At 58.3% G+C, this 69187-nt stretch overlaps 3 protein-coding genes across 10 annotated transcripts in view; 1 reads left to right on the top strand and 2 right to left on the bottom strand.

Annotated features, from left to right (window-relative positions):
* Positions 1 to 7829, top strand: part of BTBD2 (BTB domain containing 2) — an 18780-nt gene extending 10951 nt beyond the window's left edge. Inside the window, exons 3-9 of the mRNA XM_027085645.1 lie at positions 955 to 1111; positions 2189 to 2294; positions 2466 to 2663; positions 5622 to 5814; positions 5959 to 6046; positions 6338 to 6484; positions 6868 to 7829. Of these exons, the coding sequence (XP_026941446.1) occupies positions 955 to 1111; positions 2189 to 2294; positions 2466 to 2663; positions 5622 to 5814; positions 5959 to 6046; positions 6338 to 6484; positions 6868 to 7029 (1051 nt within the window). The 3' untranslated portion in view covers positions 7030 to 7829. The remainder of the gene's footprint in view (positions 1 to 954; positions 1112 to 2188; positions 2295 to 2465; positions 2664 to 5621; positions 5815 to 5958; positions 6047 to 6337; positions 6485 to 6867) is intronic.
* Positions 7830 to 20674: 12845 nt separating this feature from the next.
* Positions 20675 to 48217, bottom strand: CSNK1G2 (casein kinase 1 gamma 2). Of its 7 annotated transcripts, none has more exons than XM_027085640.1 (12): positions 47933 to 48214; positions 30282 to 30714; positions 23472 to 23512; positions 23253 to 23322; positions 23026 to 23174; positions 22694 to 22928; positions 22543 to 22628; positions 22380 to 22464; positions 22132 to 22280; positions 21885 to 21968; positions 21694 to 21800; positions 20675 to 21574 (listed from the first exon to the last, which is right to left on the bottom strand). In XM_027085640.1, the coding sequence occupies exons 2-12, from the start codon at positions 30463 to 30465 to the stop codon at positions 21520 to 21522; spliced, it is 1245 nt and encodes a 414-aa protein (XP_026941441.1). In that variant the 5' UTR covers positions 30466 to 30714; positions 47933 to 48214; the 3' UTR covers positions 20675 to 21519. The 7 variants fall into 7 exon arrangements, 6 of the variants coding, with proteins under 6 accessions (XP_026941441.1, XP_026941440.1, XP_026941439.1 ...); XR_003428418.1 differs by having other exon boundaries at positions 21557 to 21574; positions 22157 to 22280; positions 47933 to 48217; XM_027085639.1 differs by having other exon boundaries at positions 23026 to 23322; positions 47933 to 48217.
* Positions 48218 to 56535: 8318 nt separating this feature from the next.
* The window catches only part of SCAMP4 (secretory carrier membrane protein 4), an 18750-nt gene continuing 6098 nt past the window's right edge, over positions 56536 to 69187 (bottom strand). The window contains exons 2-7 of one of the 2 annotated variants that reach the window (XM_027085636.1): positions 68474 to 68522; positions 67188 to 67316; positions 66741 to 66897; positions 64934 to 65035; positions 59837 to 59954; positions 56536 to 58160 (exon numbers count right to left, since the gene is read on the bottom strand). In XM_027085636.1, the coding sequence (XP_026941437.1) occupies positions 57981 to 58160; positions 59837 to 59954; positions 64934 to 65035; positions 66741 to 66897; positions 67188 to 67316; positions 68474 to 68480 (693 nt within the window). In that variant the 5' untranslated portion in view covers positions 68481 to 68522 and the 3' untranslated portion in view covers positions 56536 to 57980. The remainder of the gene's footprint in view (positions 58161 to 59836; positions 59955 to 64933; positions 65036 to 66740; positions 66898 to 67187; positions 67317 to 68473; positions 68523 to 69187) is intronic. The other variant, XM_027085635.1, reaches the window with a different exon arrangement.

Here is a 69187-nt window from a genome sequence, read left to right as displayed (position 1 = left end):
CTGTTCTCTCCGTCTCCCGCTCCATCCCTGTGTCTCTCTGTCTCTCTCTCTCTCCCCATATCAGCTTGGGTTTTGGTAACCAAGCTGCCCCCCCGAGAGGGTGGACACTATCTCCACTGGCATGTGAAGGGCTCCCCCATCTCCCCGCACGTGTCTCGGCCTGTCCCATTACCAGGTCCCCCTCCGCACTGCTGCCATGGGTGGTCGTCCTGTCCCCTGACCCCGCCGGCCGCTGCTGTTCGGGCTTCCTGTGCATTCTCAGGGGAGTGAGTCCCAGGAGAGGGGGGCCCCTTCCAGGAACGTGCTCTTTGGGCGGCTCCCGGTTGGGCTCCTCTACCCCGCCCCCAATCCCGTGTCCATGGTGCCCGTGGACGGACACTCGGGTGGTTTCGCGTGGATCGCGCTGCTGTGAACACGCGTCATTTCTCCTGGACGCAGAGGGGTGAGCTGCGCGCCCAGGGCCGCCTCTGAGGCGCTCCCACCAGATGGACCAGGGTTGTGATTTCTCACCATCTCCCCGTGGTTTTGTAATCGACCCTGACTTCTGACCCACATGTAGAGTCGGCCCGATGGCGAGTGGTCAACACATCCGGTATCTGCGATTCCGGCCGGCATTTCTGGTCCCGTTAGTGGTCGGGCATGGCAGTCGGCTGTGGCGGGGTCGGGGCGGGGGGGGGGGGGGGGGTGGTGGTGCGGAAGCCTCTCCGCGTCCCGGGGCAAATCCCGTGCTGCCCACGGAGGAGCCGGACAGAGGCCTACCTGCTGTGTAGACTCGTTTCCAGGGTTTACCTGTGGGCACTCCTTTTCCCGGGTAACTGCCTTTGCGGGGTCACATCCACAGGTCAGAGGGCAACCGATGCTAATTCGGTTGGTTCCTCGGGCCAGGCCGGTGGGTGGGGCTGGGCGGCTGTCCTCATGCCGCCGTCCGCTCCCCCCCCCTCAACCCCGCTCCAGGTTTCTCTACTCGGACGAGGTTCAGATCGGGCCTGAGACGGTCATGACCACGCTGTACACCGCCAAGAAGTACGCGGTGCCCGCGCTCGAGGCCCACTGCGTGGAGTTCCTAAAGAAGAACCTACGGGCGGACAACGCGTTCATGCTGCTGACGCAGGTACGGGACGGGGGGTGCAGGTGTGCAGGTGCGGGGCGAGGCCACAGGGGGCGGGGCGAGCAGGGCTGCGGGGCGGGGCGAGGGCGCGAGACCCGCTGGGGAGCAGGTGCTCCGGGTCTGCGCAAGGATGCAGGTGCGTGGGTGCGAGTAAGGACGCCGGGGCAGGGGAGGACGGATGGGGGAATTTCGGAGTTTAGGCGCCGCTTAACTCTTGCGCCCGGGTGTCTCCCTCACTTCATCTTGCCCTTGTCCCTGCCCCTGGTGGCACCGCGGTGTTTCCCTGGTCGCCTCTCGTGCAGTGCACCTTGTTGGCAGGCCGGCCTCACAACAGTCATTTACTAAAGGATTCCCGTTGGCGTTTTGGTGTCCTTGTGCAGAGCTCAGGTGTGGGGGGAAAGGCGTTCCGTACTAGGTTTCTTGGAGGGGGACCCTTTGGGGTTGTCCGGTCTGACGGTCTGTGGCGGTCCTGGACCACTGTGGGGGCTGGGAACCTGGCGGGACGGGGCAGAGCCCGAGTGTCATCGTGGCTCCACAGACCCCTCGCTGAGATGGCACCTGGGCCTTGGCCCCGTCTGCTGAGTCGCTCTCAAGGGCCAGAGCCTGGACGGTCGGGTGGGGACCGGCTGCTCCCGGCCATTTGTTGAGAGCTGCAGCCACGTGGGGTGTCCTAGCCTCCTAGCCAGGCCCTAGGCAGAGACTGATGCACAGGGGTGTGGGCGTCGAGCTGCCCCACAGGTTCTCCGTCCCCGGCCCCCGCCCCGTGTGCGAGTTCTCGGTCAGAAGCACAGCGCTGCTGCGTCCCACGGGTCCTCTCAGCCGTCTCCCCCGGGCTCCTGCCTGCTGCAAGGGGCGACTGGGCCCGCCTCCAGCCTGAACCTCTAGGCGCCCCAGCTTTTGAGGTGTAGGCCTGACCCCCGCCCCAGGCAGTGGTTACTGAGAGTCTGCGAACCTCAAGAAAGAAGATCCCTCTGGACCCTCGGCCCAGGATTTGAAATCTGTGCCCGGGACTTGAAATCTGTGCCCAGTCTGGAGCCAGGGTCCATCCGGCTGGGTGTTGACAGGCTCTCTCCCCCGCAGGCGAGGCTTTTCGACGAACCACAGCTCGCTAGCCTGTGCCTGGAAAACATCGACAAGAACACGGCCGACGCCATCACTGCAGAGGGCTTCACAGACATCGACCTGGGTAAGGCCACAGGGCCGGGGAGGGCTCGGTGGTCACATGCGTCCCACCGAGGCCCCGCCGCCTGCCCCACTTTGCTGCTGCACGGGCCATGGACAGCCTGGCCGCGAGCCGGTCAGAGGTCATCCCCGAGGCCATGGAGGCCGGCGCTCGCTGATGGCCCCTCCCCTGCAGACACGCTGGTGGCCGTGCTGGAGCGGGACACCCTGGGCATCCGCGAGGTGCGCTTGTTCAACGCTGTCGTCCGCTGGTCTGAGGCTGAGTGTCAGCGGCAGCAGCTGCAGGTGATGCCTGAGAACAAGCGGAAGGTTCTGGGCAAGGCGTTGGCCCTCATCCGCTTCCCGCTGATGACCATCGAGGAGTTTGCTGCAGGTAACGGTCATGGGGCGCCGAGGGAACGCTCAGGAGGGGTGTGACCCCAGGGACCCTGCTGCGTGTGACTCAGTCCCATGACCCTCGGCCCGGCCACAGCGGGTCAGGTGCTGGCCGTGTCCATGCGGGAGCCTGGACTGGCTCAAGTGGGTGAAGATGGAATGACCCCCAGATGCCGACCCTCCCGCGTCCCAGCCTCTCCCACCCCCACGTCTCGGGTGTCCACACGCACGTGTCTGAATGTACCAGGCCCCTGAGGGTCCCGTCTGGGGCTCAGGTCCTGGGAGCTGGGCTCTGGTGCCCACGTCCTTGACGAGCCCCATGAAAGGGTGGGCAGTGTCTGGGACTGTGGGCCGCTGCTGCCGGGCCTGGGCTTGGGCCCAGGTGGGGTTGGCCCTGACCCTGCCTCTCGCGCTGGGGCACACTCGGGTCTTGGGGATGTGCAGCAGCGGCAGCGGTGGCCAGCTTGGCGACCCCTCCCCTGGGCCTGGGCCTCCCCTTCATGTCATTCTCATGGCCGGTGCCGACCACGGTCCTGGAGCCAAACTGGCCTGGAAGGTTCTGGACGGGGCTCCGTGATGCAGGCCCGTGGCGGGTGCACCGCTGTCCTGCCTCTCCCCGGTCCGTGCTGCCCCTGCTCCCACCCAGGCTTAGGGCTGCCAGATTTAGCAACAAGAGCAAACAATTTTTTTTAGTGTAAGTGTGTCCCGTGCAGCAGCTGGGAGACGCTTATCCTAGAGATCAGCCCTCTTTGATCTGAAATCAAGGCTTGACTGGGTGTCCTGCATTTTATCTGGCGGTCCACGGTGTTCCCTCAGTGCTGGGGCGAAGCCTGAGAGGCTGTCTCCACACTGGGGGTCACTCATCCGTCAGATACTTAGCACCTCCTGGGTACCTGGCCTTGGCAGTACAGCAGTGACCGAGGCAGCCTGGGCACTGCAGACATGGGGCCGGGTCCTACTCTGGGGGGGGCCGTCCTGGGCACTGTGGGGTGTGGAGCAGCCTCCCTGGTCCCACCCCCTCGATGCCAGGAGCACCCCTAGTCATTTTTCTTTAACAGTGTGAGGGCTTTATTTTTTTATGTTTATTTATTTATTTTTGGCTGCGTTGGGTCTTCGTTGTTGCGCGCTGGCTTTCTCTAGTTGCGGCGAGCGGGGCTCCTCTTCCTTATGGGCACAGGCTTCTCAGTGCGGTGGCTTCTCTTGTTGTGGAGCACGGGCTCTACGCGCGTGGGCTTCAGTAGTTGTGGCTTGCGGGCTCAGTAGTTGTGGCTTGCGGGCTCTAGAGCGCAGGCTCAGTAGTTGTGGCTCACGGGCTTAGTTGCTCTGCGGCATGTGGGATCTTCCCGGACCAGGGCTCGAACCCGTGTCCCCTGCATCGGCAGGCAGACTCTCAACCACTGCGCCACCAGGGAAGCCTGCACCCCAGTCTTGATCACAGATGTCCTCAAACATTGCCCAGTGTCCCCTGGGGGGCAGGATGCCCCGGGTGAGAGCCCCGAGCTCTAGTGTTGAGTTGTCTTGGCCTAAGACATCTGCATGAGCCTTGCTGGACCCCTCTCCAGCCCCGTTTGCACCCCCGAAACCACTCTCCTCATAGGCCACCTGGCCGCCAAATCATCCGGGGTCTCAGGTCTCCTAGAAGCGCCACCCCTCACCCTTGGCCCCCTCGCCACTCTCCCATGATGGGCCTCCAGGCCAGAACAGCCCACCACCCCTCAGCTTGCAAGTGCCTGGGATGAGTGTGTGTGTGTCCAGGGCTTGTGTGCTGGGCCTCTGGCCTTGTCCCTCTGCAGCATGGCCTGCGAGGCTTCAGCTCTTTGTCACTCAGTGTGTTGTAGAGAGTTCTCCTGCTTCTTATGTTCCACTTGAAATTACAAGAATGTAGAAGTTTGGAAAAAAACTCCCCCAAAGACTCCCCTGGCTCAGTGTGTCACAACTGAGGTCTGATGTATTTTTCTTTCTGTATTCTCTATGCGGAGATGTAAAAAAAAAATGGTTATCTGTATTCACTTTTATTCATTCATTCATTCGTTCATTCATTTTCGGCTGCGTTGGGTCCTTGTTGCTGCGCGTGGCCTTTCTCTAGTGCTGAGCGGGGGCTACTCTTGGTTGTGGCGCGGGCTTCTCACTGCGGTGGCTTCTCTTGCTGCGGAGCACGGGCTCTAGGCGCGTGGGCTTCAGTAGTTGTGGCGCACGGGCTTAGTTGCTCTGCGGCATGTGGGATCTTCCCAGACCAGGGCTCGAACCCGTGTTCCCCGCATTGGCAGGCGATTCTTAACCAGTGCACCCCCGGGGAAGCCCTGTGTTCACTTTTGTATCTTAACTTGCTCTTGTGATCCATGGAGCCCTCTTGCCCTGTTGCTCGGACCTGCGTGCCTGTGAGCTGTTGGGGCAGTGGGCCGGGTTGTGGCTGACCTGCGCAGAAATGAGCTCAAAGCAAGGGTGGTGCCGTAAGGCCTGCGTCAGGCACCCTGTCCCGGTGCAGGTGGCGGGCAGAGGCGTGTACAATCCTTCCGCACCACCTGTCTGCCCCACGCGCTGCCCCCTGTCACCAGCTCATGGCTACATCCAGGCCCCCGCCTCCAGACTCCTCTCCAACTCTGGGCCTCTCTTGGGGGCTGGCATCCCCCGTCTGTGTAGGTGGACGGGCAGGGCGGCGGGTGCTCTGTGGAAGAGCAGTGGTCCCCTGGGGTGGTCCCAGTGGAGGTGGGGAGGCCTGGGGCAGTGAGGGGGATTTTGCCCGATTAGCCAGCAACTCAGAGCATTGGCCCCATGTCTGCTTCGGGTCCTTCCCCAAACGTGGCGGAAGGGCCATCCCCCCGCGGGGGTGGTTGGACCGGTGATGTTCTGCAGAAGAAAGATGCTGAGGAGTTGAGAGGCTGGGTGCCATGCTTTCCAGTGTCTTCTGCGTGCTTGGGGTCTGCCCAGCCTTCCCTACCCGCCCCTGTGCCCTCAGGGCCCGCACAGTCGGGCATCCTGGTGGACCGCGAGGTGGTCAGCCTCTTCCTGCACTTCACCGTCAACCCCAAGCCACGCGTGGACTTCATTGACCGTCCACGCTGCTGCCTCCGCGGGAAGGAGTGCAGCGTCAACCGCTTCCAGCAGGTGGAGAGCCGCTGGGGCTACAGCGGCACGAGCGACCGCATCAGGTAGGTGCGGGCCGGGCGCAGGGCCGGGAGGCGCGGGCAGCGAGCACAGCGGCGGTGGGGCTGGGGGGCTGGGGTCCTCCGTGGGGAGGGGCGGGCGCTGGACGGTCGAGCTAGCTCAGCATCTCCCTCCTCTGACGGGTTCAGGTTCTCGGTCAACAAGCGCATCTTCGTGGTTGGCTTCGGGCTCTACGGCTCAATCCACGGCCCCACCGATTACCAAGTGAACATCCAGGTACCGCTCGCCTCCAGGCCCTGCCCCTCCACATCCCACCGCGTCCCTCTCAGTCGAGGGTCTGCTTGTGTTTCCCCCAAGGTGGCACGAGTGTTCTGGAGTCTGGGGGACCCAGGACGATGCCTCCCCACTCCTGCCACTGGCCTGCTTCGCGCAGGTCACGGGTCGGACCCCCCCGCTGCAGGGCCTGGAGGTGGGGCTCAGCCCTGGGCTCCAGGCTCCTGGGGGTTCTGCGGGTGGGCACAGGGGCCGGGGCGCCAGAGTTAGCTGTGCCTGGCTCCTGGCCCACAGATCATCCACACAGACAGCAACACGGTCCTGGGCCAGAACGACACAGGCTTCAGCTGTGACGGCTCCGCCAGCACCTTCCGAGTCATGTTCAAGGAGCCGGTGGAGGTGCTGCCCAATGTCAACTACACGGCCTGCGCCACGCTCAAGGTGTGCCCGACCCCAACCCTAGCCGTGCCCCTGACGCCCCACCCCACCCAGGACCGAGACCCCAGCCCTGATCCCTGAGCCGAACCCGGGACCCCGACCCCTAACTTGATCCTGACCCCTGAGCCAAACCCGGGACTCTGACCCCGAACCTGACCCCTGAGCCGTACCCAAGACCCCAACCCTGAACCTGACCCCTGAGCCGTACCTGGGACCCCGACTTGGACCCTGCCTCCCAGTCCATTGCCCACCTCTGACAACGTGGGGCTAGGAGCGCGCAACCCTGCGTCGCAGCCGTGGAGGGCCTGCTGGCTGCGCCGGGTCAGGATCCTGCGCCCTGTCCAACGCAGCACATCCATCCTGACCCGCCGGGCCCCACCCCGCAGGGCCCGGACTCCCACTACGGCACCAAGGGCCTGCGCAAGGTCACCCACGAGTCGCCCACGACTGGGGCCAAGACGTGCTTCACCTTCTGCTACGCGGCCGGGAACAACAATGGCACGTCCGTGGAGGACGGGCAGATCCCTGAGGTCATCTTCTACACCTAGGCTGTCCCATCCCACGCCACACCCGCTGCTCCCCCTGCCTCGGTCCCGGGCGCCAGGAGGGCTCCTCTGTTCCGAGGTGGCGGATGGGCAGGGCAGTGGGAGACAACCCCTCAGGACTTGGGGGGCAGGGCCGGCCTGACCCTGCCCTGAGCCGAGGGTCCGCCCGCTGCCCCTGCAGCTCAGGGTTGCCTGACCAGCTGCCCGACCATAGGATTCGTGTAAGGTGTTGCCTCGTGTTTGTTTCAGCTGCACGTGGCAATGCATCTTGGATTCCCGTTTCTCTGGTAGGAGACCACGTACGGGGCCCCTAGCGGGCCTGGGTCCTGCATTCCTCTGTTCTGTTCACTGGGGACACTCAGACCACCCTGACCCACCCCTAGGATGCGGGCTCAAGCCCTCCCGAGGTCCTGCGGGCCAGCTTCCTGCCAGCCCCAGGCCCAGCCCGTGGGCCCAGTGAAGGACCATCCCTGTCCAGCCCTCCTGGACGGCCCCTCCCAGCCCCTGCAGCTGTGGACATGGGCGGCAGACCCTGTCTGCCTGGGAAGGGCGAGGCTGCGGGCCACACACGGGGGCCGCATCCCAGCTGGCCCACCTGCACATCCTGTAGCCCCACTCCCGGCCCCCAGCGAGCACTCTGCACAGAGGTGCTGGAGGGCACAGCCCCTCCCTGACCCCCAGGTACTGTCCCCTCCCCACCCCCATGCTTCCACCTGGAGCCTGTGTCCTCCCCGAAGCCATGGAAGGTGTGTCCTCACACCACACCCCAAAATGTTTTTTTTTAAATAAAGGAAAGAAACTTACCGGCCCTGACCCACGTGCTGCTTCCCAGCAGAATGGGCCCCTGGCAGCTGGAGACCTGGCCCTTCTCACTGCATCTGTTTCCCCACCGTTAGAGGGGCCAGCTGGGCTAGGGGGCCCACAGGAGGGGCCATCTCCTGACACAGACTTCTCACCTTCGGGGCGTCCAAATCACGCGGGGCTCCACGTGGGCTGCGGACCCTCCCCGGACCCTCTGTCCTCTGCACAAAACCCTAGGGCTCCCGTTGTGCCCCTGCTGTGCAGCGATCAGGGACCCTGGGCAGGGTGGGCAGAGCCACCAGCAGGTGATGGCCACGCAGTGGGGCTGTGTGTGCCCTGGCACTTTCTGAGGATGTCAGCAGGGCCCCCACTGCAGTGAGCCATGCAGGGATCTTGTCAGCTCTGCCCTCTGGACCTGGGGCTGCACCCCAGAGCGGCCCTGCTGGCTCTGCACCAGGGGAGTCCCCTTGCATTCACACCCCACCCCTGGCTCCTCCTTCTGTGCAGTGAGGACTCTTGGGTGCAAGTAACAGTTTACACCCGAGGTGGCCCAAAGGAGGATGTGGCATCTTACTGTTCCAAGGCAGGGACGATCCAGACCCGGGACTGGGCTGGCTGCCGAGATCCACTGTGGCCCTCAGGCTGTGTCACCTCCTGAGACCAGCCACACTGCAGGCAGACCCCAGCTGAGGGATCCACGGGGTGGGGGGCCAGGCCTTCCACTGTAGCCCCCAGAGCAGTCTGTCCTGGAGGCCACTGCAGTTCAGGGCTGCCGCCTCAGGACAGGATGACAAATGGTGTCAGATGAGGGCACAGCTGGGGCACCCATGGCAGGTGGGCATGAGTAGGAGCAAAGCCTGGCAACGAGATGCAACAAGATGGTGGGGTTGTCAGAATAGCCCCCGAGACATCTGCGTCCCACTCCCAAGACGTGTAGCTATGTAGGGTCACAGTGACCTGCCAAAAGGAACGTGCAACTCACCCTCTGGAGAAAGACGGACAGTATAAGCCTCTACCAGCTGTCATGACAATGTCCTACGGCAACTCAAAAATTACAAAGCAAGAGAGAAAACGGAAACCGATCCACATGTACTTCAGAAATGGGAGTTATCACATACCTCAGCATAATAAAGGCCATATTAGGCAAACCTACAGCTAACATCATACTTACGGGTGAAAAGCTAAAAGCGATTCCTCTAAGATCAGGAACAAGAAAAGGACTCCCATTCTTAGTTTTATTCAACATAGTTTTGGAATTCCTAGCTACAACAATCAAAAGAAGAAATAAAAGGGATCCAAATTGGAAAAGGAAACTTGTCACTATTTTCAGATGACATGATATTATACACACAAAATCCTCAAAATGCTACCAGAAAACTACTAGAGTTCACCAATGAATTTGGTAAAGTCACAGGATACAAAATTAATATACAGAAATTTGTTGCATTTCTATACACTAACAATGAAATATAAGAAAAATTATGGAAACCCATTGCATCAAAAAAAGTAAAATACCTAAGAATAAACCTACCTAAGGAGGCAAAAGACCTGTACGCAGAAAACTATGAGATGCTGATGAAAGAAATTGAAGATGACACAAACATATGGAAAGATATACCATGTCCCTAGATTGGAAGAATCAATATTGTTAAAATGACCATACTACCCAAGGCAATCTACAGATTCAATGCAATCTCTATCAAATTACCAATGGCATTTTTCACAGAACTAGAACAAAAAAATTTTTAATTCATATGGAAACACAATCCCAAATAGCCAGAACAGTCTTGAGAAAGAAAGAAAGAGCTGAAGTCAGAACACACTCCATGACTTCAGACTGTATTACAAAGCTACAGTCATCAAAACAGTATGGTACTGGCACAAAAACACACATATAGAGCACTGGAACAGCATAGAAAGCCCAGAAATAAACCCACGCACTCACTGTCAGTCTATGAGACAAGGATATACAGTGGAGAAAAGACAGTCTCTTCACTAAGTGGTGCTGGGAAGACTAGAGAGCTAAATCTGAAAGAATGAAACTAGAACATTCTCTAACATCATATACAAAATAAACTAAAAACGGATTAAACACCTAAATATAAGACCAGATACTATGAAACCCCTACAGGAAAACATATACAGAACACTCTTTGACATGAATCACAGCAGTATCTTTTTGGATCCACCTCCTAGAGTAATGGAAACAAAAGCAAAAACAAACAAATGGGAGCTAATTAAACTTAAAAGCTTTAGCACAGCAAAAGAAACCATAAACAAAATGAAAGGACGACCTATGGACTGGGAGAAAATATTTGTAAACAATGTGACCTACAAGTGATTAATTTCCAAAATACACAAACAGCTCATGCAGGTTCAATATCAAAAAAACAACCCGGGGGCTTCCCTGGTGGCGCAGTGGTTGGGAGTCTGCCTGCCGATGCAGGGGACACGGGTTCGTGCCCCGGTCCGGGAGGATCCCACGTGCCGCGGAGCGGCTGGGCCCATGAGCCATGGCCGCTGGGCCTGTGCGTCCGGAGCCTGTGCTCCGCAACGGGAGAGGCCACAACAGTGAGAGGCCCGCGTACCGCAAAAACAAACAAACAAAAAAAACAACCCGGGACTTCCCTGGTGGTCCAGTGGTTAAGACTCTGCACTCCCAAGGCAGAGGGTCTGAGTTCAATCCTTGGTCAGGGAACTAGATTCTGTATGCCACAACTACAGGATCCTGCATGCTGCAACTAAAAAAAAAAGATCCCACACGCAGCAACAAAGATCCCACGTGCCACAACTAACACCTGGTGCAGCCAAATGAATAAATATTGAAAAATAAACAAAACCCACAACCCAATCAAAAATTGGGCAGAAGATCTAAACAGCCATTTCTCCAAAGAAGATATACAGATGGCCAACAGGCACATGAAAAGATGCTCAACATCACCAATTATTACAGAAATGCAAATCAAAACATTACAATGAGATACCACCTCACACCAGTCAGAATGGCCATCATCTAAAAGTCTACAAACAATAAATGCTGGAGAGGATGTGGAGAAAAGGGAACCCTCCTGCACTGTTGATGGGAATGTAAATTGGTACAGCCATCGTGGAGAACAGTATGGAGGTTCCTTAAAAAACTAAAAATAGAGCTACCATATGATCCAGCAATCCCACTCCTGGGCATATATTTGGACAAAAGCATAATTCAAAAAGGTACATGCAGGGACTTTCCTGGTGGTCCAGTGGTTACGACTTTGCCTTCCAGTGTACGGGGTATGGGTTCAATCCCTGGTTGGGGAGCTAGGATCCCACATGCCTCAGGCCAAAAAACCAAAACAAAACAGAAACAATACTGTAACAAATTCAATAAAGACATTAAAAATGCACGTCAAAAAAAAAAAAAAAAGTACATGTAACCCCTATGCTCATAGCAGCACTATAATAGCAGCACTATAATAGCTGACAATAGCCAAGACATGGAAACAACCTAAATGTCCATTGACAGATGAATGGATAAAGAAATGTTACATATATAAAATGGAATACTACTCAGCCATAAAAAAAGAATGAAATAATGCCATTTGCAGAAACATCAATGGACCTAGAGATTATCATACAAAGTAAATCAGAAAGAGAAAGACAAATATGATATCCACTATATGTGGAATCTAAAAAATAATACAAATGAACACATGTACAAAACAGACTCACAGACATAGAAAACAAACTTAGAGTTACCAAAGGGGAAAGGTCGGGGGGGGGGGAGGGATAAATTGGGAGTATGGGATTAATATACACACAGTACTATGTCTAAAATAAACAACAAGGACTTACTTAGAGGAAACTATATTCAATATCCTGTAATAACCTATAATGGAAAAGAATCTGAAGAAGAACAGATATATAGGTAACTGGATCACTTCGCTGTATACCTGAAACTAACAGAACACGGTAAATCAACTATACTTCAAAAACAATAAAAGAAATTGGAGTTATCAGAGAGTTCATATATTCAAGACAGTAGAAAAATGGACAAAATAGATGTAATAGTAATTTCAACAAGCAGAACACTCTCTCATATAAATTGCAGCCATGTCTTTTTGGATTCACCTCCTAGAGTAATGAAAATAAAACCAAAAATAAATGGGACCTAACTAAACTTAAAAGCTTTTGAACTGCAAAGGAAACCATAAACAAAACAAAAAGACAACCTAAGAAATGGGAAAAAAACATTTGCAAACGATGCGACCTACAAGGGATTAATTTCCAACATACACAAACAGCTCATGCAGCTCAGTATCAAAAAAACCAAAAAACCCAATCGAAAAATGGGCAGAAGATCTAAATAGGCATTTCTCCAGAGAAGATATACAGATGGTCAAAAAGCACATGAAAAGATGCTCAACGTCACTAACTGCTAGAGAAATGCAAATCAAAACTATAATACGAGGGGCTTCCCTGGTGGCGCAGCGGTTGAGAGTCCACCTGCCGATGCAGGAGATGTGGGTTCGTGCCCCGGTCCGGGAAGATCCCACATGCCGTGAAGTGGCTGGGCCCGTGAGCCATGGCCACTGAGCCTGCGCGTCCGGAGCCTGTGCTCCACAACGGGAGAGGCCACAACAGTGAGAGGCCCACGTACAGCTAAAAAAAAAAAAAAAAAAAAAAAAAAAACTATAATACGAGGTATTACCTCACATCAGTCAGAACAGCCATCATCAAAAAGTCTACAAACAGGGACTTCCCTGGTGGCGCAGTGGTTAAGAATCCGCCTGCCAATGCAGCGCACACGGGTTTGAACCCTGGTCCGGGAAGATCCCACATGCCGCGGAGCAACTAAGCCCATGCGCCACAACTACTGAGCCTGCACTCTACAGCCCGCAAGCCACAACTACTGAGCCTGCGCTCTAGGGCCCACGAGCCACAACTACTGAGTCCACGTGCCACAACTAATGAAGCCTGCACGCCTAGAGCCCATGCTCCGTGACAAGAGAAGCCACTGCAGTAAGAAGCCTGCACACCGCACTGAAGAGTAGCCCCTGCTCACCATAACTAGAGAAAAAGCCCACGCACAGCAATGAAGACCCAACGCAGCCAAAAATAAAATTAATTCATTTTTTAAAAAGTCTACAAACAATAAATGCTGGGGAGGGTGTGGAGAAAAGGGAACCCTCCTACACTGTTAGTGGGAATGAAAATTGGTGCAGCCACTATGGACAACAGTATGGAGGTTCCTTAAAAAACTAAGAGAGCTACCATGTGATCCAGCAATCCCACACCTGGCCATATATGCAGAGAAAACCATAATTCAAAAAGATACATGCACCCCAATGTTCATAGCAGCACTATTCACAATAGGCAAGACACAGAAGCAACCTAAATGTCCACTGACAGATGAATATTTAAGAAGATACAGTACATACATACAATGGAATAGTACTCAGCCGTAAAAAAAAATGAAATAATGCCATTTGCAGCAACATGGATGGACCGAGAGATTCTCATACTAAGTGAAGTCAGACAGAAAAGACTAATATCATATGATATCACTTATATGTGGAATCTAAAAAATGATACAAATGAACTTATTTACAAAACAGAAACAGACTCACAGACTTAGAAAACAAACTTATGGTTACCAAAGGGGAAAGGTGGGGGGAGGGATAAATTAGGAGGTTGGGATTAACATATACACACTACTAGACAAAATAGATAACCAACAAGGACCTACTGTATAGCACAAGGAACTCTACTCAATAGTCTGTAATAACCGAAGTGGGAAAAGAATAGATATATGTATAACTGAGTCACTTTGCTGTACACCTAAAACACAACATTGTATATTAACTATACTCCAATGTAAAAAAAAATTAAATGAATAAATAAGAAAAAAAATAACAAAATTCAACAGAGTTGGAACATATCTATATTTGACAGTCTAGCACTGAAAAATACAATATCTGTAATGAAAATATTGGCAGCTAGGAGCAACAGTAGACTGGACACAACAGAAGACAGGGCAATAAGAAATGTCCAATGTGAAGAAAAGTAAAAAGTAATAAGAATGGGAAAATGAAACAGATCATAAGGGATGTGGGACACAGTCAAAGGGCCTGACGTCTGTCAGTGGAGTCCCAAAGGAGGGGAAGAGGAAGAATGAAGAAGACTCCATGCAACGAAGACCCAATGCAGCCAAAAATAAATAAAATATTTTAAAAAATAATAATAATAAAAAAAAAAAAGACTCCACACTCCCAATGCAGTGGGCCCTTGTTCACTCCCTGGTCAGGGAACTAGATCCTGCATGCCACAACTAAAGATCCCATGTGCTGCAACTAAGACCCAGTGCAGCCAAATAAATAAATATTTTTTAAAATATATTAAAAAAAAGAACTGACAGGACAAAACTGAAAAACTGGCAAAACTATATTCATAGTTGGAGATGGACACCATCACACAGCTCTATAAATGACAGAAGAAATCAGGAAGGATCATTAAGATCGGAACAACATGAACAACATGAACAGCAGACTTGCCTAGTGGACATACACAGAACACTACTCCCAGCAACTGCAGAACACAGGTTTTTATCAAGTGCACAGGAAACAATGACCACAATAGGTAATATTATGTACCATAATGCAGGTTTAAGAATAATTTACCTCCTGCAGAGCATGTTCTCTGGCTAAAGTGGAATCAAACTAGAATCAATCAGAGGATAACAACAAGAAATCCCCAAGTGTTTGGTAATTAACTCCTTGACATAAACATAGGCTGAAATAGAAACCATATGGAAATTAAGAACGACTTTGAACTGAATGGTGGTGATTATAATACACCAAAATTTGAAGATCCTGCTAAAGCAGAATTGAGGGGAACACTTACACTTTATGCATAGGTTGGAAAAGAAGAAAGGTTTATTTTACTTATTTATTATCATTAATTTTTTGGCTGCACCACACAGCTTGCAGGATCTTAGTTCCCTGACCAGGGATTTCACCCAGGCCCCACAGTGAAAGCGCCAAGTCCTAACCACTGCACCGCCAGGGTATTCCCAAGAAGAGAGGTTTAAAATCCATGGTCTCAGGTTTCATCTTAAGACACCAGAGAATTAACGGCAAGTTCAACCCAAAACAGGAGAAACAACAAAATAATGAGGTCAAAACTGAAGCAGAAAACACGAAAAACATGAAATACAAACAAACCTTTGGTCCTTTGATAAAACAATAGCAAACGTTTCTGTTTGTTTTTAAAGAGAAAACACATGACTAACACCAAACGTGAGAAGCGGGGGCTTCCCTGGTGGCGCAGTGGTTAAGAATCCACCTGCCACCGCAGGGGACACAGGTTCAAGCCCTGGTCCGGGAAGATCCCACGTGCTGCGGAGCAACTAAGCCCATGCGCCACAACTACTGAGCCCTTGTGCCGCAACTACTGAAGCCTGCGTGCCCTAGAGCCCGTGCTCCACAACAAGAGAAGCCACCGCGATGAGAAGCCCACATACTGCAATGAAGAGCGGCCCCCGCTCACTGCAACTAAAGAAAGCCTGCACGCAGCAACGAAGACCCAACACAAACAAAAATAAATAAATAATAAATAAATAAAAATAAAGTTCCCTTTATTAAAAAAAAAAGAGAGAAGGGGAACACCACTACAGATCCTACAGACATGAAAGAGATAATAAAAGGGGTTCAATTTCTGGTTAGGATATAGACTGTTGTGGCAGACCATAACTTTAGGTGGTTAAAAATAAAACGAGAAAAAGAACAGATTCACTACAGAAATCTACAGAAATACAGAAACATAGATACAGCCGCAATGGAAAACAGCATGATGGTTCCTCAAACAATTCAAAATAGAATTCCCATATGACTCAGCAGTCCCACTTCTGGGTATATATCCAAAGGAAATGAAATCAGGTATCTTGAAGAGATATATGCACCCCCATGTTCACTGCAGCATTATTCACAATAGCCAAGACACAGAAACAACCTAAGTGTCCCTTGATGGATGAATAGAAAATATGATATATACATTTTTTCTGGTATATTATAATCACAATATCATTCACTTCAGGATCGTTCCTAATCTGCACACAGTATAAATACATATATATCTATTTATATACATAATATGTATAGATACATATATCGCAAATCAAAACTACAATGAGGAATCACCTCACACCAGTCAGAATGGCCATCATTAAAAAGTCTACAAATAATAAATGCTGGAGAGGGTGTGGAGAAAAGGGAACCCTCCTACACTGTTAGTGGGAATGTAAATTGGTGCAGCCACTATGGAGAACAGTATGGAGGTTCCTCAGAAAACTAAAAATAGAACTACCATATGATCCAGCAATCCCACTACTGGGCATATATCCAGACAAAACGCTAATCTGAAAAGATACATGCACCCCAGTATTCACAGCAGCACTGTTTACAATAGCCAAGACACGGAAGCAACCTAAATGTCCATCAACAGAGGAATGGATAAAGAAGATGTGGTACCTATATACATGGAATACTACCTCAGCCATAAAAATGAAATAATGCCATTTGCCACAACATGGATGGACCTAGAGATTATCATACTAAATAAGTCAGACAAAGAAATACCATATGATATCACTTATATGTGGAATATAAAAAATACAAATGAACACATTTACAAAACAGAAACAGACTCACAGACACAGAAAACAAACTTACAGTTACCAAAGAGGATGGGAGGAAGGGATAGATTAGGAGTTTGGGATTAACAGAAACACACTACTATACATATAATAAGCAACAAGAACCTACGTATAGCCCTGAGACTATATTCAATATCTTGTAACAAGCTATAATGGAAAACAATCTGAAAAAGAACACACACACACACATATATATACACACATATATATAAAATTTAATCACTTTGCTATATACCCGAAACTAACACAACATTGTAAATCAACTATACTTTAAAAAAACAACCAAAAACACCCATCAGAGTCAAATAACTTCAAACTATAAAAAGCAGGGCTTCCCTGGTGGCACAGTGGTTAAGAATCCGCCTGCCAATGCAGGGGACACTGGTTTGAGCCCTGGTCCTGGAAGATCCCACATGACGCGGAGCAACTGAGCCCGCGAGCCACAACTACTGAAACCCGTGCGCCTAGAGCCCGTGCTCCACAACAAGAGAAGCCACTGCAACGAGAAGCCCGCGCACCGCAACAGAGTAGCCCCCACTCACCCCAAGTAGAGAAAGCCCCCACACAGCAACAAACACCCAACGCAGCCAAAAATAAATTTTAAAAAAAAGCAGCCGGACAAAAAAGACACATTCCTTTGAAGGGGTTAACAGGGCCAGCTCACCTCTTGTCAGGAACAATGGAATAGCATCTCTAAAATGCTGAGGCAAGAAAGTCAAACCCAAACCACCTGCCAACGCAGAATCCCATTCCCACTGAAAATACCTTCTGCTAATGTAGGCGAAATAAAGATATTTTTAGGCCACTAAAAGCTGGGAGAATTTGTTGCCAGTAAACCCGCACCACAAGACGTATTAAAGGGAGCTCTTCAGACCGAAAGGAAAGGATCTCAGATGGAACCTCTGGTGGGTCAGCAGATGAAACAAAGAGCAGTGGGAAGCGTGACCACGTGGGTGTACATACAAAACTCTTTTTTTTTTTTTTTTTTTTGCGGTACGTGGGCCTCTCACTGTTGTGGCCTCTCCCGTTGCGGAGCACAGGCTCCAGATGCGCAGGCCCAGCGGCCATGGCTCACGGGCCCAGCCGCTCCGTGGCATGTGGGATCCTCCCGGACCGGGGCACGAACCCACGTCCCCTGCATCGGCAGATGGACTCTCAACCACTGTGCCACCAGGGAAGTCCACAAAACTCTTCTTAAAAATGTATTTGAGGGGCTTCCCTGGTGGCACAGTGGTTAAGAATCCACCTGCCAATGCAAGGGACACGGGATCGAACCCTGGTTGGGGAAGACCCCACATGCCACGGAGCAACTAAGCCCGTGTGCCACAGCTACTGAGCCTGTGCTCTAGAGCCCGCGAGCAGCAACTACTAAGCCCACGCGCCACAACTGCTGAAGCCCACGAGCCTAGAGCCCGTGCTCCACAACAAGAGGAGCCACATCAATGAGAAGCCCGCGCACGGCAACGAAGAGTAGCCCCTGCTCACGACAACTAGAGAAAGCCCGCGTGCAGCAACGAAGACCCAACGCAGCCAAAAATCAATAAATTAGGGGTTAAGAACCTGCCTGCCAACGCAGGGGACACGGGTTCGAGCCCTGGTCCGGGAAGATCCCACGTGCCACGGAGCAACTAAGCCCGTGCGCCACAACTACTGAGCCTGTGCTCTAGGGCTCACGAGCCACAACTAGAGAAAGCCCGCGCACAGCAACGAAGACCCAACGCAGCCAAAAATAAAATAAATTTATTAAAAAAATGTATTTGAAAGACTTGACTGTATATAATGACAGGGAGTTGCGGGCTTATAACGTATGTCAGAAGTAAAATAAATGGCAAAAATAGCACAAGTGGGGGTAAGTGGGAATAGGCCAACATCACACAGGTGCCCCTCTCTTCTGCGTTCCTTCCCTGTTTATAACGAAAACTGCCACATGAGCCGACCCCTCTGGTTCCGGCACCGCCAGAGGGCTGGCCTGGCCTCCTCTCCGCCTGCTCTCCCAGCTGCGCCATTTCCACTTCCCCACAACACAGAGGTGGCCTCTACCCCTCCATCCCGGACCGGGCAGGCAGCACTGGCCTTCCCAGGCCTCGGTGCTGGAGGGACACCCTGGCAGCACATGGGAGCCTCAGCTCAGGCTCGTTCCACCAGCTTCTGGAAAGGCTGAGGAGCCGAGTTCTCGGGCCTCAGTGCACGATTCTACCTCTCTGCCTGCAGGCCCCAGTCACGGCCCTCCCCGTGCACGTCCTCGTAAGGTCGTCCCGCATCCTTGCGAGGGTGTGCCTTGTGGGCAACTGTCTCTAATTCGTGGTGGAGATTCCAGGCTCTACCTGGAAAGTTCCCCTCAGCAGCAGCTTTATTTTTTATTTTTTGGCTGTGCTGTGTGGCTGGCGGGATCTCGGTTCCCCAACCAGGGATTGAACTCTGGCCACAGCAGTGAAAGCACGGAGTCCTAACCCCTAGGCCACCAGGAAACTCCCAGCAACCGACACTCACTCGGCCACCATCTCCTGCGTCAGCAACTGCGTCAACTCTTCACCGTCTTGTTCTGCTTCCCAGGCCTTTTCTCAGATCTCCCCTGGAGCCTGGGGCACCTTACAGTTTATCCTTCGTTTCTAAAATCATCTGTTCTTTCATTTTCTTCCAGAATTGGATCAGCCATTTCCAAGTCTGGTTTTTGTCCGCGTCTGTCCCTTGTTTTTGAATTTCTGATCCAAGATGGTTTCGTATCTTCTGACGCTGTTGGGACAGTCTGCCCTTCTCCGACCTCATGCTCTCTCCTGAGGACGCTGGGGTTCCTGGCTGGGGCAAGGGACATGTGCAGGTTGTGCTGTGAACCTCTGCCTTTTGGCTTCTGCCCACCTCGCTGGCTGCCCCCTGCCGATGCTCCCACACGGCCCAGCAGAGAGAAAGGGCTGGGAGGGAGGCCAGGCTCCCACGGGGGACTTGGCGGTTTTCCTTACTTTGTAAGTGTAGGCAGGATGTTGCACGCGGCAGGCATTCCTCCCAGTGGTTCTGTGTTGTTTGGGACAGACGGTGGGCTGCCATCGTTTTCAACTACCTGGATCCTTGTGAAACTGTTTCAAGAACTGCTGCTGTTGTGTTTTCTTAGCTGATGCTGCCCTAACAGAACAACACAGGCTGAAACCACACATGGCATTTCTCACTGTCCTGGAGTCCGAGATCGGTGTGGCCAGTGCCTGGTGAGGGCCCGCGTCCCAGTCTGCAGACAGCCGCCTTCCCGCTGCATCCTCACCCAGCACAGAGAGCTCTGGTCTCTCCTCCTCTCCTTACCAGGACGCTAGTCCCATCATGAAGGCCCCATGCCTCCTAACACTGTCCCCCACTGCGGGTCTGGCAGCACCATCTGAATGTTGGGGGATATAAACAATTAGTCCATAGCCACCAAAGTCATTTTTCCTCAGCCGCGTCCACAGTGACTGTGACGCTGTCACAGGGCTTCCCACTTTGTGCTGTCGGGTTCACTCAAGACCTAACCATTCACATACAGCTGGTATCTTTTTGCTCCTGGAAGGGAAGCCTTAGGGTTAGGGTTTCAGATGGACTTGTGCAGACAACGGCAAGGAGCCTGTCCTTCAGCTCCCGTGTTTGCTGTTCTCACTGTGATTTACTTCAATGGCTCTTTTTTCCACCAGCCCCAAGTAGACCAAACCTGGTTTTTTTTTTTTGGCTGCATTGGGTCTTTGTTGTGGTGCGTGGGCTTCTCAATGCAGTGGCTTCTCTTGTTGCAGGGCACGGGCTCCAGACGCACAGGCTCAGTAGTTGTGGCATGTGGGCTCAGTAGCTGTGGCTCGCAGGCTCTAGAGCGCAGGCTTGGTAGCTGCGGCTCCTGGGCTTAGTTGCTCCGCGGCATGTGGGACCTTCTGAGACCAGGGCTCGAACCTGTGTCCTCCTGCACTGGCAAGTGGATGCTTAACCACTGCGCCACCAGGGAAGTCCTAAACCTGGTTCTTACATCCACTTCAGTTCTGTTACCTTGTTTCCGACCGTTTATTTCTCCTGAGCAAGGGGGCTGCCACTCCCCGGCTCCTTCCCCAAGTTGTCCTGCCTCCTAGCCTGTCCCTTCCCAGGGACTTGGCTATGTGAGCTGCTGCTGGCCTCAGCCAAGCCCCTTGGAAAGACTGGACACCACGCTCAGAATTGGTTTCATTTTCCTTTATTTTTTAAAAAAAGCCCCTAAGTTCTATGGCTTCCAGGAAGCATCAGAGAAACGGAAGTGCCATTTCTGTACACTTTTTGTAAAGCAAGACCTAGACGCACACGCGGGGCGCCCCCAGCTGCTCTGCCCTCAGCACGCGGGCCCCAGGGGACCACGGGGGCCGCACCGACGGGCTGCCGGCTCCACACGCACCTGCGGGGCTCGGATGGGCTTTAAGGCGCTTGTCTCCACGGCTCGGCCGGCAGCGCAGAGCGACACAAGGAGCCCACGGGCCACGCGGTGGCCACCCCGAGAGTTCCAGGCCGGCGGCTCCACGAGCAGGTGTGCAGACCCCCCGCGGGCTGCGCCCACCGGCCCAGGCTTTGGTGCAGCATTTCAGTTGGGGGCCGCTCTCATCCCGCCTTCCCCTTTGGTCTGGGGAGGCCCAGGGCGGGCTCACCCCTGGCAGCAACGCCCCGCAGCGCCCCCTCGAGAAAACGGCCTTTGGATCGAGGGAGACAAGCTGCACTTTATGACACTAACGGGCGAGCGGCGGGCTGGACGGAGGCGGCCGCGCTACTTACTCAGCAGACGCGCGGGGGCACAAGGCAGGGCGGCCGCTGTGGTTTTCTCTCTTCCTTGTTTTAAATAGTTAATGCTCTCGGAGGGGAGGACTAGACACAGGTGTAGAAATCTCGGCCAAAGTCTTACGTGAAGGAAGTGACCCCACGCGGGGGCTGGCAGCTCTGCCGGGCCTGCAGTCTGCGTCCAGCGGTGGCCACGCGGCCGTGGAAAAGCGGGCCCCGAGGGGCTGCAGCGGGAGGCTTCAGAGGCCACCGCCCCGGGGTCACTTGTGTCGCTGCAGAGATTTTCTCTTCCTCCTCTTGAAGAAACAGCAGCACCTGGAAGGGGCGGGCACAGGCTGGGAGGCGGCGCAGGCTGGAGAAGAGGGGGATGGGGGAACCGGCGCGAGGGGGTGGGCCCAGGGAGTCCCAGCCCCCAGCAACCTCGGGGGCCTTACTTGGTGTCGTCGGCCACCTCCACCTCTGCGGGGGCCGTGATGGGGGCGTTGGAGTGGCCAGCGGTGGGGTCATCGGCATTCAGCTCCCCGTTGGTGGAGTTCAGTGCCTGCGGGGCAAGAGGGGCACGGGAGTCCTGTAGGCCCTGCTCTCCCCACCCCCACGCTGCTGGGGTCCTCGGCCGGCCCCTCACCTGGTTTTTGCTGTATAGCAGGGCTTTTTCCCGAACCTGAGGCTGCGAGGGCAGGTCGGTGTGGACCGTGCCGATGGGCGTGGGCTGCAAGGGGGCAGGATGCGGCTGAGGCCCGGCAGCCACCCCCCGCCCCACGTCACGTGCCAGCCACCCCCGCCCCCGAGCACAGGGGCTTCAGGGTCCTTGCCAGCTGCCCCCACGCGCCAGGGGCCCCCCTCCAGCACCAGCCTCCCCTCCGCCCACGTACCAGGGGCTTCCCGGCCCAGTCGTACTCGTAGTCGAACACGAAGCCGCTGCGGTCAAAGAGGTCGGTGAAGAGCTTGCGCAGGTAGTCGTAGTCCGGCTTCTCGAAGAAGTCCAGGCGTCGCACGTAGCGCAGGTACGTGGCCATCTCCTCTGCGGACAGCGACAGGGCTGGGGGGCGTGGAGGAGCAGGGCGGCGGCACTGGGCAGGGGGTCTGCGGGGAGTGCGGGGGACGGGGGGCAGACCCTCACCTGGGAAGCTCTCACAGAGCACCTCGATGGGCGTGGCCCGCTTAGTGTCCCCGATCTTCTGGTAGCGCTCCTTGAGCGTGTCGGCCTGCAGGGAGAGCGCGGTCGGCACCGAGGCGCTGCCCGCAGGAGACCCCCAGCCCCGCCCCGGCCCCGGCGCGCCCACCTTGAGCCCCTGCCAGGGCAGGCTGCCGCGCAGGAAATACATGAACATGTGGCCCAGCGCCTCCAGGTCGTCACGGCGGCTCTGCTCTGCGGGGGGGACGGCAGGTCAGCGCAGCCCTCGCGCCCCCCCGCCCACCCCGCACGCCGCTCACCCTTGCCCAGGTGCGTGTTGATGCTCATGTAGCGCGCCGTGCCCGTCAGGCTCTTGTGCTCGCGGTACGGGATGTGCTTCTTGGTCTCGGGGTCGATGTACTCCTTGGCCAGGCCAAAGTCGATGATGTGGATGGCGTGCTGCCGCTTGGTGCCCGGTCGCCCCACCAGGAAGTTCTCGGGCTTCACGTCGCGGTAGATGAGGCTCTTGGTGTGCACGTACTCCATGCGCGTGATCTGCGGGCGGGCGGGCCTCAGCGGGCTCCCTCCGCCCTGCCCACCTTCCCGCTGCCGCCCCACAGCGTCCGGCCCCCTCTCCCCCCGCGGCCCGCACCAGCTGGATGGCAATCATGAGCACTGTCTTGAGAGTGAACGTGCGGTCGCACAAGTCGAACAGGTCCTCCAGGCTGGGTCCGAGCAGCTCCAGCACCATGGCGTTGTACTTCCCGCACGGGCCGAAGTAGTAGACCTGAGGGACGCCCTCTGCGGGTGGAGGACACACAGACTCACGCGACGCCCGGGCGGGCTCCCCCTGCGCTCCCACACCCGGCCCCGGGGTACCTGCGGCGCTGAGCTGCTTGTAGAAGCGGTACTCCAGGTGCAGCTGCGGCGCCCGGGACTTGATGGGCTCCTGGGAGGGACGAGGGGACACATGGATGTCACGCAGGGCGCGGTCCTGCCCTCCTCCCGGCCCGGCCCGTGGGGACAGCCTCTGCTGGGGGCCGGCGAGGGGCCTGCCCGGGCTGGGGACTGGGGGAAGGGGGCAGGGCCCGGACTCACCAATTTGATAGCTACGTATTCATTTGTATAGAGATTCTTTCCTGTGGGAGGAGAGGCACGTCAGGTCGGCAGGACCCCCAGCACACAGGAGACCGCTCACGACCCACCCGTCCAAGGGGCACCTCCTGTTCTGCGGCAGCCCTCCTTGAGCGTGGCCCATCCCTCCCGGACCTGGAAGGGAAAAGGATGGGCCCATCCCTCCCGGGCCCGCAAGGTACTCCCACCGGCCGTGGGAACCCGCATCTGCCCCCGCACCCTCATCTCCTGGGCCCCCTCCCTGCCGTCCTGCCCTCTCCTCCAGCACCGCCCCAGAGGCCAACCCTGCCTCCGCCCACTCGGGGCTGCTCCCAAGTCCTCTGCGGGATCCTTCCCGCCAGCACGCCAACACGCTCCAACTTCTCCCATCTAAAAAAGTGAAAACACAACAAAGAGTCCTGGTGACCCCAAGGCCTTTCTTCAGCTCCAGCCGCAGGGAACCTGGAGGAGACATCACACCCCTTCCACACACCCTCCCCCCACCGTCCCCGGAGGCTCGGGGGGCCCCCCCCCCCGCCACCTGACCTATGCTCACCGCTCCAGCCTCTAGGGACCCCGAAGGCGCCCCCCATTCCACAATGCCAGGAACTCCGGCCTTGAGCTGTACACGTCCAGAGGACAAGCCCCGCCCCCTCGCTGTGGAGCAGGTGCCCCAGCCAGGAGCCCATCAGGAGGGAGCGTAACCTGCGTCCTCAGCTTAGACAGACATGCCTGGGGCAGGACATCTCACGCGGCCCATCGCTGGCCCACCTGGACCTCCAGGTGCCCACGGAGAACAAGCCATGGCGCTCAACCTCACGAAACTGCAAAAACACGAGCTGTTCACCTGCTACAGTTCCTACCAGTGGCTGAGCCCCTGGGTGGCCGTCTGCATGCACGGTGAGCGCTGTGCACACGCTCCACCCTCTGCCCCTCCCGGTGCTGCCGTCCCGCCTTTCCAGGTCCTGAGCTCCGACTCAGCCCCACGGTGCGCTGCTCCTCCAGGCGACCTCACGCCCGAAGTGCCGTGCTGCTGCGTCTTATTTCTGAGAGGATCCAGTGTGGGAAGAGGCCTCAGCTTCCTCTCCATCCCACTGCAGTGGGACAATCTGGGAGACAGCTGCACCAGGCCGTTCTGCCCCACCCGTGGGTGGCCAAGACACTGGTGCGTATGACCCCACAAGCCCAAGTCAGGGGCCCGCATGCCTGTCAGTCGGTCCCCCGGGTCCCTGCCCATCCCGGCTGTCTCATCACTGTGGTGCTTGGCCTGGAGTCTTCAGCTCAGCCTCAGCTCCTCCAGGGCCTTGGTGTCCGTCCCCGTCTATAGAGTCAGCTGGTCCCCAGACAACTGCAGGGGTGGCCCCGAGTCTGCGGAGAACCGTGCCGTCCATGTCTCCAGAGTTAACTTCTCTCAGCGATGTTTTTACTGCTCAGCATAGAGTGTGCGGCCTTTGTGAGATTTGTTCTGGAGGCACCTGATGGGTTTTGGTGCTCTTACACGATCGGGACTATTCTTAAATTTTTGTTTTCCAGTCGTTGCTCCAACAGAGAAATACAGTCGATCTGTGTTGGCACATGCAGCAGCCTTACCAAACTCATTCCTTTCTAATTGTTTACTGAAAGACTACTCTGGCCTCCGCACGTGGGCAATCAAGCCGTCCGAGACAGGTCACAGCTGTATTTCTTCCTCTCCCAGCTTTCTACCTCTCTGTTCTGTTCACTGCCACTGTGCGAAGGGGGTGCCCGCAGGGGCCCCTCCTGCAGATTCCACTCCTTCGGTTACTACGAGTAAAAGGCACCCAGCGGCAGAGAAAGAAAGCGCCCATCTAGTCCTCCTCATTTTCATTAAATAACAGGCATGCCTCTTGTGTCTCCCCGCCACTCTTTATGATGAAAGTTTCACACATTCAGAAAAGCAGGAAGAGCTAGGCGCAGGGAGCCCCACACCCTGGCTGCCTGGGTCACACAATCCGCGATTGCTCTGTTCTGTTTGCCATCACCTGTTCATCTCATTTTCAGATGCGTCTGGAAGTTGCAGACCTCAGCACCCTGCCCCCTAAACACTGCAGCCTGCAGATCAACTTCGATTTGTACTTAGTGCTTGTTTTTCCCTTGGGAGGAGGCATTTACCTGGGAAACGCACAGCATTTGATGAGCTTTGACAAATGTGTGCTCCTGGGCCACCCCGATCCCGTGAGGACAGACAGCGTCACCGCCACCTCACCTCCTGAGAGGCCACCCCACATGCTCCCTGCTCCTTCGGGTTCCCTGCACACGCATGACGCGGCTCGCTCTGGCTTCCTGCCCGGGCGCGTCCGTCGCAGCACGGACACACCTGGCCCGTCTCCAGTGTCCGTTACTGAACGCTGCGCACGGGCCTTCCTGTCACTTCTTGGGCAGGTTTGCTGGCTTGTGCTGCGCACGGAGCAGAAGTCCTGTCCGGGGCCAACAAGGCGAGGTGCCCTCCACGCCCCCCAGCCGCTTGTCCGTCTGCTTCTGGGTGGTGTCTGTTCAGATCTCTGGCCCAGTTTTAATCGCAGCACCTGTTTTTTTTATTGCTGACCAAGCTGTTGTCTTCTCCTGCGTGCCGGGTAACAGCGCTTTGTCCAATGGTGCTCAGCAAATAGCACCTCCCGGTCTGTGGCTCGCCTACTCGTGTTTTTTTTTTTTTTAATTTAATTTTACTTATTTTTGGCTGCTTTGGGTCTTCGTTGCAGTGCACAGGCTTCTCATTGCGGTGGCTTCTCTTGTTGCAGAGCTCGGGTTCTAGACGCGCGGGCTTCAGTAGTTGTGGCACACGGGCTCAGTAGTTGTGGTGCATGAGCTTAGTTCCTCCTCGGCATGTGGGATCTTCCCAGACCAGGGATCGAACCCCTGTCCCCTGCATTGGCAGGAGGATTATTAACCACTGCGCCACCAGGGAAGCCCCCCTACTCGTGCTCTAAACAACATTTCTGGAAATTTAAACTTTGATGATGCCTAACTGATCCTTTCTGGTAATTGGTCATCTTATTCTGTGTCTTGGTCAAGAAACCTCCTGTTTTGACTGTGCACGTGGGGAAGCCAAAGTCCTGGAGTCCAGATGAGTTGAAGGTGAGAGTGTGTGTGCGCGCACGTGCATGCGGGCATCTGAAGTCTGGATTTACAGCTTCCTGGGGACCTCGGGTGCTCCAGGCTCTGAGCCTCACCAACAGCCAGCTCAGCAGTAGGTGTGAAAGTGGGAGAGTCTGCAAGGCCTGACAGAGAATGCCTCCGGGGGGCCATGAGCAGAAGGGAGATGCCGGGGCTGCACAGGGCAGGAGGATGCTGGAGCCTCCACCACCCAGAGCACGGAGGCCACCCTGAACCCCCCGGACATTTGGCTGAGAACCCAGAAAGCCCACACACTGGGAGGGGGCGACCCCAGCCCTTGAGTAATGCCTGCTTGCCACCCACCCTATCAAAGCTGAGAAACAGTCCCTGGTGGGGTCATGATGAGTCGCCAGGATGAAGCATGATCCAGGCCTCACGTGTGGCACCCACATTGTCCAACAGACAATAAAACATCACTAGACATGTGAAAAAAGGAACAGCACTGCAAGAAGGAAAAACAGCGCCAAAGGCACCACAGACACAGCATTTAAAATAGCTACTGCAAAAGGGAACGCTCCTACACTGCTGGTGGGAATGTAAATTGGTGCAGCCACTGTGGAGAACAGTATGCAGGCTCCTCAGAAAACTAAAAAGAGAGCTACCATGTGATCCAGCAATCCCACTCCTGGGCATATATCCAGACAAATCTATAATCCAAAAAGATACATGCACCCCTGTGTTCATTAGCAGCATTATTTACAACAGTCAAGACATGGAAACAACCTAAATGTCCATCAACAGAGGAATGGAGAAAAAAGACGTGTACACACACACACACACACACACACACAGTGGAATACTACTCAGCCATAAAAAACAATGAAATAATACCATTTGTGGCAACATGGATTGACCTAGAGATTATCATATTAAGTGAAGCAAGTCAGAAAGACAAAGACAAACACCATATGATAGCACTTATATGTGGAGTCTATCTATGAAACAGAATCACAGACATACAGGACAGACTGGTGATTGCCAAGGAGGAGGGGTTGGGGGAGGGATGGAGTGGGAGGCTGGGGTTAGCAGATGTTAGGTAACACGTCAGCAGATACAAGGTCCTACTGTATTGCACAGAGAACTATATTCAGTATCCTATGATAAACCAATATGAAAAAGAATATTTAAAAAAGAATATATGTATAACTGAATCACTTTGCTGTACAACAGAAATTAATACAACATGGTAAATCAATTATACCTCAATTTAAAAAAAGCTGGGACTTCCCTGGTGGTCCAGTGGTTAAGAATCTGCCTTCCAATGCAGGGGATGCAGGTTTGATCCCTGGTCAGGGAACTAAGATCCCACACGCCGCGAGGCAACTAATCCCACATGCCTCAACTAGAGAGCCCATGCACCACAACTACAGAGCCCATGTGCTCTGGAGCCTGCACGCCACAACTAGAGAGAAGCCCAGGTGCCACAACTAGAGAGAAGCCCGTGCACTGCAACAAAGATCCCACGTGCCGCAACTAAGACCCAATGCAGCCAAAAATAAATAAGTAAAATAAATAAATATATACTTTTAAAAAGCCATTGCAAGTATGTTCAAGGATTTTAAGGAAAAGATGGGCAAAATGAACAAGCAGATGGGAAATCTCAACAGAAAAATAAGGGAATCAAATGGAAGTGAAAAATACTGTGTATCAAATGAAAAATTCAGTGGATGTATCAAATAATATATTGGACGCTGCAGAAGAAAAAAAGGGTGAACTTACAATAAGGCAGTAAAAACTATCCAGGCTGAAGAAAGAAAAAAGACTGAAAAAAAACTTGAGAGGAACCTGAGGGACCTGTGGGACAGCATCAAACACTCCTAATGTGTGACTGGAGTATGAGAACAAGAGGAGACTAAACAAAGGCAGAAAGAACATTTGAGGTAATGATGGCAAAGTTTTTCCAAATTTAACAAAAGAGTGTTAATATACATACCCTAGAAGCGCAATGAACCCAAAGCAGGATAAACAGAAAAAAAAACCACACCTAAATTAAGGCCGAATCAACATCTGAACCCAGAGATGAAAAAATCTTTGCAGCAGGCACAAGACAAGACACACTATATACAGGAGAACAGTGGTCAACAGTAGTCATCAGGGAAATGCAAATAAAGTCCACAGTGAGGCACCACTTCACACCCGCTAGCACGCTCCAAGTGGAAAAGCCTGACAACTCCAAGTGTTGATGAGGATGTGGGATACTGAGAACCTTCACACGCTGCCCGCGGGAGTTCAAAGGGGTACGACTGCTTTGGAAACCAGCCTGGCAGTTTCTCATAAGCACACGTGACCCAGCACTTTGATGAAAACACTCATACACGAGACTTGAAGAAAGGTGCTCAGGGCAATTTTATTCACAACACCCCAAATCTGGGCACAGCCAAAGGTCCCTGAGCAGGAGAACGCACGAACAAAATGGGGTGCAGTCATACAGATGGACAGAGTAACAAACAGCGACTAACTGCAGGCCCAGAAAACCACAGGCACTGAGCCGGAGGAGCCTGGCAGGAAAGAACACAGTTGCCCCTCAGCCTCCAGGGGAATGCTTCCAGGAGCCCCCGAGGATACCGAAATCTGCAGCTGCTCCAGCCCCTGACATAAAACCCCACAGCACAACCAGCACAGTCAGCCCCTGTACCGCGGGCTCCAGCCCCTGACAGAAAACCCCACAGCACAACCAGCACAGTCAGCCCCTGCACCGCGGGCTCCAGCCCCTGACATAAAACCCCACAGCACAACCAGCACAGTCAGCCCCTGCACCGCGGGTTTCGCATACTGAGGTGTGGAGCAACAACCAAACCTCGATCCTTAAAGAGCGTTGTAAGCCAAAAGCCACTACCCCCGCAGTCCCCAACGCACGCTCCACCATCTGTTTACCCAGACCTGTGCTGTTTAGGCTGCGGCTCCCAATGCCAAGGCCAGAACCCAGGACAGCCATCTGGGTCCCCAAAGCCACAAGGGGCACCCCCAGGCTGTAGGACAGGACTGGGCCGGGGGACGTGAGTGTGCGTGTGCCAGCCAGTGTGCGTGTGGGCACACATACGTGCACACACTAATGGGGCAGCAGGGTTGGGGCGCAGAAGCCCCGTCGGGGAAGCTGAAGAGTCGGCCACCGTGCAGCACAGATCAGGCTGGGCACGCGGGGCCCCGCACCCGGGGGAGGCGCCTGTCTCTCCCACACCTCCGCCCTTCCCGTGAGCAGTTTGGGCCCCTGCTGCTGGCAGTCCACTGGCTCAGACCCAGAGCCCAGGGCAGTGAGGACCCGCTGCTGATCCCATCCCAGCGCCTCTGGCATGGCCAAGGTTCAGGCGCAGGACAGGCCTCTCCCGGCCTCGCAGGCCGCTGGGCATGTCAGACACCAGCAACACCAGCCGACAGACAGACACGGACCACTGGACGGGGGCTGGGGGTCGCCCACCACTAAGCTCCAACCACTAAGTGCTGTGCAGGAGATGCCCCTGGACCCCCACCTCCGCGTCACCAGCCTCCTGAGCTCTGTGGGCCTGGGGCCCCTGGCACAACCGCCCCACAGCTGTCGGGGTCCAGCCCTCTGCAGAGCCTCCTCCGGGGGCAGGGAACAGAAACCCACACGCGCTTACCTGCGTTCCCAGCCCTCACGTCCACCCCCCGCCCCCGCGTCCCCGGAAGTGAACGAGCGGGGCTCACCTAGCCGGAGCTCCCCGAAGTTGCCACAGCCTATCTTCTTCCCGACTCGGAAGTTGGGGCCCACCATCAGGACCCCCGAGCTGGTCCCCGAGCTCCGGACGCCGTGGCTGCTCCGGCCGGCGGCCTTGGACATTCTCCGGCCCTCCTCCGACTCCCCTTTCCCTCCTTTCTTGTCAAAATCCATAAGTTTGTGGTACCCTGGCCTCTCCACGGTGACTCTGCTGCCGTGCAAATCCCGGCTCCACGGAGACCTGTGGTCGCGGCGGCTCTTCAGGGCTAGCACCCCATGGCGCCCGGCGGGCTCCTGCTAGTGAGACGCGGGCGCTCGCGAGGGCCCGGCCGCAGCGCTCTTCTCGGTGGCCTTGGGGTCACGCATGGGGGGAGGACACATGCTGCTGACGGGTCCTGGGAGCTCAAATCTCGTGGCTCTCGGCTGCAGGAGAAACAGAGGCACGGGTTAGAAGGCCGCGATGCGCCCGCCCGCCACGCACCCCGGGGCCCAGAGCACAGCCTGGCAGGGGACCCGGGACTGGGCGTTAAATGGTGGCGGGACCGTGTTCTGGAAAGATCTCTGATATGCAGGTGCGACCTGTGACCTTCTAGGGGCAGAGGGGAGGGAGGCTCATGCAACCTGTGACCTTCTGGGGGCAGAGGGGAGGGAGGTTCGGGCCTCCGAGAATTCCACGTGCCGCCTGCCGGCCCACCGCAGGCTAGAGGACGGCTGTGCTGGGAGAGGAGACGCCTAGTTGAGCAACAGAGGCCCCAGCACTGCTCCTCCGAAGAGGACAGGTGCAGAGCAGAAAGTGCCCGAGGCTAGGAGACAGGCCCCTGCCACAGACCTGGGGGGCCTCCGAGCTGCCTCTCCCCCACCCCACCCCTGCCCAATATCCAGGTGACATCAACGTCCCTGGGCCTCGTTCCAGGAGCCCGTGACCCTGTGGACAGATGGGTGACCGGCTGCTGCTGCAGGAGAGTGAGAGGGCAGGAGGGGCTGCAAGGGCCCCGAGTGCGGGCAGATGGGCTGTGAGCCTGACGGGGCTGGCTGGACACGCGCCCCCAAGGCGAGTCCGGCCTGGCCTCTCCAGCAGAAAGCTGGGGCTGTGGAGGGAACGGTGGGCACCCCGATAGCCCTCCAGGTTACAGGGAGGGGCTGGCCACCCGAGCTGGGGGGTGGGGATACACTCCCAAGGTCTGTCTGTGGTGCCGGCTTCTCCCTCCTCCCCCCACCACGTGGACCAGTCACCCTGCAGCTCAGACGGACGGGGCTCTCCCCTGCCAGCTGGCCTAGCCTCTCAAGCCACCTCCTCCTCTCACGAGGGTCACAGGCCCTCCTACAGGCCCTCGCCTCCTCTTGTCCCCTCTGGCCAATTCTCACGCCAAAGCCACAGGAATCTCTTTAGAAAGAAAACACTAACCTGCTCCTATGACACCTCCCCACGCCCTCTGCCTGCCCAAGCTCCCCTTGGGCCCAGACTGGCCACTGCGAGGCTCACACCTGTGCTCCCCTCCCCACCAAGTACTCAAGGGCTGACACCTGGTGGAGGCCACGCCCCCGAATGCCTGCAGGGGTGGGGGGAGGTGAGGCCAGGTGAGGGCCCTGACGCCAGGTAGGCGGCCCAGCTGTAGCTCATCCACAACCCATGAAGGCACCCGGGGGAGCCCCCGGTGGGCTGTGGCAGGACCAGCACTGAGGCCCGGTGCCCTGGGGGGGGCGATGAGGGGGTCGCCTCCCACCCCCGTGGGTGCCCGAGCCCCCAACTGGCCTCCCACATGGCCCCCAGCGCCCCCACCTACCACCGAGGGCCTGATGCTCAGAAGGGCCAGCCAGCAACCGTGTGTCACCGACGGCACAGGTGCCAAGAGTCGCAGGCCGAGGACAGGCCCAAATGAGGGGGCCTCTGGCCATGCGCCTAGAGGCAGGCCCACAGCCGGCAGGACGGGGTGGGGAGATGCTCACACACGCGTGCACACGCCAGTCCATGCTCGGCACCCACGCAGGTCATCGCTGCCCGGGGGGGCGTGCAGGGCCGTAGCAGCCAGAGCCTGGGAGCCCAGGAGATGCCCAGACAGGCAGGGGCCCAGGCTTCAGGACAAACCTCACCATTTAAGGCCGGCAGCTTCTCAACCACATGGACGGTGTGTGTGGACAATGCGACCCCAACAAGAACCGTGCGCCCAGCTCCGCCACTGCCTGGGGTTCCCACCAGCCGACACCCCGGCACCGCAGCCGCGCCACCTGAGCAAGGGGCCGGCCCGGGGCCGCGCGCCCCCGCCCGAGCAGCGCTGTCCGCACCTGTGGACGACACACTGGTCGCTGGCCAAGCGGTGCCCCTGCTCGGGCGGCCACCCGTCTGTCTCCACCTTCACCGGCTGCACTCGCAGGAGATGGATCTGAGCCAAGGGGACGCCACACGGGCACTGCAGGCCCAAAGGCAGGCAGGGAGGGGCGTGGCCCAGAATCCGGGCCCTTAGCAGAGTAGGCCACTCCCCACACCCTCGGCGTCTCAGGGGTTCCGACGCCACGGGCCAGGCCGCTCCCCACCTGTAAGCGGTTAGTTCCCTGTGGGGGGTGGGCGGGCGGACAGCTGTTCACCATCAGGAATTTGGGAGTCAACTGGGAACAGCTGTTACAAACTTACAAGGAAATAACTACATTAAAAACAAAGGAAATAGTGGGACCTCCCCGCTGGTCCAGTAGCTAAGACTCCATGCTCCCCAATGCAGGGGCTCCAGGTTCGATCCCTGGTCAGGGAACTAGATCCCACATGTCGCGCGGCAAGGCCAAAATAAATAAAGTGGACAGTTCAACGGTTCTTACTGAACCACAGCTTATGCTTGCAGAGTTGTGCTACAATCACCTCAAATTCCAGCACATTCCATCACCTCAACAAGAAGCCCCGTCCCCATCAGCAGTCACCTCCTCCCCCTCCCCAGCCCCTGACAACCACGAACCCACTCTCTGTGTCTGTGGATCTGCCTGTTCTGGACGTTTCCCATCAGTGGAATCGGACACCGTGGGTCCTTCTGTGTCTGGCTTCTCTCACTGAGCATCGTGTTCTCAGGGTCCGTCCACGAGTGTCAGGGCTTCTGTCCTTCTTGTGGCGGAGTGATGCTGCTACGTGTGGAGGGCACGCTCATCCACAGGAGGACACCCGGGCTGTGCCCACCTTTGGGCTGCGGTGAACTGTGCGGCCGGGGCGTTTGTGTACAACCCCCAGGAGGCGAGTGCTATCTCCCGGCTCGGACCTAGGCTGCAACTGCTGGGTCAGGTGGAAGTTCTATTTTAATTGCCAGAAGAGCTGCCCCCCTCCTGCGCCCGCCCACGCCCTCCGCATCCCCCGGCATTGCTGCCGCCCAGCTTTAAGACAGCTGCCCGGGGCGTGGGGGTCCTGCTTCACCTCCGGGCACGCGTTGCCCCCAGAGCCCGTGCCAGCGCCGGACACGCGCTCATCTCACGGGTGCCTGTGGAAAAGGCACCCAGCAGTGGGGGAGGTGCGCACAGGGACCAGGTGGAGCCAGGCTCAGAGCGGCCAGATGCCTGACCACACGGGAGACTGCACACGACTCACTTCTGGAGCCGCCGAGAGGCCAGATGGAGCAGAACCGGGCAGGAGGCAAACACTCCCTGAGATGGGAACCAGCCGGCGTGGGATTCCTGCAGAAAACTGAGGCCACCACCCCTGGTGCCCAGCCCCCTGCGTCTGCTGTTTCAAGACCTGCACACACGCAGCGAACCCGTGCCCTGTATACCCTGGGCACCTTGTGCCCGGACCACAAGCCTGGACACACTACCCTCATTCATTCTGCTGAAGTCCTCCCAGATTCCATAGAGAGGGAACACCAAAATCTACAGGCCACCCTGCTGATGGATACTTAAGGGTGGTTTCCAGCCGGATTTTCTTTCTTGTCAGAAAGAAATTAAAAACACATGCCTGGGGACTTCCCTCGCGGCGCAGCGGTTAAGAATCCTCCTGCCAATGCAGGGGGCACAGGTTCGAGCCCTGGTCTGGGAAGATCCCACATGCCGTGAAGCAAATAAGCCCGTGTGCCACGACTACTGAGCCTGTGCTCTAGAGCCTGCGAGACACAACTACTGAGCCTGCGTGCCACAAGTACTGAAGCCCACGCACCTGGAGCCCTTGCTCCGCAACAAGAGAAGCCACCGCAGTGAGAAGCCTGCGCACCACAGTGAAGAGTAGCCCCCACTCGCCGCAACTAGAGAAAGCCCAATGCAGCCAAAAATAAATCAAAAAAACAACAAAAAAAAACAAACTACCACATGCCTGTGCACACACACGCAGGCACACCAGAGGTGGATGTAAAACCCACGGGAATTTCAAAGATTAAAAGCTGAGCCCTGCGATCTCCCAACTCCTCGGCTCCACTCCCCGAGGATGCCCCGCGCACTCCCGCCAGGCACTCCCGCCTGCAAGCAGCAGAAGCAGCCAGGGTGCAGGGCAGGCAGACGCCAGCAGCAGGCCACCACGGGGCCGTGAGCTCAGGGGGACGCACACACAAGCGGGAGGGGACGAGCGCCGAGGTTCTTAAGGAACCTCTGAGGGTGGTTTCCACGCAGACGAGGCCAGGAGGACTGGGCGCATCTGCGCCAGTGCGGGGCGGGCGCCTCGCCGTCCCGCGTCCCGCCGCCGCGACCCACGCACCCCCGCGGGCAGGGATTCATGTCTGGGTCCCGCTTTGTGCAAGCAGCTTTTATGGGGCGGGGGGCCCTGACACCGCCCAGCCCCACAGCACACACAAGGAACCCCTCCCAGGGCCCCACTCCTCTGTACTCCAAGCCCACCCGCCTGGGAGCCCGTGCCCCGCCACCGGCACCTGGCTCCCTAGCAGGCCTCCTTTCCGGGCCGCGACCCCCGCTTTCAGGCCAGGCGGGACGTGCTCTCGGCCCCAGCCCAAGATCCACAGAGGCACGGCCTTCGCCTCCGCCTGGCCTCACGTCCCCAGGTGCAAACCCTTCCGAGCTCACAGAACCTCTGACGGCCCCAAAGCCACGAGACACGCCCCCTCGGGCTTGTTCAGAAGCGCCCCTACCCCCAGGTGCTCACTCCCAGGCCCTCACTCCCAGATCCTGCAGGACGCAAGCCTCAGGGTCCGGCGACACTCCCCTCGGCAGACCCTTCTCCTCTGCCGCCTCCCAGGATGGCTTGTGTTAGGTGAGCGCTTACTCCGTGCCCAGGGCTCGGGCAGCAGTGGGTTCCCGGCCACAACCCCCAGCAGCAGGCCTGTTCTCCCGGTCACACTGTCCAGCAGGGGGCCCTCCAGCCAGCACGGAGAGGCACGTTCGCAAGCACACCTGCGGCAGCCGGTGGGCCGAGAGTCCAGGAGGCGCCATGCAGAGACGGGCATGACCGGGCACAGCAGAGAAGGAGCCCTGTGTGAGCCGAGAGCCAGGGCACAGCCCGCGTCGACAGGGGCTGCGGTGCTAGGCGCACCGTGTTGGCCCCCACGCCCCGATGTCCACGGGGCTCCCGGCGGGGAGCCAAGGACAAAATCAGAGACTCTGGCGTGTGTACTCCCCACCCTGGCCCGCAGCCCACACGCGACGCCAGAGGCCCCACCGCAGCTCACCCAGCCGGGCCGACAGCAGCAGGGCAGGCCTACGGCCCCCCCATCCGCCTCCTGACAACGGGCAGGCGTGTGGCCACCACGGGGAGGCGGGGGAGGAGCCCTAGACCCTGAGCCTCCCAGGGACAGGACGCCAGCCCTGCTAACCCCGCAAACGAGAGCAGCCACCCGCAGCGCGCACGGAGGGGTCGCCCCACCATCCACAGGATGGTTATCCTGGGTCCCCTCCTGGGGCCTGAGGGGGGATGGCAAGAGCGAGTCCCCCACTGACCTGGGGGGAGCAGGGGTAACAGAGAGTGGACACAGGGCTAAAACCAGAGCCAAACGTTGCCAGGAGCCTGGGCGTCTGCAGGTGCCCCCCGGCACACCTGGGGGACCAGGAGGCAGGTGTGTGTGATGCCAGCCCCGGTGCAAGCGCCGAAGCTAAAACTCATCATGGGGGCGGTGTACCCAGTCCTTGACCCAACCCTAAAACAAAGCCAGTCTCGATCCAACCAACATGGCCCTCAGGTCCTCCCAGGGGCACCTGGACTCTCCCCCCATGCAGGGAAGGCCCTCCAGGGGTGTGGGCTCTGCTCAGGCCCCCATGGCCAACTTAAATTCCACAGGCCCCGCTGAGCCCCGACGACCCACTCTTGCCCCCCAGGCCAGTCCCCAGGCGGCCCCTGGCCTGCCTTCCAGCTCAGGTGAGTTACCTGCCGTGTTCTCTGGGGGGTCCTCCATCTCGTCAGGGCCTGGGCCAGGTCCCCTTCGTGGAGGCCCCGGGAACCCCCTTGTCTGAGCGCCTCTACCCAGTGATGTCACAGTCCCTGGCCGACATCACAGGCACAGCCCTGGCCCAGAGGCAGGGCCAGTCTGGGGCGGAGATGGGCAGCCTCTCTCCTGGGGGCGGCCCCTCGGAGGCTGCCTGGCTCCACCGCACACGGCAGGCCCTGGTGGGTGCCGCCTGGGAAGTGCCGGGACTCTGGTGGGATCGTGGCTGCGGCCCCCTTTGAGGCACCTCCGGACACGCGTGTCCCTCCATCAGGCTGAGCCCGTTTCCGTCCCACAGGGCCTTGGTGACACGTGTAGGGAGGGCCTCCTCCCCAGGGTCACCCAGAGCCGGGGTTGGCACCCCAGCAGCCGTGAGCACCCCAAGCGTCAGGTCTTGGTGCCTATGCACTGCTCCCCAAGAGGGACCCGGACCCTGGAGACGCGCCGGCCCTGGGGCCGCAGCCTAGAAGCTTGAGGTCACCGCAACGTGGAGTTACAGCACAGAGCTAGGAAGTGGCCCTAAAACAGTGACCAGCCCCCGGGACGAGGTCGACACCTAAATGAATTAGGCAGAAATGGGTCACAACACACTGACTGACAGACAAGGGAACGCGACCTGAGGAGACGGGAGAGGAAGGGGCACCCCACCCGGCGGAGGCTGCAGGTAACCGCCACCAGCAATGCTGGAGCACGCCGAGGCGCAGCCCGGCATCACCTTCTCAGCAGCCACGAGGAAAAGTCCGTGTGCGGCACAAGCCGGCTGCTGCCCAGACGCTACGCCCCCTGGAGAAAGGGGTGGAAGGGGGCCAGACTTCACGCTCGGGGGCAGCCGCAGGCTCGGGGTCATGAAGAGCAAGTGTGGGCAGAGACGCACAGGTGCACAGCCAAGCTACAGGCGAGCCCAGGAGGACTGGGGAACTGACAGCGCTTTCCTTCAAACCTCTCCACAGACTTGAAACGTTCTCACGACAGACCCCACAGCCTCAGCCCAGAAGTCACCGGGCGCTTCTGTGCAGGGGTGACTCGAGAACCTACCGGAGGAGTGCTCGGCAGTGACCCCTGGACACAGCACCTGGAACGAGCTGAGGTGCTGCATCGTTCGCAATGCTGGGAACGGGTGGGCCCGGGCCACGGGCTCACTGGCCTGTTCTCGCTGCGTCTGGGTACGTTTAAAAGCATCCCGACAGAGAGCTAAAAGGAGAACAGGCGGGGGTCGGGGAGGGCGGGAAGGGACACAGAAGGAGTCCGATCACGGGGACGGCGGGCGTCCAAACCCCACATGATGCCAGGTGGAACACAAGACAACTGGAGGCGCAGAGACAGGGCCGGGCCGGCCGCACGGGCACAACTGGCCGTCCTGCCCCAGGACACGGGCCACGCATTCACAGAAGGCAAACACACAGAAGCGCGCTCGGTGGCACCAGGCACGTGCCAGGAGCTCAGCACCGCCGGGGCTGCCGCACACTGTCCTGGACGAGCAGGTCTGGAACCTTCCATCACCGCGGAGGCTGGCCTCTCCCTGCAGCCCCTCCGCCAAGGCCTTGTCCACACCTTCGCAGTGAGCTAGCCACCCGTGGAGGGGGCAGCACCATCCCAGCCCACATGACAGGCCTTGCGTGACCCCTCGTCCTGGGTGCTCAGGTCAGTTGTGCCTGCACTGCAGCCCCATATCGGTCCCAGGAGGGGGCTGAGCTATGTCCCCCAAAGACACGTCCCATCCCTGGAGTCTGGGACTGTGACCTTATCTGCAAACGAGGGTGGGCCTGAAGCTGTGACGGGTGCCCTGTGAGGAGAGGAGACAGAGACAGGGAGACGGCCATGCCCCCCACCCCAGGAGAGCGGGCGACACCAGCACAGCCCGGGGGCCTGGGGCAGAGAGGACGTGGGGTAGAGAGGACGTGGGGCAGCATGGACTCTGGCTGAGGATGACGTATGAACACGGGCCCATCAGCTGGGTTGCGGGAGGTGCTGAGGGGCTGGTCGTGGGCACACGGGGACCCTCTGAACTGATTCACAGCTTCTCTGTAAATCTAAAACTGTTCTAAAACAAAGTCTGTTTAGGGACGTCCCTGGTGGTCCAGTGGGTAAGAGTCTGCCTTCCGATGCAGGGGACGCGGGTTCGATTCCTACTGAGCCCACACACTCTGGAGCCCATGCGCCACAACTAAGAGAGAAGCCCGCGCCGCAATGAAAGATCCCACGTGCCACAACTAAGGCCCAACGCAGCCAAAATAAATAAATAAATAACTTAAAAAAAAAAGTCTATTTAAAAAACAACCCCGTGGCTTCCCTGGTGGCGCAGTGGTTGGGAGTCCGCCTGCCGATGCAGGGGACACGGGTTCGTGCCCCGGTCCGGGAAGATCCCACATGCCACGGAGAGGCTGGGCCCGTGAGCCATGGCCGCCGAGCCTGCGCATCCGGAGCCTGTGCTCCGCAACGGGAGAGGCCACAACAGTGAGAGGCCCGCATACCGCAAAAAAAAAAAAAAAAAAAAACAACCTCCACCTCCTCTAGCAGCTCCCCCAGTACCCACCCAGCACCCACTCCAGTCCTCACTCCAATGTCACCCACCCAGCCCCTCAAAGAGCATCACGGCGCTCACTGCCATCGACGGCAGCCCATCCACCCAACGCGCTCCCCAGGGACACAGCAGGTCCGGGGGGAACATGGCGGCTACTTGCTGAAAGGGGTCCGAGAGCACGAGGGGCAGAGCAGGGAAGTAACGTGAAGGCCTCTGAGGGCCAGAGCGTGGGGCGGGGACACGTGCGCCGATGGAAACGATGGAAACCTGGGCTCCCAGGCCAGGTGCTGGGAGAGGCACGTCAGGGCCCTCAGAAGCGGCCTCCGCGCTTCCACAGCAAGGAAGCCAGACTGCAGCCCAGGGGCTCCTCTGTGCCTTCCCTGCCCCTGCCAGCAGGTGCAAACTTTCCTGAGCTCAGGAGCAGGGCGGGGGAAAGGGTGGGGAAGAGGGTTCTCAGCACGGAGCCTCACGCAGAGCCCCGGCTGGGCATGGAAGCGGGGTTGCTGGGGTGGAGGGGGGACACGCAGACGCAGGGGCCGGAGAGACACACGAGGGAAGACGTTAAGGGGCCCCCCAGAGCACCTGCAAACTCGCCAGAAAACCACACCCACCAGCCCACCCGTCCGGCCAGCCCCCCACCGGGTGAGGAGTCAGGGACAAAGACCCGGGCCCTCCCCTCAGGGCCGGGGGCATCACGAGGCAGCTGCCTCTGGGAAGGAGGCCCAGCGCCTGCCCAATGGGCCGGGCTCCTGCATCCAGGCTGGAGCCTGCATGGTCCTCCCTCCCCAACCCCCCACCTGGACCTGGTGCACCAGGAGCTTGCCTGAGGCCCACAGGGCTTCGTTTCCCATGGCGCAGCCTGAGACGGTCTCTCTACCCCACACGGAGGAAACCCGCAGACAATCCCGACGGGTCCGTCCACAGCGTGTCGCTGGACCCGCTTACAAACATGCCCGTGTTGTTCAGCGGTCTGGAAGGACTTCACCAACGCGTGGCTGGTGCCCACCTCCTAGATTCTGAGCAAGTTCTTAAGACATTCCCACGCTTTGTCGTAACGGCCATTCTCCTCAATGTGCGTGTGGCTTTTGCTACTGAAAACACCAACGAGAGGACAGTGGTTTTGTGGTATCACAACTGGGGGGGCCACCTGGCCCTTTGGGGCCTGCCGGTCACTCCAGGCACTGGACACGCCTGCTCAGAGGAGAGCAGCCGAGGGCACCAGGACCGAAGTCCACGGGCCAGCCCGTTGTCTGTGATGTCAAAGGGCAGGACCAGCCCCAGCGCCCACATGCTCCAAAGGGCTGGCATTCTGGAAAGTGCAGGGCAGTGGGAGAATGGTCTTCCAAAAACCGGCCAGGGTTCCCAGGCTCTGAGGAGACAGACACCACCACAAAGGACAGACCCCAACCCAGGACAGGAAAGATGCTGGGAGAGGCCAGGACACAGAACCTGGAGAGGAAGCTGGTGGGGACGTGGACAAACGGGACCCTCACCCATGGCGGGTGGGGCAGAAGGTGGTGCAGCCGCCATGGAAAACAAGCAGCAGTTCCTCAAAAGTTAAACACGCAGTCCCCACTCGACCTACTCCGTGTCCACCTGAGGCAACTGAGAACACGTCCATGCACACCTGTGTCTGCACATCCACAGCAGCATGACTCATGACGGCCAAGAGGTACACACGACCCACATGTCCATCAATTGAGGAGTGAATAAATAATGTGGTCCCTCCACACACAGGAACATCACTCAGCCACGAAAAGGAGTGAAGCCCTGACACTCGCTACCACGTGGATGGACCGTGAGACCACGATGCTCAGTGAGAGAAGCCAGACACAGGACACACAGGGTGCGACTCCACTGATGGGAAACGTTCAGAACAGGCAGATCCACGGACACAGAGAGTGGTGAGTAGCTGTCATGGGCTGGGGAGTGACTGCTCATGGGGACATGGTTCTTTTGGGGGTGATGGAATGTTCTGGAAATGATTTTAGTGACGGCTGCACAATTTGTGAATACACTAAAACCACCAAGGTGTACTCTCCAGCGAACTGCATGGTCTGGGAGTCGTACCTCAGCTAAAACTGGGGGCGTGTGTGGCATCTCCACAGAGCTGTCTGGAGGGGCACAGGGCATGAGGCTTGGCAGGCAGCCCAGAGAACAGGGCTTGTCCAGCGCAGATCAAAGTCCGACGCACGTGCAGCTGCCAGAGCCACGCCTCCCCCTCCCACCAGTTGAAGCAGCTTCTGTGACAGACATGCAATAAATCCTTCAGAGGACAAGGGGTTCGTGCCCACAGGAAGTAAGAGACGCAGACACCGGCGAGAAGGTGGGGAGAGGAGGAAGGGCTGACTCACGGCCTCGGTCCTTCCCAGCAGCCCGGGACAAGGCCCCAGGGGCGCAGAGGTGTCCCCACGATGGCCCAGGACGGGCTCACGCTCACCTGGGCACACTCAGGAGCTCCCTTCTCGCCCCAGAACTGCCCCGCTGGCCTCTGGCCCCGCTCAGCGAGCAAGCAGCACCCTGACTTTGGTCCCCCAGACTGGCCGCGAGCTGGAGCGCCTCCACTGCCCAGAGGCTGCATCAGAGTCACCAGATGCCCAGCCCACCCCCAGATGCGGAGGCCGGGGCAGGGCCTGCAGCCGCCTGGGAGCACCACCTCCTCATTGCAAAGGTCCCCCTCCACACCTCAAGGCCGGCCACCGGCCCCAACCCACTGAGGCCAACACAGCCCCGAGCCCCCGATGGAAGGCTGCCACCAGCCCGGGGTGGCCAGACACAGATAAAAACACAGGGCGCCCAGCTGACACGGAAATTTAGATAAGCAGCTAATAACTTCTACTACAAGTATGTCCAATGTGCTATTTGAGGCCTATTTATACTAAGCAATTTTCGGTGGTTTGTCTGAAACTAAAATTTCACTGGGCACCCCACACTGTTATCAGCTACACGTGGCCATGACTGACAGCAGCGCAGACAGCCTCTGCCAGGACTCACATTGCCAAAGGCACTGATGTTTTCTACTCAAGTCCGTATATTTGTTAAAATCAAGCGTTTCCGATGAAAACTTAGCTTCCAAATGGTGATGAGCCACGAGTATGGATATATACCCAATAGGAAGGACATAAGCCGCCTCAACAGTAACTTCTCACACCAATTAACGTTTCAATGATCATACCTCAGAAAACAAAATTAAATGACGTAAACGGAGCGTCACCTGTTCCTTTCTACTTTTCAACCAGGTACCAGCACACTGTCCACCATCCACACGGCTTACATCCTGTCTGTCTTGCGGACCAGGGCTGGGGAGCCTGATAGACACCTGGGCCTCCAAAATACTCCGCACCGCCCGCAAGCTGGGTACTGTCATGACCATTTCAGACGGGGAAGCCTAGGCTGGGGTGTGAGAGGCGCCGGGCGCGCCCTGCAGCCTGCCTGGGTGAGGGGCACTACCCAGGGGCGCGTGGGGACTGGCCGGGCTGGAGCCCCAGCTTTGGAGGGAAGGCAGTGGAGCGTCCAGCGGAGACGGTCTCCTGATTGGCTCTGCCCCCTTCATCTGGCCACAGAGGAAGCTCCAACTCCCCAGGCAGCAGCCTGGAGGCCAGGGGCGAAACCAGGAGGGAGGATGAGGGTCACCCTTGGACGAGCAGCAGGGCGGCCCGAGGTGAGGGGGCAGACACTGCCCCATGGGGGGACCTTGGCCGGCCACCACGTCCAGTCCACATGAGCCGCATCCCTCCGGGCCTCCCCTCTGCCGGTCCCCTCCCCACCTGCTTCCACAGACTTCCAGCTCCTGGGGGCAAAGGTGGGCCTGTGGAGGCCCAGAGACGCACTAAGGGAGCACCTGAAACGGGCACCCACCGGGCCCTCACAGCAGGCTGTGGAGTGCAGGAAACACCCAGCTGGGGTGCTCGCCGGGCTGATCCTGCCGCCCTAACACCGCGCAGCGCCTGGGATGTTTGCGGCTGTCACGACGGGGCTGCCCTAGAGAATGACCCGGCCCCAACGCCCACAGTGCCGAGGGGAGAGACCTGGTTCTAGAAAGAGTCCCTCATGCAGGTTCCCGCTAGACCCATGGCTGCAGCTTCAGGAAACAAGCAGCTCATGACTGAGGGCCGGCTGTCCGAGGGAGGGCCCAGGCCAGGGCGGGAGCTCCCCAAACTGCCCCCGTGCAAGTGTGAGAGCAAAGGTGGAGGTGGGGCACTGGTGGGGCAAGAGGCGCACAGGGTGGCACGAGGGGTCCTGGGAGCTATCGGCACTGACCTGGGCCCTCCCGGCCCGCTCGGGTTAAGCTACGCGAGCGGCTGGCTTCAAGGCCAGCCCGTCCATGTGGGTGATCCCCGAGACGGTGCGGCCTGGCACACAGCACGGTCAAGTTTCTGTAAAGACACCAGTCTCCCAGCGTGGCCCCCTGAAATGACACCCAAGGCCTGTTCTAGAAGCAACGAGGAAGGGGGCCTGCACGTGTCCCCAGGCACCTCCCCCAACCTCAGCCCTCGCCACCCCACCGTCCCCCCACGAAAGCCCCCAGTCTTTCCGGAATTCTCTGCCTGGGATTCTTAATCTCAGCCTACTCCCCAGCCAGCTGCCCCGCGGTCCCGGCTGGGTCACCCACTGGGCGCCCAGCAGAGCTCTGCCACGTGCCTACCAGCCAAGCTCTGGAACCACAGCGAGCAGAGCCCCCCATGACGGGCACGGCTGCAAGGGGGCACCGCAAACACTCACCAAGGCCCCACAATGAGCGACGTTGCCCTGCAACCCTACGTCCTGCAGGGGGCTGGCGGGGGAGCGGCCTGGCCCCCAACACCAGGCAGGGCTGTCCCCTCATTCAAGAGGGCGGAAGTTCCACTTTTGGCTGCATTAGGCCTTCGTTGTGGTGCGCGGGCTTCTCGTGGCAGTAGCTTCTCTTTGTTGCCGAGCACGGGCTCTAGGCTCACGGGCTTCAGTAGTTGTGGCGCACGCACTTCAGTAGTTGTGGCACGCGGGCTCTAGAGCACGGGCTCAGTAGCTGTGGCACACGGGCTCAGTTGCTCCGTGGCTTGTGGGATCTTCCCGGACCAGGACTCGAACCCGTGTCCCCTGCATTGGCAGGTGGATTCTTAACCACTGTGCCACCAGGGAAGTCCCCAAGAACAACTTTTTAAGACTGAGGTGCATCACAGACCAACGTAAAGTTGTGATACATACCGTATATCTATTTCTACCTTTTTTTTTTTTTTTTTTTTTTTTGCGGTACGCGGGCCTCTCACTGCTGTGGTCTCTCCCGTTGCGGAGCACAGGCTCCGGACATGCAGGCTAAGCGACCATGGCTCACGGGCCTAGCCGCTCCGTGGCATGTGGGATCTTCCCAGGCCGGGGCATGAACCTGTGTCCCCTGCATCGGCAGGCGGACTCTCAACCACTGCACCACCAGAGAAGCCCCTATTTCTACCTTTAAATAGCGATCCTACCATGACCCAGGATGACCCGGGACCAGATCCAGCACCTGGGTGCCCCTGCCCGCCACTGGCAGGAGAGGCTCCGAGCAGCGGGAGGACGGTGGGCAGCTCTCTGCTCTCCAAAGGACGGGCTGCTGGCGGGGGCACCGGGGGAGAGCAGTCCCGCACCAGGGGTGCTCAGGCACTGCAACATCTGCACTTGCTGGGACCTCCTGCCGCCCCGCACGCACTCTGCACGGGCTCTGCAGGCTGGGTCTCCGCGGTGAGGGGAGGGGCTCGCCCTCTGGAATTTAAGCACCGCGGTCTGTTCCGAGCAACCTGGCTTCTGCCGCTCACTGAAAGGGGCTTACAGGAAGGGCTGCGTGACAGCAGGGCGGGCGCACATCCGTGGACCGTGCCGGGTACCAGGGGACGCATGGGGTTCGGAGAAGGAAGTGCTGCTACCAGCCACTCTCCCGGAGAGTCCCACCGACCCTCTGCATGGAGCCCCGCGCTACAAAGGCGGGTGTGGACTCAGCCTGGACCAGAAGCTCCTGTGGAAGACAGGGCAGGAGGGAGGGGCTGAGGCCAGGAGAGGAGATGGGTACTCGCAGCCCCTGTGGGCCAGAGGAGCCCAGGGAGCATAGGTCTTCCTACTGGAGGTCACTCAGGCCTCACCTCCTCATCTGTAGGATGGGCACTTGGTCCATCGCCCAGCACAGGCCCCCCAAAGCTCCCAAACGGGGATGGGCAGACACGGAGCTGCCCGAGTTAGGGCCTTCCGCACCTACCAGGTCTCGGGCCTGGCGGACCCTTCCTCCACGGCGGAAAGATTCCCGACCCGACGGCCAGAGCTCTCCCGAGCACACCCCGCTGCCTAGATCACGACAGCAAGGCCCCCATTGGGCGTGACAGCACCAGCTGGACCCCAGACACTGACCACGACCCCAAGCCGCACGCACCACCCATGCTGACCCACCCAACGCCCCTGGCCATGACACCCCGCTACCAGCTCCCTCCCCAGCCTGCAGCTTGGTAAGGCCTCCCAGTAAGGCCTCTGGGGGGAGGGGGGGCAGGCAGCAACCCAAACCCACAACAACTGTGAGGAGAAAACCTGCTGCTCTGAGGTGGCCCAGGCAGCACTGGAACAAGGAGTTCCTGGTGCTCCAGGACGTCCAGGGGAGGTGCTACTTCCCCAGGTACAACCTTGCGGGGACTGGGCCCACAATGAGGGCTCGCTCAGACCCACCAGTAAACCCCCAAGGACACAGGTTGCCCCTGCAGCTGTCCGGAACGCCTCTTGGCTGGCTGGCTTCCCCAGAGCTGGGACGAACAGATAGAAAGCTTTCAGTGTAAAAAAAAAAAAACCAACAAACCTCACCTACTTCCTCTTGCAATCCAGAGGTAATTACTATGTAGCTGAAAGGAGGAGGTTAAGATGGAACCAGCAGCAGCAGTTCAGAGGAGTCTGTGTACACACGGCTCTGCTGTCACATCTCTGAGCCAGGGAATGAGATGCCTGTCCCCAACCCGCTTCAGAAAAATTTAGAGGAACTCGAAATCAGACCAGAAGACCCAACTGGCAACTGCACACGGAAAAACCAGAGCCGGGCTGGATGACCGCTGCAGACCCCAGGGTTTGGCCCACCCCTAGGGTGGGGGTCCAGCCAGCTCCTTCCCGACCTCCCTCCCTCCCTCCACAGGCAAACGCAGCACATACAACTGGCCCCCAGCCTGGGAGCTGCGCCCCACCAGCTGGACCCCCGGCCCACACCCACCACCCCCAAGTGGCCCTCCCATTCCACTCCTCAGAGATAGGGCCACAGACACCACCGCAGCCGGGGAACTGAACACCTGGGGCCGCGGAGACAGTGAGGCGGGCCTGTCCAAGCCTGTGTGCGCTCCTGGGGGCGCTACAGTCAACCCCCCAACCCACCTGGCCACGCGCCTGCGGAGCCACAACTTGGTGGAGACGCAGCAGATAAAAACGAACTCCTGGCGAGGACCACAAACTTCCCCCTTTCAAACCGGCGGCCCAGCTCAGCCGGTTCCCCTCAAGCACAGCCTCCACCTCCTTCCAATCAGAGCCATCCCCCAGCCCCCGGTCTTGCCTCCAGGTCAGAGCCTTTGTGCTCTCCCACGGATCTCTCACATCCCTGAACCACAGGAGCCCGTGGGGGCCCGGAAACGCCAACTGAGCCTGTCCGTGTCCCCTGGGGCAGGGACGGGGGACCCCCAGAAGCCCCTCAGGATGGATGTGTGAACAACCCTGGAGTCCCAGATGCTGGCCTGGCCAGGGTCCCCCTGTGGAAGGGGTTGGGGAGAGAATGCTAGGCTCCACCTATGTGCACAGAGCTCTCCAGGCCGTTTCCTGCAAACAATGCCATCCGGAGGCCAAGGGACTACCCCAGCTGCCCAAAGCCTGCCCAGGACGACGCCTCGGACGTCACAGCAGTGCTCTCAGCCCCCAGCCCGATAGTGAACACACTTCCCCTGAGAAAACAGGGGCAGAGGAAACAGGGGAAGCACAGGGCAGGGAGGGGATGAGTGTGGCTGCTGGGCACGCAGACATCGCACTCCCCTCCCTGATCCGAAGTGTTTCCGGAAAACAAAGCCGGTGGCGAGAGCGGAAGGGGGAGGCGCAGCCAGGCGAGAGCCGGGAGTTCCTGAGCAGCCCACAACAGGTCCCCCAGACCAGACCCCTACTGTTGCTCCCCTTCCCTGCTCCCAGCTCCCCGCTAAAACCTGCAGGGCCACAGAGGGGCGAGTGTATGCGCCAGCGTGGGGAGGAGCGATGGGCCCAGTAGAGAGAGCTGGAGGGGTGGGAGGACGCGGGGAGCGGACCGTGGGCTTGAGCGCTGAGGGGTGGTGAAGGGGGGAGGTGGGGTGGGGCTGAGGGACAGTGGGGGACACTGAGATCTGGAGTGAGGGAACAGTAGGGTCTGGAGTGAGGAATCAGGAAGGACAATGAGGTCTGCAGTATGGGGATTAGTGGGGGTGAGAGGTGACAGGGCCTGAGTTCGGGGGTCGCTGGCGGCGGCAAGATCAGGGGTGCAGGGGAGAAGTGCTAAGCGGTTGGGGTCTAGAGTGTGGGGGTCAGTGAGCTGGAGGGGCAGTGGGGTCGCAGTGCAGGGGGCAGTGGGGTCGCAGTGCAGGGGGCAGTGGGGAAGCAGAGTCGGCAGTGCAGGGGTCCACAGGAAAGGGTCAGGACTGTGAGGTCCGCGGGGTGCGGGACACGGGATGCAGGGGTCTGCGGAGGTCCGAAGTGCGGATGTAGGGGCTGCGAGGTGCCGGAACTGGGAGGTCCTCGGGATATAAGGGCGGCGTGGTCCGGGAGTCCGCGGGGGTGGGGCCGCCGACAAGGGCGTCCGCGTCGTTACCTGACGGCCTCCGCCGTGGTCGTGGCCGTGGCCCCGCGGCCGGGCGGCCGGGCTGGGCGGCCCGGGCTCCCTCAGCAGCACGGCGCGGGCCCCCGCTCCGGACCCCGTTCGCGCTCCGGCTCCGGCTCTGGCGCCCGCTCGGGCCCCCACTCCGGCGCCGCTGCAGCTGCCGGCCTCCGCATGTTGGGCGCGGGCTGTCCCAGCCGCGCGGGCGCCCGGCTCGCCCCGGTCTCGCAGCGTCGCTCGCGGCCCGCGTTTACGCCGCCAGCGTCGCGGGGGAGGGCCCTGCGCCCACTGCGCAGCGGCCGGCGGCCCTGGGGCGCGCGCGTGACGTCACCGCGCGGGGCGGGGCCCGGAGGCGCGCCCGCCGCTTTGCGGCAGCGGGTGGCGCCGCGCGACGACCGCCGCGCTTTGCGGCCGCTCCAGCGCGGCCGGGCCGCAGCCCCCGGGACCACTGGAGGCGCGCGGCCGCGAGGGCGCGCACGGGCGGGGTGAAGGAACCGGACCCCATCCACCCTCCCGGGAGGCGGGGATCCCGCCGCCGGCCCTGGCCCACCCTGCCGTTGCCATGGCGACGCGTGGCCGGTCGCCCGGACACCGCCCCACCGCGCTCCTGTGACGTCAAGGTCTCGCCACTTGACGTCACGGCCGGGCGGTGCCGCGGGGCGTGGTCAGCGCGGGGCAGGCCGACTTCCGGCTCGGGCGGCGGGAGTCGGCTGGGTGGGACCGGCAGGGGCGAGGACTTTAGGTCGACGGGCGAGAGGCTTGGCGGCGCTTCTCCGCGTCCTAAGAAACAGTGACGTAAGCGAGGAGCCAAGGAGGGGGTCACCCAAGGCACTGGTCCAGCTGGGCCTTCCGGCCGAGCACGGGCCCTGGCACGCAGCTGGCGCTCAACAAGTGTCGTCTGCAGAGTGCTGGCTCAGGCACTGTCAGTCCACCCCGGACCGAGAGGAAGCTTGGGGATGGGGCGACTGGCAAGGGCCCTGCAGTGAGTGTCTGCTCCCCCCGGGACAGGGCCTCCTCCGGCGGGGCATTTTTACCGTTGGAGGAGACTCACTCATTGTCGTCTTTATTAAGTGCCTGCCAGCGGCTCTGAAAATAGAATGGTGAGCTAGGCTCTTGGCATGGATTCCCAGCGAGTCCTAAGTGCTGAGCCGGGGGATGGACAGGACGGTGAATAAATGGACACGACGGTTTCAGATGGTGTTACAAGGTGACTTGGGGCAGAGTGACCAAGGGCCAGGCCCTAAGGGCTAAGAGCTAGATCTAGCAGACGGGAAGAAGATTTCCATGGTCTCAGCAGCCAAAAACGGGGGAGGAGAATTAAACTGGAGGGGGGCGGCGAAATGACAACGGTTTAGGGCTTGTCCTGCCCCAGTCCTCCTCCTTCAGCCCCACTTGCAATGTCACCGCCTCCGGGAAGCCCAAGCCACGTTCCCCTGTTGTCCTTTCTCACTGCATCCTCACCCTCTCCAACCTGAGCCTTAACTTTGTTTCAAATCAAAGGCTTCCACCAGCTGTGCAAAGAACATGGACTGAATCTGTTTTGCTCACTGCTGTGCCTGTAGGCACCTACTCTTGACGTTCAAAAAAAATCTGCCCACAGGTGCTCAACTCCCAGGGGAGCAGGAGGCATGGTGGCCTCTCCTCCAGATGTATTTGAGCCTTAAACCCGAGCTCCAACCTTGTCCCTGTAAAAGGCAGGGGGGCTTGTGCAAAGGAAAGAATGCAGAAAGGCCACGGGACTGGGGTTGTGCCAGCCAAAGGCTCTGTGACTATGAGTAGGTCACTAACCCCCTCGGGTCCTCTGCATCTTCGTTTGCAAGTTGTAACTAACGATAGCCCCCTCGGGTACATCATGAGAATCCATGAATTAGTGAATAAAAGACCTGCCAGCATAGGACCTTCTGCCTCAAATGGACATATTTCTCTCTAATCACTTGGGATCTTTGAAAAAGCAAACAGCCTTTCATGCTCCCTCTTTTTTAACCCACTTCAAAGGTGCACCACATGTTCCTGCTTCCTTTTGGCTTTGATCATGGGGACACCATTTGGGGAAGCTGGGGTAGGAAACAGCCCATTTGGGGCTCTCGATAAAATAATAAGAACATTGCAAAGAGGATGAGCTAGTCTCCACATTGCCCCCTCCCCCCACCCCTACCCATCTACCAGGGAAAGTCGAACAACATCCCAGCCTCCCAATAAATCCCAAACAGCTGTAGATTTCGGGGAAGAGACAAGCAGGAAGCACCCCTTTCTGTTCCTTTACCCTTGTAAGAGGCAGGTGCATGGAGAGACCCCAGGACAGAATCAGGGCTGCGTCCTGGTGTCCGGCACCAGCCCACAGACACAAGCGGGTGCCCCGATTAGCTTTTGTTGAATTGAATGGAATTAGCCCTCCCTGCAGCCAGGCCTCTGCCCCAGTGGGGCAGGAACTTGGACACATACATTTCCATTTTCGAGCTGTGGAAACTGAGGATTACAGAGGCCAAGTGACGTGCCCAGTGTCTCCCAGCTTCAAACCTCCAATGCTGCTGCCTTCCACCAGTGGGTAGAGGGTGGGCCCAGCACCACCCCCCCTCAATCCCAGTGGCTGTAGGCGAGGCCTGGCGCCATAAGCTCACCAGTGATTGGGACAAATCAGATTTCTCTCTTTGGTCATTGTGAGCTATGGAGGGAAAACTGAGGCCAGAAGACACCAGGAAGAAACCAAGGCCTTGAGGATGCAGAAGCACTCCGGAGCAAACTGTTCACCCCAGGGGCCTCCCCATCCTCTGAGAACAGCCCCCAGCAACCAGGTCTGTACCATGTGACTTCCCAGCCATCTCTGATTGGCCCAGCATGAGCCAATCAGATCCTCCTCTAGGACTGCTCAGCGGATGGAGGCCAAGGTACATGACTTGTGTGAGATGTGACCCAGATGGTGGCCTTCTGCCATTGTGTGGTTTCTCTGGCATCCACCACCCCCCATTGTTGAGACACAGTGTAGGGTGACCAAGCACCCCAATATACCCGGGTCTCCTGGGACCCGGACCTTTCATTGCTAAAATCCCAAAAATCCCACCAAACCAGGAAGCCTTAGTCACCCGAGCATCGGGCATATAATGTCCTACCTGTCCCCAAGGAGCCCCCATGAGGAGCTCCTTCGCCCCACTACCGGGGGCCAAGGCCTGGGCAAGGTAGAGAGTTGGATAGCATCCGCCCAAATTCACATCCACCTGGAACCTCAGAATGTGACCCTTCTTGGAAATAGGGTGTTTGCTGATGTAATTAGTTAAGATGAGGTCATGCTGAATTAGGGTGGCCCTAAATCCAATGCCTTGCGTCCTTATAAGAAGAGGGACACATAGAGAAAACAGCCACATGAAAACGGAGGCAGAGACTGGAGGGATATGTCCACAAACCAAGGATACCTGGAGCCCCCAGAAGCTGGAAGAGGCAGGAAGGACCCTCAGAGGATAAATAGCTGATTTGAGCCACCCAGTTTGTGGTACTTTGTTACGGCCACCCCAGGAAACGCATACAGACGTGCACCCAGATTTAGCCACTGTTAGGAATTGTGGTCCCCAAAAGGTATGTTGAAGTCCTGAGCCCTGGGACCTGGGATGCAATCTTATTTGGAAATTGGGTCTTTGCAGTCGTGATCAAGTTAAGATGAGATCGCACTGGATTAGGGCGGCCCTGATGCAATGGCTGGTGTCCTTGTAAGAAGAGGGACATTTGGACACAGACACACAGGGAGAGGCCACGTAACCACAGAGGCAAAGATTGGAGTGATATGTCTACAAGCCAAGGAATGACAAGGATTTCTGGACCCACTAGAAGCCGGGAAAGACATGGAAAAGATTCTCCCTGGTGGCTTCAGAAGAAACCAGCCCAGCTGACACCCTGATTTCAGACTTCCAGCCTCTAGAAACAGGAGGGAATACATTTCTGCTCTTTTCTTTTTTCTTTTTCTTTTTTTAGGCCACGCCACATGACTTGCAGGATCTTAGTTCCCCAACCAGGGATCAAACCCAGGCCCCCAGCAGCAGAAGCGCAGAGTCCTAACCACTGGACTGCCAGGGAATCCCCAAATTTCTGCTCTTTAAAAAAAAAAAATTATTTATGTGGTTGCACTGGGTCTTAGTTGTGGCAGCACATTATTTGCAGCACACAGGCTCAGTTGCTACACAGCATGTGGGATCTTTGCGGACCAGGGATCAAACCCATGTCCCTTGCATTAGGCAGGCAGATTCTTTATCCACTGTGCCACCAGGGAAGCCCAGGTCTGCTCTTTTAAACCACGGTGTTTGTGTTAATTTGTTAAGCAGCCCCAGGAGACTAAAACAGCCACTGAACAGTCCTGTTCGGGATTTGGAGCCTGGAGCCAGCTCCCACCAGCTCACTCCAGGGGCGAGGCCGTCGTCCTACCCTCTCACCACGCAGGATGCTTTAAAAGATGATGTTCTATTAGCATCTCTTGGTCCTCACAGCCACCTTCACTCCTGGTCTGGGGTCTGATTCAGGGTCTCCAGCCTCTCACCAATTCCTTGGGTATCTACTAAATTCCTATATCAATTTACTCTGAAAAATCAATTCCAATGAATTCCTGGGCCGTCTCGAGACAGCCGGAGGTGGTTTCTGATGCTTGAGGCGAGATGCCCGGCTTACCCGATGGGTGAACAGAAGCCACGAGGCAGTGGGGAGACATTCTGGGTTGTGGGTGAAGGACCTGGTTGGTGACGGCTGGGGTCACAGGAGCAGAGATGAAGACTGGCCAGGTGACAGGACAACCCATCTGTGTGTGTGTCTGGGGACGGCTGTAACAAAGCACCCAGACTGGGTGGCTTCAACAACAGAGATCTATTCTCTCCTGGTTCTGGAGACTGGAAGTCCAAGGTTGAGGTGTCCCCCTGAAGGGGAGAGGGGAGGCCCTTCTCTGAGCTTCTGGTGGTTCCCTGGCTGTGGCAGCATCACTTCAACCACCCCCGGTGTTCTCTCTGCCTGTGTGTCTTGTCTGTGTCCAAACTCCCCCTTGGATAAGGACACCAGCCATACTGCGTTTGGACCACCCCATTCCACTATAGTCTCATTTTAACTAATCCCACATGCAATGACCCTATTTCCAAATATGCTCCCCGTGAGGTCCTAGGGTTTAGGACTTAAACATACAAATTTGGGGGGGGTGACGAGGAGAAACAATTCAACTCATAACAAGACACAAACACATTCCCCACAAACACACACACACACACGCACGCACGTCCACACACACAGACGCAGGCACACAGACCAGCACTCTCCACCTGAGGGCAGAGTCAAGGCCCCCCGGCCCCCAGCCCAGGTGTGTGAGCTGGAGGATGAACGCCCCCAGCGCACCCCCCGTGGGCAGACAACCTGAGGCAGGGTCCTCGAGGGACTGAGCCCTCCTGACTGCCCACGGCTGTGACCTGCTCATTTATGCCTTCCGCCTCCCGGGTAAACCTTTCACCCTCAATCTGTGTCTCTTGGGTCCAAGGCATCCTGCTGCAAAGGAGCCCACGGGCGAATCCAGCTCCTCTTCTCTGAAGCCACAAGTCAGAGATTCGAAAAATGAAAGGAATGTCACTCATCCTTTTATTTTTATTTTTATTTTTGGAAAATGTGGTTTTTAAAAACGTTAAAATGCAGGCATAGAAAACAAACTTATGGTTACCAAAGGGGGAAGGGGGGGTAAATTAGGAATTTGGGATTAACATATACACACTACAGTATATAAAATAAACAACAAGGACCTACTGTATAGCACAGGGAACTATATTCAATACCTTTTAATAACCTATAATGGAAACACCACTGTAAAGCAATTATACTCCAATAAAGATGTTAAAAAAACACCTATAATGGAAAAGAATCTGAACAAGAATAGATATACATGTATGTACACCTCAATCACTTTGCTGTACACCTGAAACTAACGTAACATTGTAAATCAACTATACTTCAAAAAAAAAAGTTCAAATGTAATGAGTTTATTTTTTAAATGACATTAACAAATGTTTCAAAATTTTCTGTCTTCAATCCTAATATAGTAAATAACAGTACTGAGCTGGGAGAGGCAGGAAGGGTCCCCCCAAAGGTCTCAGAGGGAGCAGGGCCCTGTGACACCTCAGCCTTGCACTCAGGCCTCCAGAATGTGGGCGTCAGTTCCTGCCCGTGTTAAGCCACCCAGTCTGTGGTTGTCTGTTACATGGACCTTTCCACCTGCCCCCTGGCCCCTGGGTCTTTGTTGATGAAAGACAGCATCTAAACCCAGATTCACCACCCCCCAACTGATGAGTTTCTTTGAGTAGGTTCGGAGTAAACTCTACAAATCAAATGTAATCCTGATCAATCATTCATTTTCTCCATAGCAAAGTTAAATCGCTTCCAGTTACCTTTTTTTTTTTTTTTTTTTGGCCACGCCGTGCAGCATGTGGGATCTAGTTCCCTGACCAGGGATCAAATCTGGGCCCCCTGCATCGGGAGCGCGGAGTCTCAACCACTGGACGCCCAGGCAAGTCCCCTTTTAAAAACTTTGTTTTTTTTTTGTTTTATGTTCTTACTCCTGGAAGTGACTTCCATCAGCCTCGATGCTTTGGCATGAAACTGAGGGTACTTGATCCCTCAATCAGATTAAAAAAAAAAAACCTTCATCAAGTTTTCTAGTTCAGTTGCTGCTCTTGACTTCCACTGAGAACAGATCTGCCAGGTCAAATCTTGCAGCTAAAGCAGGGATCTCACCCGGGTGGTCCTGCCCCCAGGGGACACGGGGCCATGTCTGGCGACGTCTGTGGTCATCACGACTGGGGGGCTACTGGCATCAAGGGGGTGGGGCCAGCAAGGCTGCTCCACACCCCGCAGCACCCCGGACGGTCCTCAGAAGATGCTCCAACCCCAGTGCTCGCAGTGCCCAGGGAACCCCGAGCTGGAGGACAGCTGGTGAGAAGCTGTCAGCTATCAACTACTCACAATTCGCAGGACCTGCCTGGTCCGCCGGCCGCCTGTCACCAGAGATGACCTGTCGCTGCTCCCGACCAAGGTCAGCCCCTCCCCTCGGATCCCACTGAGGATGCTCTCAGCCCAGCCTCCCCTGCAGGAAGGCTCCCACGGGCGTCTGCAGGTGCCGTGCCCCCACCCTCACCTGCACCCCTTCCCCCGTGAATGATGCTCTCGTCCATCCCAGGGACCCATCCCCAAAGCCAAGCCCCTCGGTGCAGCCTCGGTTCTCTTTCCCTGGACGGGCTGAGCGGTGGCCCGGAACCTGTGACCTTACTTGGAAACAGGGTCTTTTCAGATGTATGAAAGGTAAGGAACTAGCTGAGATCATGCCGGATGTGGGGTGGGCCCCAAGTCCAAGGATGGTTTCCTCGTAAGAGACAGAAGAGAAGGCTGTGAGGACAGAGGCAGAGCCTGGAGCGCCCTGAGGGTCGGAGAGGCAGGAAGGACCCTCCCCTGGAGTCTGGAGGGAGTGCGGTCCGGCCACACCTGGATCCAGAACCGGGAAGGATAAATCCTTCGTTTAGGTCCCAGGTCAGTGGTCCCGTCACGGCCGCCCCAGAAGACGGTCCCCTTCTCGACCTGGCCTTGGTCCCCTCACCTCCACCCTGTCCTGTGTCCCCGTCACCTCTGAGCCGAGGACGCGGATGCCCTTCCCCAGACCCACGTCCCCCACACCGACAGGTGAGCCCTACACCGCCCGCGACCCAGCACCGCAGACTGCGCGGCTCACACACGTGTATCCCCTCAGCTCGGCAGGGCAGAGCCCGAGATCCGGGGTCCCAGGCTGGCTCCTGCCCAGGGACCACCTGCCCTCCTCCGCCCCCACTCTCCCCTGGCTTCCGGGGTTCCCCACAACCCTAGGCTCGGAGCGGCCTCACCCCATCTCTGCCTCTGCCTTCACATGGCCCCTCCCCGTGTGTGTCCAAACGGCCCCCCTCTTAAGGACACCAGTCCTGCTGCGTTAGGACCACCTGCTTCTGTGTGACCTCCCCTTAACTAACTACTCCCGCAAAGACCCCGTTCCCACACAGGTCCCACTCTGAGGTGCTGGGTCAGGACTTCACGTGAACTTGGGGGGACGCGAGGAAACCCACGCCACTTGCTCTGGGTTCCGTCTGCCTCCTCTCTGCTGACTTCGTTTCCTTCCCCGGGTGTCCGTGGGGTAACAGACCCGCCGCCGCTCTCCTGTGTCCACGCGGGGTGTCCACTCCACCACCAGGGCCCCCCGTGAGCCGGGCTGGGGCCTCTGCAGACCCACGACGCTCCTATCTCAGCCACTTCAGCCCTCGTGTCTCCTTCCCGGCAAGTGGCGCTGGTGTCTCACTTCCTGCAAATTTTCTTTCTCAGATGAAAGCTGCTGAGCGTGAAGAAAATGTGACTGAAAGCAAGAACACGAAGGGACATGGCTTGCGGGCGAGGTTCCGCGGTGGGTGGGGCAGGGTCCCGGGCAGGGGCGGCCGGCAGCGTGGACGGCACTCGGCCCAGCGCACAACCTGGTCCTGGTTTATCCCACCGGAGGCCGTGGGCGCTGGGACCCAGGGGAGGAAGGCCCCGGAGGTGATACCACATGGCGCCAAAAACAGCCCCCTCGGAGGCTCCTCTGATGCAGAAAGGATGTCTTTATTTCCTGGATATTCTCACGTAACAAAAACCACAACGCACAGCGAGGAGCGGGGTGGGGGTGGGTGCTGTGGGCGATCCCGGGCTGGCTGACGCCTGCTCATCGCCCGTCACTGGTGGCGCCCCGCTCACGCGAGACTCGGCCCCACGGGGAGAGCGGCGCACGCCTCCGTCACGGGAGGTGGCCTTGGGGACGCCATCTCAGGGGCCCATTAGGGTCCCAGACCCGGGCGCTTTCTCGCAGCCACCTTCGGGCACCGCGGGGTGGTCAGCACGAGTAGCCAAGCAAGCAGGCAGAGGCGTGGGGGGCGGCCCAGCTGGTGCGACAGGAAGGGCCTCCTGCCCCGAGGGCTGGGCGGCTAGGAGCCAAGGGGCAGCATCCGGGGCGCCCGGGAGCCTGGACGGGGGCCCATCCACTCACACAGGTGCAGGCTGCTTGTCTGGGAAGGAGCTGGAAGGACCGGAGGGCAGAGCGAAGGGGCGGGTTCAGATTCCTAATAAGGCACAGACTTGTCACTCTCCTCTGTCCCCTCAGGGACTCCAACTCCTGGTCCCACGGCCCCTGCGTGGACGGCAGCCCACGAGCCTCGGGCCCAGTGCTCGGCCTGGGGCGTGCGCTCTGCGGAGACGCGTCTGGTTTCCCGTCTGCTTTCATCAGGGACAGACCGGCGGCTCCCCTTCCCCGCAGAGCGAGTTGGTCCCAGGTGTCAGATCTGACGAGGTCCTGCCTGAGGGTCCCAGCTCTAAGACCCCTCCAGGGGAGATGAGAGCGTCTCGGAATGAGCGTGGCCACGGGCAGGGGGACTGGAGGTAAGCTGCCAATGGACAGATGGACAGCCAGCCAGACGGGGTGAAGCTCAGATCATGGCACTGAGGCGGCAAGTCCACAAGAGGGGAAACACGTGGAGGATCCGGCTACCGTCATGCCCCTCCGTCTCCCACCAGGGACCGGAACCTGGTGCTGGGAAGGCCTCCCTCTTTCCCTCTTACTGGAAGCTGGGCCGAGGGTGACCACCCGGATGGAAGCCGGGAAGGGTGGACGCAGGGCCGGGGCCCTTCTCCGCGTCAGCAGCTCTGGAAAGGGGGCAGCCGGCCCACCTCTGACCTGCAAGGCCCGGGTCAGCCCCCCGAGACCCCAAGGGGAGAGGGTGTGGCTGCAGCACAGTGGACGTCACGGTGACTAAACGCATTCAGGACCACAGGGGGTGGCCTTCTGCTGGACAGCGGCGGCCGGTCAGCTTCTGGGCAGAGCCCGCAGGGAGCCCTGCTCTCGGGAGTGAGGTGAATGCGGGGGCGGGTCCCCGAGAGCCCCCGGGTCTGCCGTCCTGTTTGGCGGTGGGGCCTCACCAAACCCAGGGCAGTGGGAGTGGATGGCGAGGGGCAGGTGGGCCGGTGGAGGGCGGGCAGCGGGGCCGCCGGACTCCCCCTAAGGCCACTGGCTGCCGCTGGCCGGGTAGCTGGGCACGGTGGGGTACTCAGGCAGGCTGTTCCCCGAGAAGTTGTTGTACTGGGCCTCCCGGGACGGCGGATTCCGCCAGGCGCCTGTGCTCCACTCCGTCTGTGCCTTCTGGAAGCTCCCGCCAGCCCCGCGGTAGATGCTGTGCACCTGCGGGGGTGGAAGAAAGAACGGTGGAGAGACCCACTTGGGTTCGAGGCGGGGCTTTTCTTAAACAGATGACAAACTGCAGGAGCTTTAGAAAAAGCGCAGAAGCTGAGACGGGGTCGGGTGGGGGGGCTCTGAAGGCCACGCCTGCGCTGTGACCACTGCCTGCCCGTCCGAGGGTCTCCGCCACCCCAGCGGAAAGGGGCTCGTCCAGGACAGGCCTGCAGCCTGGCGACCACCCGGTGACTCAACCCCCGGGGCACATCAGGCCCCGGGCCCCCGTGTTGCCAAGGGCATCTCTGCAATGACTTCCTCAGCAGAGACCTCTGGGGACGGACCACTGCCTCCTTCCCACCGTGCAGGAAGGCTGGGCCCCTCGGACACGGGGCTGGGCTATTTCTGGAAGTCCCAGCAAATCCACTAACTGAGAAGATGGCATTTGTTTTAACTTGAGGCTCTTGAGCAGCGAAGCTGACGCTTTTGTCCTTTATCTTTCTCCTGTGCAATGGCCTCCCGGCGAACCCCCAAACCGGGGCGGTGCTGGGGACCCCGATGGGGCAGCTCTGCTCTGGAGGACTCGCTCAGCTCGGAACCCCTCCCGTCTGCTGCTGAGATGTTCCTGGTGGAACCGCAGCTGTCCCTGTACCGCCTTTGTCCCAGCATCTCCCCAAGCTTCCCTTGGTTCCTCCTGCCCCCTTCGGGTCATCCATAGAGCCAGGGGACTTCAGGGGCAAACACGGAGGAGCAGGCACCCCTCTGTCCTTCCAGATGACCCAGGGCTCCGGAACAGTGCAGGCCTCAAAACCTGACAAAACAGTTGAGATCCCACAGCACAGAGGCTGGAAGGGACTCAAAACCCAGCTTTCAGGGACTTCCCCAGCGGTCCAGTGCTCAGGACTCTGCATTTTCACTGCCGAGGGTGCAGGTTCGATCCCCGGTCAGGGAGCTAAGATCCCACAAACCCCACAGCATAGGAAAAAAAAAAAGAAAAAAAAAAAGTTGTAGGTAGGGCTGGCTTCCCTGAGCAGCGGAACTGGGCGCACAGGAGGGGCACGGCCGAGAGGGTCACCTCCGGGAAGGCCAGGTGGACGCACCATCAGCCTCATCACCCGTCAGTTTCCACGTGGCCCCAGGACAACCCTCATGCAGCCGATGCCCCCAGACTATAGGGCTCACGTTCCCGCTGGAAGCCTCCAAACGCCTGGAGTGGGGCTGTCCAAGGAGAGCCCGTGACGGTGGAGCTGGTCGGCGCCAGACCCTCACGGCCTGAGCGCTCGGGAGGAGGTGGGTGCGATGGACGCAAGGAATTTTTAGTTTTAGTTAACTTTACTCAATTTGGATTTAACTGTAAACAGCGATTAGTGGCCGGCGGTGGCTGAACTGGCAGTGTGGACCACCCTCTGGGACACGCGTGCTAGGGGCTCTGGCAGGCAGTGGTCACCATCGGCCACAGGGCACTGTCTCCCCAAGTCCCTCCTCCCTGGAAGGCCATGTGGGCAGGACGGCAGGGCCCTGGCCTGAGCAGTCGAGGGTCCGGACCACGGAGGGTGTGCTCACTTCACTTCCCGATGCTCGGTCTCCTGCTCCCAAAACAGGGTAAGACGAGCCCCCGGGGCTGGGAGGTCAGGACACAGGATGCGAGAGAAGAAGTGGGATGTCTCGGGACCCAGAGGAGTTACCTTCATGATCGTGATGGCCATCATGGCGGCCGACATGGAGAACATGATGGCCGGAAGCAGCATGACCACGGCGGCCCCGACACTGGTCTGGAAGAACCCAATCGCGGCCAGCCAACCACTGCAAGGGGCGAGAGAGCGTGTGGGAGCCAGCATGACCGCCAGAGAAGGGCCCACCATCCCTCATATGTAAAGAGCTCCAATAAATCAACAAGAAAAAGGTAAATGACCAGCAGAGAAAATGGGCAATTCACAAGGAGCAACAAACTTAGGAAGCGATGCTCGAACCCACCAACAAAGATGTGCAAGTTAGAAAAAGTCTTGTTCTCACACCATCGTCCCGGCAACCATCGTGAGGGAATGGAGAAACAAACACTACTTTGTCAGTGTGGGGTGCACCCTTCCTGGAGGGCAATGGGGTGTGACCTACAACAAGACTTAAGTGCTCATTCCTTTTTCTTTTTCTTTTTTTTTTTTTTGCGGTACGTGGGCCTCTCACTGTTGTGGCCTCTCCCGTTGCGGAGCACAGGCTCCGGACTCACAGGCTCAGCGGCCATGGCTCACGGGCCCAGCCGCCCCGCGGCATGTGGGATCTTCCCGGACCGGGGCACGAACCTGTGTCCCCTGCATCGGCAGGCGGACTCTCTACCACTGCGCCACCAGGGAAGCCCCAGCGCTCATTCCTTTTCCCCCAACTATTTCACTTGTAAAAATTTATGCCACGGCCCATTGTTTGTAAGAAGGAAAAGCTGAGGGTAACCTGTAAACGCCCACTGGCTGGGAATGACTGGAACATCAGTTTGCTAAGGAGACAGAAAAACAAGAGAAAAGCTGGTGGTCACTGGGTGCGTCCCTAGTCCACATGCGGAAGAACACCCATCTGGTCTCTGGGAGGGAGAGGCAGGAAATTGGGTGTTTTTGAGAATGTTTCTTCTTAGCAAGTAATGACACCGCACTGTTCAAGATTCAGGAAATTAAAAAAAAAAAACACAATAGACAGTCTCTCTCCTGCCGACCCCCTCCCCAGCCCAGAGGGAACTGGTGTAGCTCATCCACTATGTATCCATCCTGAGAGAGTTTATAAGACGTATGCAACCCGCTGCAGGCACACACGAACAGGCCTCGCCCCTCTGTGAAACCAGGAGAGACGTCCTTGTGTACAAACAAGGACAGCAGAACACGCTGCTTTGCACTTTGAGGGGTATGAGCACAGCCGGGCGGCTGGGGGGCTCAGGCAGGTAGACAGGCAGATGGGGCTGGGCCAGTGGGGGGCTGGATGCTGTCCTGTGGGCTCCTGGGAGGGGAGGAGGGGCTGGCTCTGCTGGAGGAGGGGCCCCTCTGGGGACCAATGATCTCGCATCGGATCTGGGGCCATGGATCCTGGCCACTGGGGAGGGTGGGGGATGTAGGATGCGGACCTGCTCCACGGCCCAGACTCCCAGAGGGACCGGCAGCCGGAGCTTCCAGAGAGCAGTATCACCAACAGCCCAGGGTGACCCACTCAGGACAGTGGGTGATAAACCGGCCTCGGCCAGCTACGGACAGATGTGCAGAGCCTGCTGCACCCACCAGGCGGGTCAGCCAAGGCAAGCGGCAGTGGGGGGAGGGCAGGGAGGATGACAGGCCTGGAGACAAGGCGGCAGGGACACGAGGGTGCCAGGTGCTCCCCCAAGGCCACTCGGCCAGGAGCTCGAGGGGACAGAGCCAGGGATATGGGGACAGAAGGTGCAAAAGGACAGCACAGGGATGCAGCCTGCAAAGGCTATGGGAGTGCCTGGCAGCTCCTCAGACAGCTAAACAGTTACTGTGTTGCCCAGCAATTCCACAACCAGGTGGAAGAGGAATGAGAACACACATTCACACGGATACCTGTAGAAACCGCACAGCAGAACGACAAGCAATAACAGACAGGCACACACAACCCAAGCGTCCACCATGTGTCCGTGAATGGACACACATACCGTGTCCCTCCACACACGGGAGCATCACTCAGCCACGAAAAGGGGTGAAGCCCCGACACTCGCTACCACGTGGACGGACCCTGAGAACACGACGCTCAGTGAGAGAAGCCAGACGCAGAAGGACACACAGAATGTGATTCCATTGATGGGAAACGTTCAGAATAGGCAAGTCCACAGACACAGAGAGGGGATGCGTGGTTGTCAGGGGCTGGGGAGGGGGTGTGGGTGACTGATGATGGGCACGGGCTCCTTTTTGGGGTGATGGAATGTTCTGGAATTGGATAGAGGTGATGAACCTCTATCCTTATAAATACACTGAAAACCACTGAATCATGCGCTTCAGAGGCTGCCTTTCTGGCTGTGAAGGCACCTAGATAAAGCCCCTACCATGGAGACTACAGACGGTCGAGCTCCCGGATCAGAGAGGCGTTCACACCTCACCTGGAGTCTGATGTGAACCAACCGCAAAGGCCAAACGTTAACAACCCACAGGGATCCCCGAGGGGAAAAACACTGTGGAAACCTGTGACACCTGCAGGCGGGTAAGAGCACTGCACCCGCCATGTGTGGTCGAGGCCAGGACGTCAGATGTGGGCGGGGAGTTGGCTGAGTGGTGGGCGGCGGGCTCTGCCCCGGGTCTGTGAATCTCTAAGGAGCCCCACGTGAGGTCACGAGAGGGCAGGAAGGACACGTCTGAGCACCTGAGGTGCTGGGGTCACTGTTGGTTTCCTGGCGCAAAGCAGCATCGCAGCCTTTTACGTATAAGACGTCTCAGAGGTTTTAAAAGTCCGCCTCCTGCACGGACTCACAGGGAAGCGTCTGGGGTGAGCAGGGAAGGACAGACCTGCGGGCCCGGGACTGGCTGGGAGCCGGTGCCCCCGGAAGGCATCCCCGAGGCTCCACACGCTGACCCCCGAGTGGTCCACTCGCTCCCTGGAGGTGACCTGCGGGGCTGCGGTCACCTGGGCAGGAGGGTGAGACCCCGGGAACAGGGAGACCCCAGCCAGCCAGGAGGAGACCCCCGGAATGGGCAGACCCCGGGCGGGGAGGCTCAGCAGCGGGGCAGACCCCAGGCGGGGGAAGCCCAGGCTGGCCCGTCAGGGTGAACGCAGACAGGCAGAGCTGCAGCTCCTCGGCCCCAGCCCCAGCACTGAGCCCCGAGGCGGCCCCCGGGCCAGGCGCCATCTACTCCCTCATCTGCGGAGGCCGGGGGTCCCCATACGGGACAAAGCCAGGACAGCTGCCCAAACCAGCAGGAAGGGGAGGGCCTTGGGTACCAGGTACGGAGCCTAACCCTGACCCTAACCCTTGCCCCCATCCACGCCTGTCCCCCTGTCTGCAGACTAGGAAGTCAGGAGACCCCTTCAAGGGGAGCAAATGAGCCAGCCCTTGGGAGGTGCCCAAGCCCCCCTGCACACCCAGGAGCACTGTCACCGTCACTGTCACCGTTGTTATTACTACCCCCCTCCCCCTCCCCAAACAAGGGCAACATCTCGGGGCAGCCCCTGCACGAGGTGAGGTCACCAGCTGGGGAGGCCCCCACGGGAAGTGGGAAGGTCGGCTCCGATGTTCCCTTTCTGCAGGCTGGGCCCCAAGGAAGGTGTGCGCCCTGCCCGTCCGCACAGAAACCACGGCGATGGGGGGCCAGGCAGAAGGCGGCTGGGTGCCAGCGTGAGGCCGCGTCTGGAACCAGACCTCGGGGGCTCCCCGTCCCAACACCGCGTATGCAAACGTGGAGTCCAACCGGGCACCTACTCTCCCGCTGGATCTGGGGTCTCGGCCATGCCTGGGGGTCGCCCAGTGAATCCCTGCACTTGGGGTGATCCTGAGGACCCCACACCCGCATCTGGGAAGGCATAGGCCGAGAGGAGGCCCAGCATTCAGGGTCTGCTCACCATGCGGGGAGGGAGCAATGTCAGGAACCCGGAGAGGCGCACCCTGGAGATGACCCTGGGTGACAGGCTCCATCCTGGGGAGGGGTGAAGGCCCGGCAGCAAACGGACACCGAGAGGCCGTGCAACCTCAGCGGGGCCTCAAGAAAAAGCGCGCACAGCTCACCACTGCCAAGGGCACGTGGCGGCCGTCCCCGCGGACACGGCAGAGTGACGGGGACGGACACCTAGAAGGCAATGGCAACAGGCGCCGCCCACCCAGGAGCCAGAAGATCCACCAGAGGGCGTGACCCAGAAGACCCCCCGCCGCTCACGCGGGCAAGGTCCCAACACGCCGAGAAATTCTACCAAGAGACGTGGGGACACGCCAGGCGGCACATGCGGCAGGAAGAGCAGCCGCCCAGCGCCACCTCTGGGCACTGCCTGCCGCAGACGGACCCGCTGCCCCGACACTGCCACGTCCTGCTCCAGGGCCCCGCGGATGTGGCACCTTAGGTGGCAAAAGGGACTTTCCAGGTGGGATTAAGTTAAAGCCCCTGAGACAGGGATGACCCTGGATTCCCCGGGGGGCCTAGCGTCATCCCAGGGTCCCTATAAGAGGGAAGCGGGAAGGTCAGAGGCAGAGAGAGACGGGAGATGCTGCGCTGCTGGCTGTGAGGATGCAGGAGGGGCTGAGAGCCAGGGATGCGGCGCCTCTAGAAGCTGGAAAAGGCGGGAACCAATGCTGCCCTGGAGTGTCCGGAAGGACCAGCCCTGCCCACTCACAGGTTAAAGTGAGTTCTGACCTCCAGAATGTGACATAAGTTTCTTTCATTTCAAGTCACTAAATCTGGAGTAATTTGTTACAGTAGCCACAGAAACCTCGTATGATACCCCAAAAGCAAACAAATGGAAAACGACTCACCCCCTAGATGGCAGGCCTAGGCACAGGTGGCCGCTCGGGGCAGGTCCTCGAGCTGCTCTCCCACCCCCCAGACACACCATGGACCACGCTTCCCAGGTCCTCCTGGGGCCGGGTGACCATGCACGAGGCGGCAGAAGGCGGGCGGATCCGCCGCACCCGGCCCCCGGAGCCGGCAGCTCCCTGGAGGGTTGACGAGAGCAAGGAGCAAACATCAGCCCTGTCCCAGCTGTCGGAGTTTTGGGGTCCTCGTCACAGAGCTCAGCCTGCACTAACGGTACGAGCAAGTGACTCATGGCCCCAGAGCTGACCCCGCTCGTCGCGGGCTCTTGGGGGCCCTGCTCACCATGCACCCCATCCCGAGAAGCCAATAGCCTGGATGACGGTCAGGATGAACTGGGCTCCGAAGATGAAGAAAAACGCCATGAAATTGAAGGAGCTGTCAGATCTGGAGGAAAGGAAAACAGGCATTACTGAGGCCGAGGAGGAAGAGGCAGAGGCTGCGGGAGTGGGACGGCCCCTCCCCTGCAGTTCCCATCAGAAGGGGCCCAGCACTGCCCTTCCCAGAGGACGTCACCCAGACACACTCCTCCTGGGAAGTTTAAGAGCCTCCTGCGTCCTAAGGACATGCCCGCACCCGCGTGGCCCAAGGGAGGTTCATCGTGGATTTGAGGTGCTCTGCATGCTGGACCCATGCCTGCTGCCCCGGACAAGGGAGGCTGCACGGGGCTCACCCAGGCCGCTTCCGGCTCATGAAAGGAGGGCAGGCGCCGGGGGACCCACAGCAGAGGAAGGGCGGGGGAGGCAGGGATGCTCGCTTAGCTCAGGGCTGCTCCCAGGCAGTCCCCGAAGCCCTCGGGGGTCCCCGTTCCTGCGCACGGTCACACCAGCCAGCCTGGGGCCTCAAGCAACAGGCCCCTTTTGCTTCAGCACATGTGAACAGGTTTCTGATTCTTGCCCCCAAGAGGGCACCAGGGGCCCTGTATGACTCCCACTGAGACCTTCAAGGGGCAAACATGGCACACACCTGAGTAGCAGGGGGCTGGCTGGGGTTGAACTCACAGAGCAAGATTCACAGCACCCAAAAGGTGGCAACAACTCAAACGCCCATCAACGGATGATGGATAAACAGCTGTGGGGGGACTTCCCTGGTGGTGCAGTGGTTAAGAATCTGCCTGCCAATGCAGGGGACACGGGTTTGAGCCCTGATCCAGCAAGATCCCACATGCCGCGGAGCAACTAAGCCCACGCACCACAACTACTGAGCCTGCGCTCTGGAGCCTGTGAGCCACAACTACTGAGCCCTTGTGCGGCAACTACTGAAGCCCATGCGCCTAGAGCCCGTGCTCGGCAACAAGAGAAGCCACCGCAATGAGAAGCCTGCGCACCGCAACGAAGAGTAGCCCCTGCTCTCTGCAACTAAGGAAAGCCTGAGCGCAGCAACGAAGACCCAACACAGCCAAAAAAAAAACCCCACGATATTATTAACAAAAACAAAACAAAACAAAACCTGCTGTCCCTCCACACACGGGGGCACCACCACTCAGCCACGCAAAGGGGTGAAGCCCCGACACTCACTACAACGTGGATGGACCCTGAGAACACGATGCTCAGTGAGAGAAGCCAGACACAGAAGGACATGCAATGTGTGATTCCACAGACAGGAAACGTCTAGAACAGGCAGATCCACAGACACAGATAGCAGGTTCATGGTTGTCAGGGGCTGGGGAGCGGGATGGGGGGATGCTAATGGGCACAAGGTTTCTCTTTGGGGTTTTAGACAGTGGTGATTGTTGTCCAACCTTGTGAAGATACTAGAAACACTGAACGGTTAAGCAGGTGAGCTGGATAACATGTAAAAATATGATCTCAATAAAGTTCTTAGAAGTGAACAAAACAGGCAGCAGCTGGTTTTGGCCCGTGGGCCGCTGTCTGCAGACCCGATATAAAGTGCCATCCGAACTGGACAAGGGGAGGGGGTGGAGCTCACGCCTGGGCCCGGCGGCAGATGCAGACCAGGATGCAGCCCACGCGGGGCCGGGCACGGAGGGGAGCGCACGCAGTGAGGTAGCCTGTTCCCCTCAGTTTGGGGCTGTCAGCACCAGACACTCCCCGAGGGCCCCTGGAGGGTGCAGGCCACCCGCCCCACTCACCGGAAGGCCTTGTATGCGGGCCGGAACCAGCACACGTAGCCGCAGGGGGAGAAGAGCAGCAGCCAGACCAGGGCCAGACCAAAGTTGGCTCCCAAGCCGCCGGCGATCCACCAGGCCAGGCAGGCGATGAGGTTGACGCCCAGGGTGGCGCAGTAGACTGTGGGGAGGGGGCGAAGGGGGAGAGAGGGGCTGAGCCGGGACACCCCCCACCCCTGGACGGCAGCTCCCATGAGTGCAGGGACCCCGAGGCCAGAGAAGGGTCCAGAGGGCCCAGCCCCGCCCCCTGCTCCATCCACACCGGACAGGAGCTCAGCAGAAAGGAGCTTTATCACCAAACCCTCAGGCTCTCACCGCCCGGGTGCAGGGCGGCCTCCTAGCCTGCCCCTGTCCCAGGCTTGGGTCTCTGCGTGGTGCAGGTGGCCCCCCATTCCTGCCCTGTCCACTCACACAGCCACAGGCGGTAGATCCTCTTCACCAGGACCTGGTGCTCGATAGGGATCTCATCAGAGAAGTTCTGGTAGAAGCAGGGCTTCAGGGGGATGAACTTGGGCAGCGGGGGGAAGTTGTTCTCCTTTTCTGCAGGGACAAAGGAGCCAGAACAAAACCCACACTGCAATCAGCTTGTAGCGGCCCCAAAGATGCGCCCATCTGGTCCCAGGACCTGTGGACATGTCACCTCACGGGGCAGAGGGGACTTTGCAGGTGGGACTAATTAAGGCCCCTGGGATGGGGAGGACACTGGATTCCCTGAGGGGCCCAGCGTCATCACAGGGTCCTTATAAGAGGGAAGCGGGAGGATCAGATGCAGAGAGAGATGGGAGATGCTGCACTGTTGGCTGTGAGGATGCAGGAGGGGCCGCGAGCCAGGGATGCGGCACCTCTAGAAGCTGGAAAGGCGGGAACCACTGCTCCCCTGGAGGCTCCGGAAGGACCAGCCCTGCCCACACCTGGATTCAGCCCCGTGAGACCCCAGTCGGACTCCTGACCTCAGGACTGTCAGAGAACAAATTTTATTTTAAATCACTGAGTTTGTGGTGATTTCTCAGAAGTCACAGGAACACACACAGACTCCATGGCAGGGCCCACGTGCCATTCACACCTTTGACTCCAGGGAAGGTTCTGGCATTCGGGACATATGAACTTCCCAGGGCGGCTGTAACAAAACGACCACAGACTGGGGGGCTTAACACAAGAGAGATTTATCCATCTCCATTCTGGACACCAGATGACTGAGATCCAGGTGTGACAGGGCCACGCTCCCTCCACACGCTCCAGGGGAGGGTCCTTCCTGCCCTTTCCAGCTTCTGGGGGCTCCAGGCATCCTGCGCTTGTGGACCCGTCCCTCCAGTGTCCGCCCCCATCTTCCCTGGCTTCTGTGTGTCTGTGCCCACATTTCCTCCTTCTTAGGACGTCTGCCATGAGACATCAGGGCTACCCTATTCCATTGGGACCTCAAATTAAGTTACATCTGCAATAGGGTCCTGTTCCAGGGTCCCGGGGTCCAGACTTCATGGTTTTCAACACGAAACCTTTCCGGTCTCGCGTGTCTCCCGGCGCAGGGGCCGTGCTCATCTCTGTATGGCTCCATTTTAGCGCACGCGCTGCCGTGGCAGGCACTGCACAGGTCTCAATGGGGACGTGATCCTGCCCGCAGCACAGCGGCCAGCGCCCGAGCGCTTCCCAGAGGAGTGGAGAAGCCAGAACCCCCGCTGTGTGACGCGGCCAGGACTCACCTGACATTTCCGCTGTGAAGACAGGGCAGGGGCAGAAGCCTGCAGCCACCTGGAGGGGAGACAGTCACAGTCAGGGGGTCCCCATGTCTGCTGGGTGACCCCAACGCCAACTGCAGTCCCAGAGGGCTACCGCGGGCACCGTCCTAACCACCAAACTGTCCACAGGGGTATCTGGGCTCTTGGCCCAAAGGCTGGCCCAGCCCTGAACATGCGATCCCAGTCATCACCTCACCTCAGAGCCCCCCAGGCAGCCTGACACTTATGCGAGGGGAGGCATCAGGCCAGAGGATCCCGGCAACCCACCCCCACTGCCCTCCTGCCTCATCTCCCCCACCCCCCGAACTTCCCCTTTATCCACAGATGGCTCTGAGCACCTCCTATGGCCACAAAGAATCTCTGAATCACCGATAAATGGGTCCATGCTCATTGCTGTGTGACCTCAGGCAAACCACACAACCTCTCTGGTCTGCGGTTTTTGCCCTTGTGAGTCTTGCAAGGCCAAGGACCCCATTGCAATCCAAGTAAAATGCCAGGGGACAGACCCGGCACCCAGCGGCCCTGCCCAGAAGGAGCCCAGGAGCCCGTGTCACAGAGCAGCCCCTCACAGGAGACACCACCGAGGCGCGTAACTGAGCTGAATTCACCTGTTCCACGAGGGCCCTGTGGGCAGATGGTGTCATCTTCAGGAAACGGGCCAGGCAATGTGGCCACGCC

This window comes from Aethalodelphis obliquidens, unplaced genomic scaffold, assembly GCF_003676395.1.
Source record: "Aethalodelphis obliquidens isolate GAN/ISIS:26980383/991018 unplaced genomic scaffold, ASM367639v1 scaffold53, whole genome shotgun sequence".
In the NCBI taxonomy this organism is placed as follows: Eukaryota; Metazoa; Chordata; class Mammalia; order Artiodactyla; family Delphinidae; genus Aethalodelphis; species Aethalodelphis obliquidens.
The sequence above is the reverse complement of the archived record's forward strand: the minus strand, read 5'-3'. Positions and strand labels throughout refer to the sequence as shown.

Coding starts and splice junctions, on each gene's coding strand:
- CSNK1G2 (XM_027085638.1), bottom strand. CDS start 30,465: ATGGATTTTGACAAGAAAGGAGGGAAAGGGGAGTCGGAGGAGGGCCGG. Junction 23,323..23,471: donor AATACGTAGCTATCAAATTG/GTGAGTCCGGGC, acceptor CGTCCCTCCCAG/GAGCCCATCAAGTCCCGGGC. Junction 22,465..22,542: donor TGCCCTGGCAGGGGCTCAAG/GTGGGCGCGCCG, acceptor CTCTCCCTGCAG/GCCGACACGCTCAAGGAGCG.